Source organism: Haemaphysalis longicornis, unplaced genomic scaffold, assembly GCF_048455015.1.
Source record: "Haemaphysalis longicornis isolate Haplotype H1 unplaced genomic scaffold, Haemaphysalis longicornis Haplotype H1 scaffold_7, whole genome shotgun sequence".
Lineage (NCBI taxonomy): Eukaryota > Metazoa > Arthropoda > Arachnida > Ixodida > Ixodidae > Haemaphysalis > Haemaphysalis longicornis.
Window position 1 is genome coordinate 177736912 of NW_027526422.1, and position 72089 is coordinate 177809000.

Consider the following 72089-nt stretch of genomic DNA (forward strand, 5'->3'; position numbering starts at 1 on the left):
GTCACGCGGCAAACTCGGGTTCCGGTCCCTAATACCGCACAGCATCGAAGCACGCGTTGTGTCCTTTTCTGTTTCTCGGCCATTTTGAGCCCGTTCGCACTCACAGACACCAAAATGTTCACCTTCAAAGCATACAACAAAACGTCTACACGTGCACACAGTGAAAGCGGCAGGAGCAGACGGACAGGATGGCAGCAGAAGTGATAAGAGCGAAAGCGCCGCCCGTCGGCGCAACGAATCAAGCGACTAAAAAATAGGGTGCCAAAATAGGGTGCAAAAAAAAGAAACAGCCAAGAACACATTTTATTTCTACACATAATGAAATCACTTTATTTTTGCGTATGTTGAAAAGATAAAGCCACATATGAAGAAGTTGCTGAAGTTTTGCTAGACTACCAGCGTCATGGCGGCACTTTATTTTGGAATGCCGAAACTAGCCCAAGGGCCCTATTCTCGACTGCACAAATTGCCGGCAATTCAGGCAATTTGCCGGAAGTCTTCTCTGATTGGCTTTCAATTTTGGTCACGTGCTTCCGGTTGACAAAGTGGTTGTGTGTGCTGTCGTCATTTTGACGTTTTATGACGTTTACGGACACCAGTTTTAAAGTTTGCCTTATTTCTCGTTACTAAAGGCGCATAATTCTTAGCCGGCAATGAAAAACCAGACTAAATGCAGGGGACATGACAACGTAAGCCTGTCTTTGCTATTCCACAACAATACTGCTTGTAATACACACCCCCTTTGTGATTGGCTGAGAAGACGGAACGTAATTTAAACAGTTGGCGGGAACGATTACGTCATGCATTGGCAACTTCAGCCTGCGTAAAAGTGACGTAATGCTACGTAACAGCTTAAAAATGGCGGCTGTTTTTGTCGCAAAATACAAGCAAAATAGGGCAAAAAATTGCCCCCACTTACGGCGCCACGAAATGTGCGGCAATTTGCAGCGGGCGCAGTTTCGCATTCGCGCTGTTTAAAGGGGCCCTGAAAGGCATTTTGAGCACACTAAATGAACTAGCGCAATCGTTAGATTGGGTCGTCAACGTCACCTGTGCCAAGTATTACTCTTTTACGCGCAGCGGAAAGCTCATACTTTTGTTGCAAAGTTTGTCGCCCTTTTCTCACCCTTTCCTTCGTGTTTTTGGACGCCGCCATCTTCACATGTCTACATCATCGATTTCCTGATGTTCGTCACGAGGTAGAAATCCTGCTATTGGGCGGCTTTTTCACGCACTTCCGGCAAAGAGATGTGTCGTCTGCTCAGCGTCGGCTCGCCGGCTGATCTGCCAGCGGAGTGCCGGAGTGCTTTGACATTTTACGACAAACGAAACAAGTGTAAACAAAGGCTTAACCGTTTGTATTGAATGCAACACGGCCATAACACGACATGGATTTTATCTTACGTGAGTACGTACCATAAAGAAAGCCCCGTGGCACTTCTTTGGTGCAATCGCAGAGAACGCCCTGAGCCGAATGCCCGGGTTTGACGCGTACATTTTATTCAACTTCAAAACAATCCAGAGATGGGTTTCGAACGAACGCACCGTCACAACATGCGTTTTCAAGTCTGAACCGCGATTGACAGACGATGGGTTGCCTCCTCCTGCACGTCGTAAATTCGGCACTCACCTTACACCCGGTTTGCGGGGACGAACAGCAAGTCACAACTCTGGCGCGCAAGCGAGAAGGCTTTTAGCCAGGCACACTACACATACCCCATGCGAGGTTGAGTGGTACGTCGTTCGAGAAAGATAATCCAGACCATGGGAAGCACTATCCACCAGCGGAAGTACAATGTCGCATTTCATCGCGAAACGAAGGCGTCCACAACACACAGGAGGCGATGCACACACACACACACAGCTTCGGTCGCTGCATTGGCTTAGCTGCAAGCTTCGTTCGGACAATCAGCGATGCTACGACGATACAGAGCTGCGTGAGGACGACGTGCTAACCACTTCACGTATTTAAAAACGCAGGGGCAAAGAACTAGGTTCATCGGAAGCAAAAAATCTCCTCCATTATAGTGCCTTTCAAATATACTGGCTACTGTGCCGAGGGCGGGCTCCAGGCGGACTCCGGGAGCGATGTACGCGGACGGCTGCCGCTTGGGGCGCTGCCGTGCGGGAGTGTGCGCGTTCGTCCGGCCCGAGCAGATCGCGCGGTTACCTCCGAGCTGCGTAGCAGACGGCAGCGGCAGAACTTCCCATTCCCGCTTGCGACGAAAGCGAGCGAAAGCGACGGGAATTCTGTCGCGCGACGAAAATTCTGTCGCGCGACGAGAGACAAGGTAACTTCATGATAAAAATATTTAATCTAAGAGAGTGTATTGACTTATCAGATAGTTCAGCTGGCCGTGTTCAGATTAAAGTAACCTTGCCATATGATATCATTAGGCTGTGTTTTTTTTGGCAGCTCCGTGTAAAGCTGTGCCATAGTATCTGTATTACAAAACCACAACAGTCAAGGGTGGACCTGCAACACCAGCTCCCTGAACGCATACGTTCGAAAGGAGCACATTGTTCGGTATGCAAACTGTACTTGGCACTCATGGTTCTCTAAAACTGATGAGTGCCTATTTGGGCAAAACAGAGAATGCTCACACTCAAATGTTTGAGAAAGTGTAATGCTTCTTGAACTACTACTAGTGCCACAAAGCTCTACCCATCTTGTAGGCTCTGTAGTATGTAAAAAGACTTATCTTTATTAAGGGCACACAACAGGCTCAATAACTGTTGATTGACTGTGTGGTTTAATGCGCGGACGCTACACAGGCGAGGAGACGTGCTGTAAGGGAGCGCTCCGAATTAATTTTGACCACCTGGGGATCTTTAACGTGCGCCGGAATCTTGAAAACACGGGCGTTTTTGCTTTTCGCTTTCATCAGAAAAGTGGCCGCCACGGCCGAGAATTAAACCTGTGTCCTTTTGCTCAGCAGCACAATGCCTTAGACACTCAGCCACCGCGGCGGGTCTGAATAACTTTGTGTTTAGCTGGAAGATAACGCAGTTTGTAGCTCTCTCAGCTTTTATTCAATGGCCAAGAACCCTTGATTGCTGAGAAATAAATAATTAAAGCTGGCATTTCTCTCCACCATTCCCCTGACTTTATTTCATGAAGTATCAGACCACGTAACAAAGCGCCCAGATCGAGCCGAGCCCGACTTTACTCGATCGTCCCCATCTTCCTGAAAGCTTGTTCTCGTTGGCTATTACTTTCGTCACTCCCAATCACAAATTGCTTTTTAACACCATCTCGCCGTGGTGGCGTATGATCGAAGTCGGCTACCAAACCTCCTACCTTATTGGTGGGGCATGACAATACCGGCGAAGTTTTCTGAGGAATGCCCAGGCCACGCAAGAGAAGATGCATAAAATACACACGGCGTGGATCAAAGAAGTTGACGGTTGTCTCGTTTCAAGTTGAGAGCGCTAATAATTCCTGCTTGTGTTACTTGTTTTATATATATATGCAGTGGTGGTCTGTAGGTATGGTAGGCTCTCATGTTGACCTGTATGTATGCATCTTTCGACTGAACTTGTAAGCAAGCGAAGCATTCTACAAGATATAAACCGAAACAAAGTCTGCCGCTTGGGCTGAGGCAACTTGTGTTATTGTGTTTACTAGCTGGGGTTTGTGCCTTTTGATAAGTTCCCACATACATTTATTTTACTCTAACCTGTCGCTACATCAGTGTTTCCCAAAAGAACTATGACAAGCTTCACCAAACCCTTGTCATCATTGGCAATCGGTGACGTCACAAAGTGCAGGGCTGGAAAATTTATAGGGCAGCGGTACCTTTTTTATGTGTGTGGCACTTCGAGCATTAATAAACGACTACTACTGCAGTGGGTGGCATATTTGTATTCACAGCACTCTAAAATACTGATACGGGCCAACTTGCTGTTACATAATGGGTAGGAAATAAGCGGAACTGTGTCGAAAACACAAGACACGGAGGAAACACACGGCACACTGCTGACTATCAACTGAATTTTTACTGAAGGAAACACACATATATACTCGAAGTTAAGCCGGAAGGTCATTGAAAAGGGAATCACGGATGCCTGCGCAGAAACTCTTTTTCATTGTTCAATAAGGCCACAGACGGCACGCAAACGCAGTGTTCTCCAGCTTCATCTATCGCCAAGGCTTCGATCATTTTACGCCCGAGCTCGTTTTTCTTTTTCCCCATGACAGCAATCTCCTGGAGGTTTGCTTACCACGTGCAGTCTCGAACGTGAAGCACGAGGTGGCCGGACGTAGTTGTTTGACGGAATGCAGCGTGCTCTTGAGCCCTGTCATTCAAGCAGCGGCTGGTTTGGCCGATGTAAACGGACCCGCAGTTGGGTCCGCAGAAGATGCTTAAACGGTACTGAATTCCCTTTGTTGAAGCATCTTGTTGTTTCCACTCATTTTTATTTTAAATGCTATGTGAAAAAGGGCTGCATACCTTTTGTTGATATTTTGATGACCGTGCGAATAAACAACATGCTGCATTCTACGCACAAAGTAACTAACAAAACCAGCTAGTTTCGTCAGGAACACTGAAAGTTTGCTTGGACTGTTGAATTTCTCAGTGAACAAAAATTCGTTTACTTCCGGACAAGCGCTGCAGGTATTAAAAAACACCCAATCTTTTGAATGAAATGAACTCGTATTTTGTATTCACGGCCCCTTTAGGACCGATTGGCTTCTGCTTGTTTCCCTCACGCAGTATATTCATCAATAAGATTATACACAGCCCCGCACGGGGCACCTTGAGTAATCTTGGTGACGTTAGGGGCGACACCGCCGACCCCTAGCCCCCAACATAAGCTGTAACATACCGTGGGGATGTGTTTTTAAGGTGAAGGGTAGAACCCTCAAACGGTTGCCGTCGAAGCCCAGGTCAAGCCCGACGAATGGGCGCCCTGTCTGTTTACGAGGCAGGGACCTCCGGGACCTCTAAATTTATCAGGGTAAGATTTTAGAACATGTCCCCTGCTTTTATACTATAGCATATGGTATTGTCTAAACCCCCCAACCAAACGTCTTCTGCCCCAGAAAAGGGGCCACGCCGAAGTTTCTTTCCCACCACTTCCTAAATTGAGTCCTCCGTAACCGAACAGCTACCCTCGCTTCTTAGTGATGGAATCGGTCGACCAATCAAAACCTCTTGCTTCACAGTTAGTATTTCTTGTTTCAAACTTCCCTGAAAATATTGTTGGAGAGTCGTCTAAGGCCAAAAAACATCGAACTGGTGAAATCCTTGTCGAGGTCAGTAGCCAAGATCAGGCCAATAAACTTGCTCAAACAAGCATCGCCGATGTGGCCATCCGAGTCACGTCCCACCCCAGACTAACAGCTCCCGCGCGTGGTCTCCGAATATGAACTACTGAATGAAACTGAAGCCGACTTAATGGAGGGCTGTTAAGTTCGGGCTCCACATGTAATTAATGAATGCCGCCGGTGGCCCATGTATTGGCGTCGCCTCCGCTGGTAGCCACTTTCCCGTGTCCCTTTCATGTAGCCGCACGGACGCCAAGTTCGGAGCCGCGGAGAGCGTGTTTTGTGCCCGTCCTATTGTGTGTCAAAAGACGGGGGCGCTTGGCCTAAGTACGTCTGTCGCGTCGAGGGTGGCAGGGTCATTCGTATAACAAGCTGACGGGCGGCCAGATGATCGTATCTCTTAGTGTTGAAAGCGCGCGCGGTGTAAGTTTGGAAAATCTTCGACTCCGGCGGCGGGCGCTCTTCGTCGACGGGTCGTTCGCCTCGGCGATGGTCGCCTCGGCTGGCAGCGTCTCTCCTCGTGGTCTGTTCAGGTGGCCGGCGGCGCCCCTTTAGTCTGGGAGGGAATTAGCAACTCTCATTGTCACGCCGCCCGCGCAGACGCCCGACGTCGTGGGAGGCGTCGCGTGGAGGGAGGTCAGCCGCGCGGGGACCGCTCCGGGCCCTCGGCTTGGCTGTTGTTTGTGCAGATGCCACCGGCTGAACGTAATGGATGGTTCACTTTAGGCCGCAGATGGCCTGTATTTTCTGGCCGGGTGCAACAGCGTGCGTAGGAAACGCACTATGAGTGTGTAAGAGAGAGAGTTAGGTCACGTGACCGCAGGTGGGGACATGTGTGTGATTGGCTGATTCCTGTGGCCAATCAATGGTTTGTATTAATTGTTTTGAAAGGTTTTTCTCTCTTTCTTGTACGCCCCTTTTTTGGAGGCGGGGTTTTTGTTATCAAAACCGGAGTGTTGGGTTTTCTCGGAGGTCGGTTGAGAGGGGATCTAGTTCAGCATAGATCTCGGCCGAACAGGCTGCTGCTGTCAGAGTGACAATGTAGCCGTCACTCTGACGTGATGTAAACGTGGAGTCATGTAAATAATGTAAATAAACCTAATATCCAGCAAGGAAGGCAGTCCCCATCCCTTACCCGCTCCAAGCATCGGTCGTCGGTCATCGGAGCGAGTCGAGATCGTCCTCTCGGCTCGCACATCAAAAGAACATCACTATTTCGCCTCCATCAGTTCGCCAAGAAGATGGAGAGGCGAAATTTAACTGGCGCAGTCGACAGGATGACCACGACCATCGGCTGGAGCTGGTGGGGAATTGCGGAGAGACTCCTTCAACGCAAGGTTCGGCTCCGACCAACGACGAGCCAGACTCCAAGCATCGACGGGGCGACACCTCAGCGGGAGGCCTCGTGAGTTTCGGCTCAGTGCGGCAGCAGCCGCGATTCAACGGCAACGGGGCGACACCTCAGCGGGAGGCCTCGGGGGCTTCGGCCCAGGGCGGCGTAAGCCGCGGTTCAACGGGGCGACACCTCAGCGGGAGGCCTCGGGGGCTTCGGCCCAGGGCGGCGTAAGCCGCGGTTCAACGGGGCGACACCTCAGCGGGAGGCCTCGGGGGCTTCGGCCCAGGGTGGCATAAGCCGCGGTTCAACGGGGCGACACCTCAGCGGGAGGCCTCGTGGGCTCTGGCCCAGGGCGGCGTAAGCCGCGGTTCAACGAGGCGACACCTCAGCGGGAGGCCTCGGGGGCTTCGGCCCAGGGCGGCGGAAGCCGCAGTTCAACGGGGCGACACCTCAGCGGGAGGCCTCGTGGGCTTCGGCCCAGGGCGGCGGAAGCCGCAGTTCAACGGGGCGACACCTCAGCGGGAGGCCTCGGGGGCTTCGGCCCAGGGCGGCGTAAGCCGCGGTTCAACGGGGCGACACCTCAGCGGGAGGCCTCGGGGGCTTCGGCCCAGGGCGGCGTAAGCCGCGGTTCAACGGGGCGACACCTCAGCGGGAGGCCTCGTGGGCTCTGGCCCAGGGCGGCGTAAGCCGCGGTTCAACGAGGCGACACCTCAGCGGGAGGCCTCGGGGGCTTCGGCCCAGGGCGGCGGAAGCCGCAGTTCAACGGGGCGACACCTCAGCGGGAGGCCTCGTGGGCTCTGGCCCAGGGAGCGCGGCCCCATCCCAGCGGCGAGAGCGGCGCATCGGGTCCACGAGCTGCTGCACCAGCGACACTGCGACCCCACCGAACCCGTAGCGAGCACAGGTGGGCCCTGATTTGTTTTCTCCGGGTTCACCATGGCCACTATGCTAACGGGATGTCGCGGCGCCGACCGGAAGGTTAGTGCCATTGTGCTCGAGATCGAGGAGTTGAGAGCTGAATTAGCTCTCAAAAATGCCCAGCACGCTTTGGAAAAAGCAAGGCTAGCGGGTAGCAGGGGCGCGGGTAGCCCGTCCGTGTGGACGGGTGAGGAGCTCAGTGCTCAATTAGCGCAAGGAAGAGCGGAGATCGCTTACGAAAAAGCGAAGCTTCGCAGGATTGGTAGACTCGAAGACGATACCAATGTTTTTACAGTGTTTGTTCCCTCGTGGGCGCTTCGAGCGCCACAGGATGAGGAGAGTGGGAATGTAGTGGCGGTGGCCGAAGCCACCCCAGTTGTTGAGCGACACCGTAGCATTCCCACTGCTACCGATGAGATCGTGGAATCTCGCGCGGCAGATGTCTTAGCTGCCGAACTTCTTTCTGTGGAGGCGGAGAATGAGCAGCCGTCTGTCGCCGAGGCAGCACAAGGGGCATGCGAGGGCAGCGGAACGGCGCGCCCAATTGTTGAGCTTCCGTGCGCAAAGCATGAAAGTGCAGGCGGCCCGCGGCGTCTTGCGCGTAGGGCAATTCAGACGGGCCCAAGAACGCGGAACGCGGGGGCAGGTGTGGCGGCGCAGGTGCGACATCGTCGTACGCGTTACCGCCGGGTAGGGTGTTCCTTCTCTCCCGGGAGCAGAGGACACCGCGAGCCAAACCAGGGTTCGTGTAGGATCAGCTGGTGGCGCACGAAACGGAATCAGTTTCCGTGCGACGGCCGGTGTGTGCCGCCGTGGAAGGGGGGTTGCACTGAATAGTGTGCAGTGCTAGGCAGAACGGGTCAGTGTTGCTTGCCGCACACTTAGTTGTTAGCGTTTTTTTTTTGTTTTTTTTTTCTAGGTGTGTAGGGTTCACCCAGATAAGGATTACTGTTGACTTTACCTGTACTGTCGTTCTTCCCCTTGTTGTTATTCTTTTGTGTATGCGTATGTTGGTTGCGTTCAACTGTCGTAAGGCGTGTGCTTTGCGAGTAGCGCAGCTGGGTGGTTTTAACGCTTTATTCTTGAGGAGTAGAGCCGCTGGTATAGCGCGGTAGGGAGTTTACCTCTGGGTACAATGGCGAGTGCATTCCTTTATTTGCGCTCGTTGGCATGTGGTCATGGTGGGCCATGGAATGTGCAGGTAGGGCCCCCTTGTGGCGCTTGCGTGCGAACTAGTGTCTGAAGTGCTGAAAAGTGAACTTTCAGAACATCGCATGCGGACAGCAAATGAACCGCAACCGGGATGAACAATCTGTGTCGCATTCCGAAAGAACCGGCGTCCGCGAGTGCGTGAAGAGAACTTACTTTAAACGTTTTGTTATTGGTACAGGAGTAGCCTCATTTTGAGCGTTTGGGTTTTGTTCGGGTGTTGTTTTTTTTTCGTTCATTAGAGTGAAAGAATGTTCCTACATGCGCTGAACGGTTAAGGATGGATGGTGTCATTCATCCAGTTGTCAAGTTGTAACATTTATACCCTTCGTGGGGTTGGTTGCCTGTAATGGTAGAGGGTGCCACGAGTTTGTTCTCACGGGCCCTGTAGTTGAGCGCCTTCGTTTATTGTTTGATGTTGCGCAAGCCATGGCTAGGCAAAGGCCCTGAGTATGCCGTGTTGTATCCGTTTTTGGTGCAGTTGGCCGGCGCGTTGTGCTGTTTGGGTTGGTGTGTAGCGGGTTAATTTTTTTTGTTGTACTGTATTGTACCCGCGTTGTATCGTACTTGCCTAACGGCTTGAGTGTGTTTTTTTTAGTTCTGACTCTGCCGTAAGACATAACCTGCAGGAGAGTTAATGTTGTACGTACAGCTAGTGTACGGACAGCATTCTTAGTGCGGAGGTGTTAAGTTCGGGCTCCGCATGTAATTAATGAAGGCCGCCAGTGGCCCATGTATTGGCGTCGCCTCCGCTGGTAGCCACTTTCCCGTGTCCCTTTCATGTAGCCGCACGGACGCCAAGTTCGGAGCCGCGGAGAGCGTGTTTTGTGCCCGTCCTATTGTGTGTCAAAAGACGGGGGCGCTTGGCCTAAGTACGTCTGTCGCGTCGAGGGTGGCAGGGTCATTCGCATAACAAGCTGACGGGCGGCCAGATGATCGTATCTCTTAGTGTTGAAAGCGCGCGCGGTGTAAGTTTGGAAAATCTTCGACTCCGGCGGCGGGCGCTCTTCGTCGACGGGTCGTTCGCCTCGACGATGGTCGCCTCGGCTGGCAGCGTCTCTCCCCGTGGTCTATTCAGGTGGCCGGCGGTGCCCCTTTAGTCTGGGAGGGAATTAGCAACTCTCATTGTCACGCCGCCCGCGCAGACGCCCGACGTCGTGGGAGGCGTCGCGCGGAGGGAGGTCAGCCGCGCGGGAACCGCTCCGGGCCCTCGGCTTGGCTGTTGTTTGTGCAGATGCCGCCGGCTGAACGTAATGGATGGTTCACTTTAGGCCGCAGATGGCCTGTATTTTCTGGCCGGGTGCAACAGCGTGCGTAGGAAACGCACTATGAGTGTGTAAGAGAGAGAGTTAGGTCACGTGACCGCAGGTGGGGACATGTGTGTGATTGGCTGATTCCTGTGGCCAATCAATGGTTTGTATTAATTGTTTTGAAAGGTTTTTCTCTCTTTCTTGTACGCCCCTTTTTTGGAGGCGGGGTTTTTGTTATCAAAACCGGAGTGTTGGGTTTTCTCGGAGGTCGGTCGAGAGGGGATCTAGTTCAGCATAGATCTCGGCCGAACAGGCTGCTGCTGTCAGAGTGACAATGTAGCCGTCACTCTGACGTGATGTAAACGTGGAGTCATATAAATAATGTAAATAAACCTAATATCCAGCAAGGAAGGCAGTCCCCATCCCTCACCCGCTCCAAGCATCGGTCGTCGGTCATCGGAGCGAGTCGAGATCGTCCTCTCGGCTCGCACATCAAAAGAACATCACTATTTCGCCTCCATCAGTTCGCCAAGAAGATGGAGAGGCGAAATTTAACTAGGGCCTTCGTGGCCATGGCGTAATAGCGCCCAGGCGAATAACTATACGAAGTGATGATAAACAATTACCCACAAAGCACCTCATCTTGCCCTTTGACACGTCGAGCCTTTCGAAATCCATCAATGCAGGTTTCAAGCGCCAACAGCGCTGTTTCAAGTGCCAACGGTTCAGGCACGGCAAAAACTCCTGTCGCGGCAGACTTACCGGTGCGAAATGCGCCCAGCACGACCACCCGTCCGAAAATTGTAACATGCAACAGTTCCTTTGTGTAAACTGGCAGGGTCCACATGCGGCCTACTCCAGGAAATGCGAAAAATTTCAACTCGAAAAGTAAATCATTAGCGTCAAGGTCACTTAAAACATCACCTTCTCAGAGGCGCGAAAGAGGTTCGCCTCCTTTCCTCTGGGCAGGTACACCGCCGCAGTTCGCCGTGGGATGGAGCGGCGTCTGGCTTCGGCGGGGACACAGTAGTGCGCGAGTCGGACTTTGTCCCATGCCCGCCTCGCACCCCCCCCCCCCTCTCCCTCGGCTACCTGTGGCGCTCCGTCCCGTCTCCGCACCGCTCGCTGAGCCAGCAGCGGTTGTGGAGGCGACCACGTCTGGCGGGAGTGATGCTGCATCCTCCACTTCCGCTCCACTGTCTCAAACCACACGCGAGGGCACGGAGGAGACGGAGACGGGGGAACCAGCGGCCCCTGCCACCCCCACCGCACCGCCTGTGACATCCGAGGCGTTCCTGAAACCCTCGGTGGTTGCGGGCAAGGAAAATCGCGCCCAAAAGGGTCCGCGGTCCAAGGAGCCTGATCACTCAGGCACTCCGAGGACATCCGAGGATGAAGTGGGCGTCGGACCCTTCTTGTCCGCGGTGCACCGCAACGAACGCGTCCCGACGCTAAAGCCTCCCACAAGCTAAAAAGACGAGAGTCACCCCCCCGAAAGACGACACATAAACATACACACTCCAGTAGCTCTCACACGAAATAATGGGAAGAGAAAACATATTGCAATGAAACTGCAGAGGCCTTCGAAAAAACCTTGATGATATGTACGAAATACTGCACTCCAATCAACCAAGTTTAATGTGTCTTCAAGAAACATCTAAACTCAAAACACACAAATTTCTTGAATAGCTACATGATATTTAGAAAGGACAGGGATGGTGCTGGTACATATAAAGGTGGTGTGGCCATCATTGCCCGGAAATCGTTGGCGTGTCACACCACCCAATTACAGACTGTCCTTGAGGCTGTCGCCATTAGAACCATAATTTTCAATAGGCTAATAACAGTATGCTCCATCTACATCCCACCTGATTTCCAGCTTTCGAGCTCCGATTTCGATGGGCTTGTAAATTGGGCTTGTATTGGCGACCTGAATGCACACAACTGCCTGTGGGGCTCCTCCCGCACGGATGCTCGAGGTCGCCTAATCGAGAAATTCCTTACATCTTCAGGACCATGCCTGTTCAACAAACACAAGCCCACATACTACAATATAGGACACAACAAACACTCATATCTTGATATGGCTGTTGGTTCCGCAGTTCTCTTTTCTTGTCTTGAGTGGGGTGTGGGCACATACCCATATGGTAGTGACCATTTCCCCACTTCAGTAACATATATAGGTACAGGCCCAAGCAGTCCATCTTCCTATAAGAGGTTCAATGAAGCGAGAGCAAACTGGAATACATTTACAGAAACATCTAAACTACACCACACATCCATAAAACACCTACACGTGGAGGAAGCAGCACAACTTATCACTGCGCACATCCTCGACGCCGCCGAAAAAAGTGTGCCACGTGCAACAAAGGGAGGCCGTGTTGGAGCGAGGATTGTAGGCGGCCGCGAGAGGCCCAGAACAAGGTGTGGGGTGTCCTTTGCCGGTACCCAACGTCAAATAATCTCCTTTCTTTTGAATGGGCAAAGGCTATTGGTAAGCGAGTGCGTCAAGAGGCGAAACAGGAGAGTTGGCGCACCTTCCTCACTTCCATCAATGCATACACAGACACACACAGTCTGGACTACAAAAACTTAAAGGACAACAGACACACAGCCTGCCCCTGGTTAGTACAATAGGGGACACACTGGAAGACCAGGCTAAAACACTCGCACAACACTTCCAACATCTGTTCAGTTCAGCGCACTATACCAACACTTTCATAAAACACAAAACATCCTGTAATAAGAAGTCCTTGCGATATAATAATAAGTCAACCTCATCTTATAACACCCCTTTCTCACTTCATGAGCTGAAGATTGCCCTCAGTACTTGTAAGCCTTCAGCTCCGGGTGCAGACAACATTGCATACACTATGATGCAACACTTACACGCAGACACACTTGAAACCCTCCTTCACCTCTACAACAAAATATTCTTTCGGGGCACCTTCCAGGATCTTTGAGACAGGCCATCGTAATGGCCTTTCTGAAAGGGGGGAAGGACCCTTCCTCCCCCGCAAGTTCTCGTCCCATCGCGCTGAGAAGCTGCCTTTGTACACTGCTCGATAAGATGATCAATAGGAGACTCATGTACTTCTTAGAGTACAATGGTCTTCTCGACAGCTACCAGGCTGGCTTCAGGGCGTGGATGTCTACCAACGATCAACTGGTTGTGTTGGAATCATATATAAAGGATGCCTTCATCCATAAATAGTATTGTATAAGAGTCTCTGATGTGGAAAGGGCCTATGACACAACCCTGCGGTACGGCATCTTGGGTGACCTCAAGTCGTTTGGTCTCTCCGGGCACATGCTGAACCCCCTCGCTAGCTACATGGTGGAAAGGACTTTTAGAAGGAGGGTTGGCAGTGCTCTTTCAAATGTATACGTGCAGCAAAATGGCTTACCTCAAGGCGGTGTCTTGAGCTGTACGCTATTTATTGTTGAGATGAACTCTCTCCGGAAGGCATTGCCACCAACCATTTCTGGTTCTATATATGTAGATGACGTTCAAATATATTTTAACTCTTCTAACAACTCAATTTGTGAACGCCACGTCCACCTTGGAGTGAACAAACTTAATGGCTGGGCGGACACACTATAACATCCCTCAAAATGCTGGACTCAGTGCTGCAGCTCGGACTCCGGCTTGCATGTGGAGCTTTCCGGACTAGCCCAGTTGAAAGCCTGTATGTAGAATGTACCTAGAACGTCAGCAAAAATACATGAACCTTCTTTATGCTTTTAAAATATTGCCGCGAACCATGTATGGGTTCGTTTATTTATTGTTTGTTTTTACTGCCGGGCCACATCCGGCTGTGTTCTCTGCGCTCCAAACGAAGCGCGTCTTCCATTCTTTACTTTTATGCCGCACGGGCTGTCACATTCAGATAAGCAGACTGTTTCGCCCTAACGTCACTAGCCCAGAATACTCTTCTGTGATCTACAATGTTCTGGATGTGAATCAACGGTTCCAGAAACACTTGCGCGGAAAGATAAAACCCTGCAGAGCAGACGCCGTGACATTCGATCTCCGACGCTCGCTTGAGTACGTCACTTTGCTGACTGCTGCTTCTCCGCCCGTGTATTATTTGAGTTGTTAGGGGAGCACAAGTTCGCTCCAATAATCGTGTTTTCCTTCAAGACAACTGCGTCGTCTCTGGCTTCGTGACATCTGGTGGAGGTGCTGGGTACGCACCCTTAATGACGACCTCTGCAAGCCGCCAGCCCAGTCCAACTAGAGCAAGCCTCCGACTGCAAGGATTGCCCCCCGAGTTCGGCCTCCTGCCAGAAAGACCGTAGACAACGACTGCTGCAACCACCACAATGATGCAAGAACCAACGTCGCCAATCCTGCTGCAGCAGCCCCGGGAACCGCCAACAGTCCGAGGAGCCCCCGCTGAAAGATCCGAGGAATGGTTCAAAAAGCTGGAGCGAGCGTGGATCTTCAACAGGTGGGACGATGAAGAAACCTTCCGGCATGTTTTCATTTACTTGGAGGATGCAGCTCGAACTTGGTTCAACCACGAGAGCGCCTTGACCGACTGGACGCAATTCAAAAGCGAGTTTTTTAAGACCTTCACGACCGTGGTGAGAAAAGAACGAGCTGCGCTTTTACTGGAAACTCGAACGCAACACCCGAACGAAGGAGTCGTAATCTTCGTTGAGGAAATGAAGCGACTATTTCGTCGCGCGGACCCGGATATGACAGAAGAAAAGAAACTGAGGTTTCTGATGCGAAAAGTAAAGCAAGAACGTTTTGCTTGCCTTGTCCACAACCCCACCCCCCCCCCCTCCCAAAATCGGTGGACGAATTCGCGTCCAAGTCGGCCGCCATGGAGAAGACGTTGAAAATTCGCACGAGACAGTATGACCGTCCTATCAATGCGCTAGTTGCGGACACTATCGATGCCGGGGCTCTTAGCTCTGACACACTACGTGAGACAATCCGCGCTGTCGTCAGGGAAGAACTGCGGAAACTCTTCCCAACAACGCCGCAACCCCAAGTCACCTCTATGAGCGACGTGATCCGGGAAGAAATTCAACTCGCTTCTACGCCTTCCGAAGTACCACGTGAGCCTCAAGCTGTGACCTACACCGCGGCTGTTCGACGACCCCGCCCTGCTCCAGCCCGCCATCAAGAAGTCCCGCCGTACCGCCGTCCACTGTCGCCCGCCCGATCCCCTGCAGGCCAAAACCAGGCGCCGAGGAAGACGGACGTATGGCGAGCCTCCGATAATCGTCCGCTGTCCGCCGCGGTCGACGACCACGGTGTCTCCGTTGCAAGAGGCATTGCGCGCTTTACGCAACGCCAATCCCAAGTTTTGGTCACTAATTTTAGCGAGGAATACCAGCATTTAAACAGGGGCGCTGCCGTTGCGTTCCTCGAAGAAACGCAAGAAGCAAGTGACGTGATCGCGGTTGCCGACTTTGAACGCGCACCCGAAGATACCTTCAGGCTTCCGAATACCTTCGACGTGAACCCAGCGTTACCGCAAGAAGAACGGAAAAAATTATTGCATTTGCTGCATCGCTACAGAGAGTGCTTTTCGTCGAACTCAAAACTACGTCAGACACCTCTAGCGAAGCACCGAATAATAACCGAAGATGGAGCCCGACCTACCCGACAGTCACCGTACCTCGTCTCTACATACGAGCGGGAAGCCATCTGGACACAGGTCGACGACATGCTCAGCGACGACATTATACAGCCATAGAAAAGCCCCAGGGCTGCGCCGATCGTACTCGTGAAGAAAAAAGACGGCACATTAAGGTTTTGCATTGACTACCAGCGACTGAACAAAATCACCAAAAAGGACGTGTACCCCCTCCCCCGAATCGACGACGCCCTCGACCACCTCTGCCATGCCAAGTACTTCTCATCGATGGATCTGAAGACCGGCTACTGGCAAATTGAAGTGGACGAGAGAGACCGTAAGAAGACTGCATTTATAACCCCGGATGGCCTATACGAGTTCAAGGTGATGCCGTTCGGTTTGTGCACGGCGCCAACAACGTTTCAACGAGTCATGAACATAGTGCTAGCTGGCCTGAAGCGGCACACCTGCCTCGTATACCTCGACGATGTTGTGGTATTCTCCCGGACTTTCGACGAGCACCTTGCGAGGTTGCAGTCTGTACTCAAGGCCATCCCTACGTCGGGGTTAACGCTGAAGCCTGAAAAGTGCCGCTTCGCGTACGAGGAACTCGAGTTTTTGGGCCATGTCGTCAACGGCGCGGGAGTCCGGCCTGATCCGGCGAAAACGTCCGCCATAGCGAACTTCCCAAGACCGAAAAATAAGAAGGGCGTGCGGAGATTTCTCGGAGTACGCGCATACTACAGGCGCTTCGTCGCAAACTTCGCCCGCATTGCAGAGCCACTCACCCGCTTCACGAAAGATAGCGTCCCTTTCAGCTGGGAAAATGCCCAAGAAACAGCCTTCTGCGAGCTGCTACAATGCCTGCAAAGCCCGCCTGTTCTCGCGCATTTCGACGAAAACGCCGAAACGGAAATGCACACGGACGCCAGTGATATAGGCTTGGGTGCCGTCCTCGTACAAAAGCAAAGCGGGTGCGATAAAGTAATCGCCTTTGCCAGCCGTGGTCTGTCCAAGGAAGAAAGAAACTACTCAGCCTCTGAGAAAGAGTGCCTGGCGATTATATGGGCCATTTCAAAATTTCGCCCATACGTGTATTGAAGACCATTCAAGGTTGTGACTGACCACCATGCGCTGTGTTGGCTCGCCAGTTTGAAGGACCCCTCTGGCCGTCTGGGTAGGTGGAGCTTGCGCCTGCAAGAATTCGACGTTACAGTAGTCTATAAATCTGGGAGGCAACACTCCGACGCCGACTGCCTGTCCCGTGCCCCCCTCGACCCACCACCACAAGACTCCGATGAAGACAACGCGTTCTTCGGAGTCGTGACTGAGAGCGACCCGGCCGCCCAGCAGGGTGCCGACCCCGATCTACGTATCATGATCGACTATCTGCAAGGATGCAACGTCACCGTGCCCAGGGCCTTCAAACGCAACCTACCTGCATTCAGCCTGAAAAACTCCGTCATGGTGAAAAAGAATTTCAGCCCCGGAACGAGAGCGAATTATCTTCTTGTCATCCCGGCAGATCTTCGTGACGAAATTTTGGAAGCGTGCCGCGACGACCCGTCTTCCGGAAATCTCGGCACAGCTCGCACAACTGGGAAAATCAAAATGAAGTACTACTGGCGCCGCCTTGCCTCCGACGTCACCCCCTACGTCCAAAGTTGCCGTGACTGCCAGCGACGAAAAACTACACCGACGAGACCGGCCGGACTTCTGCAGCCGATCGGGGTCCTATCTAGCCCCTTCCAACAGATTGAAATGGACCTTCTGGGCCCGTTCCCTACATCCCGATCCGAGAACAAGTGAATTGTTGTAGCGGCAGACTACATGATGCGCTACGCAGAGACCGCCGCTCTTCCGAGGGGGACTGCAGAAGGAGTCGCAAAGTTCTTCATAAGCCAAGTTGTGCTGCGACATGGAGCCCCGGAAGTCCTAATCACGGACCGCGGAACGGCCTTTACTGCGGAGCTGATGCAAGAAATATTACGCGTCAGCAACATGGATCACCGAAGAATGACGGCGTGCCACCCCCAAACTAACGGACAAACGGAACGCCTGAACAAGACAATCGCGGATATGCTGTCAATGTACGTCTACGTTGAACATAAGACTTGGGACGAAGTGCTCCCGTATGTCACCTTTGCGCACAACACGGCTATCCAAGAAACTACGCAGATGACGCCGTTCGACCTTGTCTACGGAAGACGGCCGACTACGATGCTCGACGCCATGCTTCAGCACGTAGAAGACGACGAACTCAACGCTGACGTCCAAGGATACCTTCAGCGTGCGGAGGAGGCCCGCCAGCTAGCTCGAGTTCGTACAACGGACCAGTAGCTGGTGGATGCCGGGCACTACAACCTCCGACGCCGAGACGCCGAGTACCACCCTGGGGATCGTGTGTGGGTTTGGACTCCCATCCGTCGACGCGGAATAAGTGAGAAGCTTCTGCGATGGTATTTCGGACCCTACCAGATTCTAGGATGTGTCGGCCAACTTACCTACGAGGTGATCCCTGATGGTGATTCCGGAACACCACGACGACGCACGCGGCCCGAAGTCGTCCCCGTGGTTCGCTTGAAACCTTACTATGCAAGATGACGGACTTTTTTTGTTGTTTCTTCGGGCTGTCTTTTATTTTAGCATCGAGTCGATGCACTCTTAGAGGGGGTAATGCCGTGAACCATGTATGGGTTTAATTATTGTTTGTTTTTACTGCCGGGCCACGCCCGGCTGTGTTATCTGCGTTCCAAACGAAGCGCGTCTTCCATTCTTTACTTTTATGCCGCACGGGCTGTCACATTCAGATAAGCAGACTGTTTCGCCCTAACGCCACTAGCCCAGACTAATCTTCTGTGATCTACAATGTTCTGGATGTGAATCGACGGTTCCAGAAACACTTGCGCCGAAAGATAAAAGCCTGCAGAGCAGACGCCGTGACATTCGATCTCCGACGCTCGCTTGAGTACGTCACGTTGCTGACTGCGGCTTCGCTGCCCGTGTATTAATTGAGTTGTTAATGGAGCACAAGTTCGCCCCAATAAACGTCTTTTCCTTCAAGACAACTGCGTCGTCTCTGGCTTCGTGACAATATCATCAATGCCTAACCATCCTTTAAAGTCAGTTTTTATCATGCATCGATATCCCAGCTTCTTTTAAACCGGCCCTCTCTATTTCGTCTCCGTTCTCATACAGAGGTAGAAAGGAGTACAAAGCAATTTCGCACATTGCCTAGTACTGGTAAGATAGGATTTAAACCAAAAAGTGCGATGAATTGATTGATTGATTGATTCATTGATTGATTGATTGATTGATTGATTCATTGATTGATTGATTAATTGATTGATTACTTAATTGATTGATTGATTGATTCATTGATTGATTGATTGATTGATTGATTGATTGATTGATTGATTGATTGATTGATTGATTGATTGATTGATTGATTGATTGATTGATTGATTGATTGATTGATTGATTGATTGATTGATTGTGGGGGATAACGCCCCAGCGTTACACAGGCGATAAGGTTCGCGGTAGTGGAGGGCTCCGAATTAATTTTGACTACCTTTAAAGTGCTCTGAAATCTCGAGCTTTCCAATTGACATCAACGATTCCCTCGCGTGCGTACTTTTACTGAATACTGCATTATTTACCAATCAATTAACACTACTGATGACTAGAAAGCCCTTCAGAATAATCTCAGGCTAATTTTTCTTCGGAGTAACACCTGGTAAATGGTTCTAAATGTATCAGACATCAGTCAATTTATTTTAGCCGTAATCGCGACAATTCACAGGTTTTCTAAAACGTCAATCATTTGGGCATTCATGTAACCAAAAACCTATCATGCTCTTCCCGTGTTACAACCATCTCCACACATGTTTCGAAGATGATAGAAGATTTACCCCGCAATCTTTTTAATTGGCCTATCACATATTTTCCGCCCGCAACTTGAGTATACATCACATATCTGGGCCCCACATCCTAACAATCTAATCGCCATGATTGAATCGGACCAAACGAGAGCTGACCGTTTTATCTGACGTAATTACAGCAACCAGCACAGCATAAAACAAATCAAGCTCAATCATCCCCTCCAGCCTGTGCTTTGTCGCCATAATATCGCCATTTTTTCACTGGTTCACAAATGGGCTTATAACGGCACTCGTTCCACATTGCCAATTCAAATCGCATCAACCGTGTCTCGAAGAATAAATAACAAATTACGTTTTCGCTCATGTATATTTTCAAACATGCGTTTAACTTTGCTTCATATGGTCATTCGCTTGCGGAATAGACTTTCCAATAGCATTGCTTCAGACAATATTCAAGAAAAATTTCTTCACCTCCTACACAAGCGGTTCCAGAGTAGCACATATGATTAAAGGTGTTATTAGCTGCGGAGTTCACCCGCCGCGGTGGCTCAGTGGGTAAGGCGCTGCGCTGCTGAGCACGAGGTCGCGGGTTCGATTCCCGGCCGCGGCGGCCGCTTTTCTGATGGAGGCGAAAAGCAAAAACGCCCTTGTGTACGAGATTTCGGCGCACGTTAAAGATCCCCAGGTGGTCCAAAATAATTCGGAGCCCTCCACTACGGCGCGCCTAATCGCCTTCGCTGCGTCGGCGCGTTCAACCCTACAATCAATCAAGATGCGGAGTTCTTCACCTCCAAAACAACCGGCTCTAGAGTAGCACATATGATTAACGGCGTTATTAGATGCGGAGCATCTCATGCTCGGGTCTGTGTCCCTCCCTCCCTTGTCCTCCGCCGTCCGCACTCTACTGCGCATGCGCGTCTCTTCAGCCCCGTCAGCGTTTGGGCTGACGTCAGCGCAGTCCACTATAAAAAAATAGTTAAGCGGCGCCCGATTTAGATCCCACGCCTCTCTGGCCGCAACGGGAGGTACGTGGCGCTCTTACTACTGCGCTACAATCCGAGACGGGAGCATGTGCTACGAACGCGCCTTATGTCCTTCACTCATTCGAACTACGTCAAGAAGCTACTGCTACAACGCAGACACGCGAAGGTGAACGTCAACGGAAACGACGGACTGAAAACTAATGGGAACTTCAGTCGACCCCATGGCTGCTTCGCATATTACTCAGGGTTCCCCTACGAGAAGATGGTATTTATGTTTTGTTTTTTTCAGTAGGCAAGGGGTTTTGAAGTTTGCGATGTTTTCCATTTATGAACTTTTTTTAATTGTATTCCGCTTCAATGTATGTCCCATGTTCACTCCTTACCCCAAATATGTGGATTCGTTTTGCATTTACTCAAAAGCTACTTGAAGAATTGTATGTCCTCATATATTTACTTTGTGTGTACTACCCATTGTATTATGTGTGCACACGAATATTTTCTTTCATTTTCTGTGTATCTAAACTTTCAGTTCTTTACATATCTGCTCTGCCTTGTGAATGCTGCTTGCTCTTTTTATACTTTCGTGTACCCCCCTTACCCAATGCCCCTAGAGACCCGCAAGGTATTTGAAAAAAATAAATAACTTTTCCTTTGTGATTCGACGGCGAAAGCTCGCGATACTTATTGAAACGTTTGACTACAACATCGAATTTGGGCTGCTTTTGTTTTTTTTCGTCTTCAGCCCGAATCACGTCAGCAAGAAGTCTAGAACAAGCCACTGCTTCCTTGGAATGAGAATTCTGCGGGGATGGTGTGCACCTGTTTTACTCACGGCAAGCTCATGGAATATCCCCCGAAAGCGTACGGGCCACAATGGTGGAAACAGCTACGACAACAACTTTTATTTTGCGCTGAAAACGTTCGGATTTGCCCTGATTAGAGCAAGTGTAAATACATCGAATTTCAGGCACACAAAAAAGGTAGAACTAGTTACGTAGCTGGTCGAGGGAACTTTATGCACACGATACACAAAGGCCACAGCTGTCTGGGCATCCGTATCAGATAATCGACGCCGCCAGAGACTGTGCAGATAAATTAATAAGGGCTTACGATGACATAGGCTCGCCCGACGTTTTTTCCTATGACAACCTTTGGTCGTGATAGGCCTTTCGCAATGTTCCGAGGGGCTTTTGACAAGCCGAGCTCGTCAAATGGTGCTTTTATATGCGAAGAATAGGTGGCACCACAGGTTTCGTCATTGACGCTTTTATTCAATGAGCGTTTGCACACTAGATGGCGGAATGCGTGCCTTGTGTTTCCCGCGCATTTTAAAGAAACATGACCCTATCAATGCTGGGTTCTCGCGCGGCTTTCTCGCGCAAGCGTAAGTGATGAGGATGTCGGTGTCATGCTTGATTCAGGCGATGAAGATAGTGGTGAAGGTTTTACGCACAGTGAATCGGAATTTTTGCAGAATACACCTAAAATGCCTTAGGTGTGGGGTATTACACGTGGAGTGAGGATTCACCAATAAAGCATGATTATGTGCCGTGAAACCTTTTCCGAAAGATTTTTGTTTTAAAGATGTTACTGAAGCATTTCACGCCGCAACAAAAATTTGTAATATTGGTACATAAATGTGTTTATTAATGAGCCCTTAGGGGGTTTAAAGAAACATGTCATAGGGTACTCTCTTGTCTGCTTGACTATGTAGTGTCCTCGTACTATCGGCAGAAAAATGAATAAATGGCAATGTACAGAAGATGCCTATACTTATGCTGTGCATGTGTTAAAGCTCACCCGGACGGGCCTGAACTACAATATCGCTGAGAGGCCGCAGCTGCACAGAAATATCAGCACAGCTTTAAATACCTTGTTGGAACGCTGCGCGTCTGGCCAAGGGCCCAGCAGTACTTCCTCTGACGCCACACGACAGTCCAAACGGGCCAATCATCTCGCTAATTGTTCTCGAGGATGCGCGTAGCGTGGACAGGGGCAGAGAACACGCGAAATAGTCTGTAGTACACGGCATGCTTCACCATCGGGGTCACTCGTAACGCCGATGAGGTGCTTGTAGAGACGGGTAGAGGCTACGCCCAGCTGTAGTCGGTGAAACAGCGTGGCGTGGATTCGCTGAATACCAGGAGGTAACCGAAAGTTGCCGTCGGGGTCCAAACGGTGTAGTCTTTCATGACGAGTGTCAGGGTGGGACCAGTCACTCGCCTAGGCGAGGCGGCGAATGGCAGACAGGAGGGCGGTTGTGTCTGCTCTTGCGAAGGGCAGACGTACAACACCGGCGTTTGCAAAAACCTTTTTTGCCTCGTTGTCAACCCAATCGTTACGAGCTAGCCCGCAACGGCCTGGTACCCACTAAATAGTGAGGACATGTTCTTTGTTGCAATGCCAATGAGCATAATTCGAGTACTTCCGCAGCAAGGGCATAATAAGGTCCTTGCCTCATAACTCAGTTGAGGACCTGGAGTGCTGGCTTTGAGTCACAAAACAAGGTCCAAGCTTGAGGTGATTAACGGGAGACTAAACGAATCGCCTCCCGTATTACAACCAACTCAGCAGCAGCAGAAGTTGTCTTGTGGTCTAGTGTGAATCCTCGGGTAACGCACAGGCTTGGAATTAGCACAGTCGCGGTAGACCTAGATTCAGTCACGGAGCCATCACTATATACATGTACAGTTCCGGCGTACTTGCCTGTCAAGAACGCTAGAGTCAACTGTTTCATTGCTATTGATGGCAAAGTAGACTTCTTTCCAATTCCCGGGATGGAAAAGTGGATTGATGGGTTTGATAGTACCCACGGAAAATTATGTGAGACCAGCATTGGGGCGAAACCTGATGGAATTCTATGTTGATGTTGCAAAATGGCTGCCGCCAAACTACTACTCGAGCCCGTAGTAGGCATAGCCGGTAATGGATGGTGCTCATGCCTTATGAAACATCTAAGGTAGACTCGAAGGGGTTCGCACAAAAGAAGTGCGTCCATTGGAAACACACGTGCCTCGGCAATTGTGCCCACGGTAGAGGTACATCATGGTAGCCCCAAGCATGTTCTGAGGGCTTGTGCTTGCAAACTCTCCAATGTACGCCGGGAACAAGTTCGCAAGTTTTAAATGGCTTGCAGGCTGTAACGAAGATACCCCAAAAACAGGCACCGGTACAACTGGACTCAGATGGACCCCATCTCATTTCCGCCCCGAAGCGAAGAACATGCACAAGGCTTGCAAGTTTATTCTTCAGCGAGGCGATGTGCTTCGTCCGACGCAGACCACGGTCTACAGTCACCCCCAAAAATCTATGGTGCGTGACGTAAGGTATCAGTGTCCCCTCAATAATGATAGGATATCTGAGCATCGACTTTCTCGTGAATGCAAGAACGCCGCATTTTGCTGGAGCTAAACTCAGACCTCGACGCACCAGTACCGCGACGTCGTTGTTGCAGCTCGCTGTAAATGGGCTCGCAACTGTGGTCGAGTTACACCAGAGGTCCAGATGCAGATATCCTCAGCATGCATAGTGACTCTGACGACTTCAGGCATTTCGTCCACGAGAGTCCATTTTAAGTGGGTGCACGCTTTCATTAGTTACTTACAACCTCCCAGCGCAATAAATTTATGCTCCACCTCAGATACGGGAAGTTGGTAGATTTAGGTCATGGGTGCAATTTCGACTCAGTTCGCGTCAGGAGTCGCTCTTCATGGACCTATCGTAGCAGCACCCAGGTGGTCCGCAAAATCTGGTTTCTGTTATTTTCCAGCAGTGCAATGACCTCGCACACAAAAACACGGTTTTAACCGGGCAAAAACTTATCATTCCATCCCAGGTACAGCTTAGGCGGGAAAAATGCACGCGTAAATCTGTGGGGCTGCCCGTCACCCACAAAACAGTAAAGTAAACCTAGACATCGCTATTGCACCGCAGATAATAGTGGAAAAGGGTGATAAAGATAAAACTAATCGCCCCTCAAAAGCGTCCCTAAGCGTCCCTAAGGGCACACACGTGGACCAAGAGAGTAGATTTCAAGGTGTCTCTCTCTCTGAAAGAAAGTTAGTGACACCACTCGACTTATAAATGGGTTATTTTGTATCGAAGCATTGCCTATTTCTTTCATTTTCCTCGACTCCTCCCTTAGTGATGTATGCGGTACCATCACGCTGCGCGGGCGATGACCTGCAGCCCGATAATACGCACGTGAATCATGACTCCCGGCTTATTCTTTAATTGAACTGTCTAATAATGGCGTGCCCTGTTAGCGCTGCAAACTTCCTCGAAAACTCATATATGGAATTCGGATTTAAAAGCGCTGCGTTTCCAACATATTTCTTTTGACGTGCAAAAAAAAACGCCCGCTCTGTTAAGTTCTCGGCTCGAAATTCACCGTTCCCGTACTTAGTCCTGCGCCGTCTTTTATTGCTGCAGCAATTGGTTTGTCCACCAGGGCATAATAAATTTCAATCTAGTGAGATCAATTGCAGACACGCAACTGTTTTAGGAGTTCTTCTTTCTTGGGGGGTGCATTTCCCACTTTAATTTTTTCGCCTTTGCGAGAAAACACAATAGGAAAGCTGAGGACGTTTTGTTTCGCCAAGCGTTTCCGTTCACATAGGGTTAAGTTTGATTTTCGGAGTAGCGCAGCTGTCACCTGTGATACACCTAGCACCCTCACCACTCGGTACCGTAAAGCGGTTGTCTCTTTAGTCAAGATTACTGTTACTTCATAAGTGCACAACGATCCGGCTTCCAAATTCGAGTAACCTTATCAAGAAATTTAAAACATCACAGTATTCATTAGCATGCATTCATAACATCTGAATAGTCATATGAGTTATCCCTACGTTAACATTTCTTGGGGCTAATTTCTCCGGGATAGTTTGTTCTGTGCATTTGCCATCACAGCTAATCATAATCTTTGCGCGGTGCATTCACATCAAAGACGCTGATAGCTCCACGCAACACACGTTTGTCTCAACGTAATTGTTTACTTTTGTGGTTTTAAAGATTTTGTCCCACACACAGTAGACATGATAGTGAGCAGTTAACTAGAGCTGGCTTTTTTTCGAACAATTATAATACATCAATTTAAACAACACCCTGGTTCAACCCCTTGATTTGCAAGCACGTGCTCAGAGGTTTCGTGGCACAAGGCACTTCTTCCGTTCCCTAGTTGTACTTTCAAGGACACGCAGTTGGGACCAGTGAAAAGGTTTGCACCACCAGGAAAACAAATTTTTAATATTTTTATCCTCAATAATCGGGCCAAAATGTTTCCAAACGTCAATCCACCTCGCCAATAGAAGTCTGCAAATAAGAACTAAGAAAACGATCCGAAGGCGCGGCCTACTTAGTGTACAAAGTGTCAACCACCTCCGCGTGGATATCTTCCCAGAGACTCATAAACGAGGCTCTGTCGCCCATGCTCAGAATCTTGGCCTCAATCCTCCTGAGCTGCTCAGGCTTGAAGTACTCCTTCCACCCGCCGACCTTGGCGCTCCTCACCACAGCGTATTTCTTGTCGTCGCCTTCGAAGCCTGCCTTGCTCGTCACCACCTTCTGCCCGGTGGCAGCGGCCACGGCCCCGGGAGCTGGCTTCCTCTCGAGACTAACCACCATCAGGCCTTTCATGTACTCCGGCGTAGACCTCTCCAGGAGCTTATCAAGCAGGCCGCTCGACGAGTCTTCCAGGACCTTGCCGTACCGCTCTCCGAGAAAGTGAGCCAGCTTGAGGACCGTGTTTCGAGTGTCCGCCTTCAGTTCCTCGTACGTCACGAAGAAAACGTTTGGCTCGTTTCTCAGAGCATACCCAGAGGCAACGTGCTCGAAAAAGCATCCGAAGCCAAAGCTGCCCTCAATCCAGGACTCGAAGAAATCGTCGAACGTGCCGTCCTGGAATTGATAGACGCTGAGATCGCTGACCATGTGGTAAAAGGACACGCAAGTGTCCCACGGGTTCCGGGTCACATAAATGTACTTCGCGGCAGGATTCATGGTCTCGCGAGACAGCGGCAAGTGCGTGTAGTAAAATCGAGCAGGCAATGCGGGTTTCCAGTCCTGGTTGGCTGTGTGCTCCACCGAACGTATGTTATCCTTGAATTCATCATGCGATTCGACGGGCTCTCCCTCCTGCGAAGAAGCAAAAGGCAGAGAAATGTGAATAGCCGTGAAGAGGAATGGATAAAGACAAAGATGAGGTGAAACAATTGGTGACTTTTTATAGAGAAGTGTGTTACTGTGAAGCTACGTTTCAATATTACTTTGAGGAAAAACAAAACTACGGGAAGTGTTTGAAAATGACTGCAATGGTAAAAAACACAATTTAGATGATTAAAAATGCTTAGATATTTTAAACCTTTCGGTCAAGCGTAAAGTCTGCAAACGCTGACACACCCGCCAAATACACCAATCCTTCTGTCGGCACTTAACAGGGAAAGATGAATTGGCTATTCAAATGCCTAACGCTCGTTGAGATGCTTTCACCATGCCTCAGGGAGTCGCCCATACACGTCCTCGACGGAAACGCGCGATGAGAGGCGGTCAACTTATCCGGGAATAATGGTCCGGTTCACGGACATGTCACTGCTTCCTCTTATCTACAGTCTGTGGAACGGCGTTTACTGGAATGGTCTACCCATTTGGGTATCAATTCCACTACGCGCCTACTATTGGGCACCCACAACTGCCTTGGAGTGACACTCATTGCTCAGTGACACGTTTTGTGTCACCAGCCACACCATTCCTAGCCATTACATAACACACCCAGAAATATGGGAGAGTTTACTGACAATCCGTGGCAGATTTGAAGGTAGGGCGGTGGGCGTGGCTGCCCCCCATAGACGACCAAAATTAGGTCCTGATTTAGGCCAATGTGTGCATTCTTTTCCGCTCACTGAAGTGAGAAAACGTCCCTGAGTTTTTAGGATCGCATAAGAAAGCCAGAAAACAAGATTTCCGCCGTATGACTTATCTACAGCTGGCAGAAGTGGTGGCCTATCATGGGCGAGTAAACGCAAGATGCAGTATTAAGGTTTTCTAACTAAGGTTTCCTTTCCGCTTTGCATCACCGGTTTCTGAATTTAAGCCATTTGAAGGCCTTTCACAGCTAAAATAGTGATCAGGAAACGGTACTTTCTGAGACAACGCAGAAACGCAGGGGATTATGTAAAAACCTGAGCAACAATATCGTGCGTTAGTTGGGAAGTAGTAGCGATGTAATCTAATTCCTTCGTTAGTAGGCATGGCGAATTGGTGAAAATTGGCTCCAGTACATTACACTAGTGTCAGCAACACAAAAAATGAACCACACTCTAAATGGCACGTGAAATCACCCGTGGGGCCGCCTTCCCGTACTTTAAATTGGCGCCCGTGCATACATCCCATTTTTCCCCCTTTAGGCAGCGCCTTATTAAACAAACAGTTCCCCTCTTCTCGAGAAAATCGCTACGTTCTTCGAGCAATTTCTTGTCTACTTTGTATTTCTTTCGGTACGGGCAACATGTACCCTTCTTCCCATCACTACATGCCAGTTATGGCCACTAGCAACAAGCCAATCCGTTGACAATTTCGCCGACAAGCAGGTCAGTTTCTATGGGGTTAGCTTTGACACAAGCCGTCTTCGTTCTTTCTGTAAAGGAGCTAATAGGATCTTAAGGAGCGCTTGTACTGTCTTTTTGCTTTATTTCATCTGCGTCCCTCCGCTTTTTTTCTTTTCACGTGATGTATACCCAAGTAGCCCAAACTGAAATCTTACGTAGTTTCACGGACGTAGAGTTTTTACGGATGACGAGAGCGCATGCGCAGAAAGCAATGGGTCACCGTGATTCTCACGGAAGTAGATGATATTCGAATTTTTAGGTTGCGATCTTTACGTTGCCTCCGTACGCAGACTTGACCAACATGGCGGTGCCCTGCCCTCCCACTTCGCCGCAACAACCGCTTCGCCCCAACATGACTTGCCTGCATGGCCCTCGACACGCACTATCATTTTTTGTGCGAGTGCCCAGCAGACCCCTTTTCCCCGCTTCCTTCCCCCTCCCTCTGGGAGCAGGCGCTGCGCGACCTGGAGGCATCGAGTCAAGACTTGGTGACCACCCGGGCCCTGGCGGTCGTGGCGGCCCTGTGGACCGTCCTCACCCCCCTCACCTGATCCCTGAGCATAAATAATGTTGCTAATGTTGTTTCTCCCTCTATCTCTCTCTCTCGTCGCTAATCCCTAGGTTCGATATCCTGTACTAAGCGGTTGATTTTGCCTTCAGTTTGCCCATTCTTAGCCTCACCCAAAGATTCATTCGAAAAATAGCTTTTGGTTTGCTGATACAATGGCGATTTTTGGGCTGTTAGGTCTGCCGAAGATGCGTTCGTCGCCGTCATAGCAACGGGCTCGCGAGATCACGAGTCGCTACTGCACAGTCCATGCCTGTTAGTATATAGCGCTGGAAATAACGTACAGATATGGGCGGAAGGCGCGTGCATCCAGGCGCCATACGCGCGGGGTACGCCGTTTGCTTGTAACCTTGTTTGCGCCCCTGCCTGCATGCAATTACATGCGACCAGCTTCGGTCGCAACATACATGGGGCGCTCTCTTAACACGGCACTATGTCGAACCATTTAACTACCCCACGTGGGTACAAAATGAGCATAAAACTGTGGGAACACCATCGTTTCCAATTGCTGATACGTCGTCCTATTATCATGATGACCCTTTTCACTTGGCTCCCTTTTCCTCTATTACCAAGAACGACAGCGTTAACCAGTCGCACTTAAGCATATATCTAGGAATAACGTTAAGTAGCCGTAAGCGCACTCCGTAAGATTGAAAGTAATGGTGGACAATTTTAGAGCCCAAACGAACCCAAACCAGGACAGTAGGCCGAGCGTCAGGCCCGCATAAACTCGCGTTTGCACGGCTTGCGCGCAATCTGTTAGGGCATCGCCATACCAACGCATATTTCCGCACATGCGTCAAGATGGCGCTACTTTTATCGGGCCGGCACATCCCAGCTTTTGCATTGCTGACAACAGAATACATATAAATGGTATTCACTTAAAAGTGTAGCTGTCAATTTATTCTCTTGGCAACACTGGGAACGGCCACGGACATGGCTGAAGCGACATGGACATGCCGCGGCTTGTGCCACTGCGGCCGCACGCCGAAGAAATAATATTCACTGGTGTGCGTCGTCTGCTCCGTTTCAACCCGATTCTCATGGGTGGTGTCAACAGAGATGTTAATAATCACTCTCACATTGGAATCGAGGCATTATTTTGCGTTCGGTGGGGTAGAGTTCGGAACGTCTAACAAGCCTCATGCGCTTAGCACGGACAAGTACCGCCATCCCTCGAAGCCCCACGTAACCAGTGACGGAGCACTCACATGGTTGCCTGCATGTGTGTTTCACCTGTGAATACAACCTACAGCAGAAATGCACTCTGATGCTGTAATAAGCATATCATAACTGCTTATGTAGGCCTGAATACGTGTATCTAACAAACGTCTCAAAATAGAAAGCCGCTACAGTTTCACTAGGTCCATTTTTAGTCAGCTGGTGTAATGGAACTAAAGCGGTGTTGGGGATTGGCCTTGCCTCAAATTCCGTAGGCCCCGCACTTAGTTTCTAAATCCCATTTTAAGAGAGAGCAAGAGAATGTGAGCATTTATTGGTGGCCGTGAAAGCGCTGGCGTAGGGGCGCCCGCCCGATAAGGGGCCTCCCAGGTAGGTAGCCCTGGGCTTCACTGGCCGCTCCGGTACTCACCACCAGCCGACACTCAGATGCAAAGTCGGAGCTGGTCTGCTCACCCACCCTCTGTTCGTTGGTTGGGTGGGGATTAAGGGTCAGGGATGGTGTGTGTTGGTGCTCTCAAACCATGTGGTAGAGATTGCAGGGCACGGGGCAGACGTTGCACGTGGGGGTGCATACAATGGGATACATGGCGTTAATGAGGGTGCCATGACAGTGGGAATTTGTTTGGATACGGCGGAAGGTAGTCGCCTCGGCTGCGTGATGTGGGGATACGGAGGAGACTCCTCCTGACGTTCGTGACAATATTTGGCCAAGATATCGGTGTAAGAAACTTTCTCTTCGACAAAAATACCCTAGTTCCATTCTTTTTGCGCAATCATAACACTTCTCTGCAGTCTTTAGGTTACCCCGGAATTCCGACCTACTGAGTTAATTAACCATTTCGCATTACAACTAGCGTGTACTAGAGCAGTCATGCTGCGTTATCACGTTTACATATATTCTGGCAAAATGATTCACACCTGAATAAACTTTAATTGACCGATTCCTTGGGTTGCGATCTAGGATATCTATTTGTCACTCAAGGAGGTCATAACAGTGCTAAGCTGAAATTATTTGTTGAACCCAGGCGTCGTCAGTCTACGTGATATTACCTGTGTCACTCGTGAATTCGATTTTCAAAAACGTTTTTTTCTTCAGCCTTACCCCGATCGATCCAAAATCACCATCGTATGAGTCCCGCAACATGCTTCATACCATCGGAACTAAGCAGCACATGCTGCGGCCCGCAAGCTTCTTTCCGGGACGTTGTCTACAGGGCAGGCGGACAGGCCTCTACGATGGCCACTCCCCATACTCCAGCACCTGCTGCACAGACATCCTATTGCAATAAAGTCCCCCTCGCCGAAAGCATTCCTCTCCACGCTCTGTTACCTGTTACCTCTGTCGAAGAATCGCGAATATGGCGCGGACTACAAACAGGCACACGCTATAACGCCTCCGCCACTCCCACATCGTCCCCTCAGTGTCAACCCCTGGCACCACTGCCCCCGTCGTCTTCCTGCGCCCTCAAAACCCCGTTTTTCAGCGCGTATTTCCCAGCGCTTCGCTGCACAGCGCACCACGTGACATTTTCGTGCAATGCAGAACGTTAATTAAACATCGTCATATGCTGCAGCCGGAACTTAAAGCGACACCTAAACCATATCAATTAACCGTTATTAACCATAACAACCCGCAAAATTGAGTTTAAAAAACAAGTACAATAGACAATTTCAAAAGTAGACCCACTGGGGCTCTAACGCAGGCCGTCAGCGCCAGTACCCACAACTGTAGCTTGCGGCCACACAGGGTGTCGAACCGGAACCGGAACCGAACCGAAAACCGGAACCGAACCCGAATTTTTGCCCGGAACCGGAACTGAACCGGAACAATATTCTTTCCGCCATTTTGGAACTGAACCCGAACCGGAACGAATCGAAGGAACCGTTCCGAACCGGTTCCGGGGCCTCAAAAATGTGATTTCTAGTTTTCCATTTCGGTCCCTACCTTTGCCACCCGCCAGACAGAACCATGAAATATTTCGCATAGTCTGCAGTTCCCAAGGCCCATCATGTTCTCTTCTTACTATTGCCCTCAATTTAATGTAAAGTTGTCCGTATATACTATCAGTTTGCGTTAGGTACTGCCCATCTCTCCCAATCCTCTTTTACATATAGCATAACTTAAGTTAGAACACATATTCCGAGGCAACATATCATGGAATACTTTTCATGGTTTCTACCTGCATGGTATTTAAAATCGTGTAAAGTTTTTAATGTGTTGTTAATACGCATGCATCCCTGTCCGCCAGTGAAGGCCTTCAGGGACACCATCAACAATAAATCCATATATTCCATCTATTTTAGTTTGAATGGGCAGTTGTATACAAACAGCACTGAGACACAAACACTCGTAGTTCTCAAAATTAACTTCACTTCTGCTTGTATGCAGTGCCGTTGTGTCATTTGGTTACTGCTCTAAGAGAACATGAGATATAAAAAATGGGGGCTTCTAATTTCCACTTTTAAACTATATTTCATAGCATTTTCATGTTATCTTGAATCTGCTCAGCCTTAAACTTTAAAGACGGATGGATCTAAGTCGATTAATGCGGGTTAGCGGGTAGACTGGGGTGGATTAGTTAGGTGAGTGAATGGATGGATGGATGGAAAGGACTTTATTGTGTAAATCCTGCAGTAAGTAAAGCCCGGTTGACGGGCCGACCTCAACGTGGCCGTGCGTTGCATCCTCTTGGGCAGCCCTACTCGACAGGAACCCCTTTGCGGAGTCCGTGCCTTTCGAGCGCCTTGAGAACCTGCTGGATGGCCCACTCTTGATCCGACTTGTTGGTTGAGGTGATGGCGATTTGGAGATCTGCGGGGTATTCTGTGAAGCTGACGCCGTCTTGTATGGCTGCACAGTCCCATAGGATGTGCCAGCGATTGGCCGTACCTTGTTTGCAGATGTCGCACTGTGCGCTCGGATAATCGTCGGGGTACATGTGATGGAGGAGCGCCGGTGTGAGGACCGACGCAGTTTGGAGGCGTCGTAGGTGTACGGCTTCTTCCCTGCTTAGAGATTTGTGGGGTGAGGGGTATAGCTGGCGAGCAGCCCTCATGTTCTTGAGGATTTCTCCGTATCCACTCGGTGAGTCTTCAGCCGCCGTCCACCATTCCCACTCCGGACGGGCACTTGCGGTGGGGGCGCGGTGGGTGAGAGCGCGCGCTTCCCTGTGGGCCGTCTCATTGTGGTTCGGTGCATACGGTGAACAATTTCCCGCATGGGCGGGGATCCATCTTAGTTCCTTGCGTAGGCCTGGCGAGATTGCTGTTCGCTATACAATGCGGGCGGCTTGGGGGTTGATGCGTCCTCTTGCGAAGTTGCGGAGGGCTTGTTGTGAATCACTGAGGATAGTGTCGCAGCCCGGTTCGGTCATGGCGAGGGCGATAGCCAACTCTTCGGCCGCAGTGGCGTTGTTGCAGCATGCGCTGGCGGCTTGGGTAGCTTGGCCCGTGCAGGCGTTGATCGCAACCATCACGTAACGGCCGTTGCCGTACTCGGCCGCATCGACGTAGCGGGCGCGGGAGTCGTCCCCATATTGCTCCACGAGGAACTTGGCCCTGGCTTGACGGCGTTCTTGGTTGTGGTCAGGGTGCATATTCTTAGGGATAGGACTGACGTGAATATTGGCTCGGATCGTGTCGGGGAGGTTGGAAAGGTGTCTTCCCGTGACTTGGGGACCATAGCCGAGGATCTCCAGGATGTGGCGTCCCGTTCTTGTGGTTGCGAGGCGTTCGCGCTGGGCAGCGAGTTGTGCTTCGATGATTTCATCGACGCGGTTGTGAACCCCCAGGTGGGAGAAGCGCTCGTTGTCTGTGGACTCGCGTAGTCCGAGTGCCCGTTTGTAGAGCCTGCGTATCATGGCGTCTATCTTGTCCCTTTCGGTTGTGGTCCACGTGTGGTAGGCCGCCGTGTAGGCAATGTGGCTGACGGCGAAAGACTGTACTAATCGCATCATGCCGTCCTCCCGCATTCCTGCTCGGGCCGTGGAGACTCGGCGTAGAAGGCGTAGGGTACTTGTTGTTTTGAGTGCAAGCTTCTTCATGAGGTTTGTCTTGTCGCCCTTGCTGTGAATGTGCATGCCGAGTATGCGGATCTCCGAAACTTCGGGAATGCGCTGGCCAGTCTCGGTGTACAGGGCGAGATGATCGCAAGCTCTTTGGGGTAGTAACGGTCTGCCCGCTTTGCGGGGGGTGTAGACAAGGAGTTCTGATTTCGAAGGCGAGCATTGGAGACCCGTTCCTCTAAGGCAGTCTTCAATGGCTGAGATGGCGCGTTGAAGCCGGTGTTCTATGTCGGCATCGGGGCCGCCTGTTGTCCATAGTGTTATATCATCAGCGTAAATGGTGTGATGGACGGTAGGCACGCTGGATAATGCTTCTGCTACGGTGATCATCACGATGTTGAACAGGAATGGAGAGATCACCGAGCCTTGGGGGGTGCCCACGCTACCGAGGCCTTTCGTGGGCAGGACGATCTCGCCTGCGTGAAGGTCAACTTGTCTGTTCGTTAGGAAATCTTTGATGTAGGCGTAACTTCGCTGGCCCATGTTAAGTCTTGATACCTGAGCTAGGATGGCCGAGTGCTTGACGCGATCGAAGGCGCTTTGAAGGTCGAGACCGAGAATGACGCGGCTGTCTTTGGTCTCGTGCTCCAGGATTTCGTGCTTGAGCTGCAGCATGGCGTCTTGTGTGCTGAGGCCTCTGCGGAAGCCGATCATGGTGTTGGGATAGAGTTCTGCTTGCTCCAGGTATTCCTGCCATCGGTTCGCCAGGACATGCTCGAGAACCTTCCCCACGCATGAAGTTAGCGCGATGGGGCGTAGATTCTCTATGTGGGGAGGTTTGCCCGGCTTGGGGATGAGCACCGTCTTGGCCTTTTTCCATTGAAGGGGCAGCCTGCCGCTGTGCCAGCACTTGTTGTAGTATCGGGTAAGGGCTTCTAGCGACGCGTCGTCGAGGTTTCGGAGGGCCTTGTTGGAGATTCCGTCGGGACCCGCGGCTGATCGGGTGTTTAACTCTCGGACGGCGAGTTGGACTTCCTCCTTCGTGATGTCCCGATCGAGGTGGTCGTTCGGTGCTCCCGAGTATGCCGGGTGCGTCTCGGTGTTGTGGTCAGGGAGATATTTAGCGCCGATGCGCTTGATGAGTTCGTCCCTGCCTAGCTCGGTTTCCGCCTTATGCATGAGCCTGGCCATACGATCTTGTTGATACGACTTGGTCTTGGTGTCGTCGAGTAAGTGACGGATGAGCGACCATGCCTTACTTTGGTGGAGCTGACCGTCAATGCGGTTGCAGATTTCGTGCCATTGTTGCCGGCATAACAGGGCGCAGTGCTGCGCAATGGCCTTGTTCAATGCGGTCACCCTCTTTCTGAGCTTGCGGTTCCAGCGTTGCTTTTTCCACCTGGCTTTGATCGACTTCTTGGCCTCAAGTAAGTGGGCGAGCTTACTGTCGATGCACGGGATGTCGTCGTCTGTCTCGATCGTCTTCGTGGCTTCGCGAACGTCTGCCTTGATGGTTGCCCCATCACGCATGGGGCTATAACAGAACCACTGCCAAAGGCAAAGACCTCATGCAAGATGCTATGGAGCTCGGTTACACGCTAATTACGGACCCCAAACAGCCTACGCGGTCGGGCCTCTCCTCCACGCAGAGGGACACTACCCCCGACCTTACCTTTGTCAAGAACGGAGCTGACATCACGTGGCGCAATACAAGCGACGACCTGGGGAGCGACCACTACATCCTCGAGATCGAGATACTCGGCGGGGGAGGTCACACACTTGAACACAAGTGGACGGACTGGGATCTCTTCCGACAACACCGACGAGAAGGTAGTGGAACGCCAGACATCAACGACCTCGAAGAATGGTGAGTGAATGAGCTAATGTGGATTAGTTGGACTGGTGTGTTGATTAATTTGAATTCCAGGAACTAGCGAGTCAGTTAAGGCAGATTAGACGGTGGGACCACACATGATATCTTTGGGGTCTTTGGCATTTGGAAATTTGGCAGCATTCTCCTTCTCGACCAATCACGAAATTTTGTCAAGCACAAAGTAGCCGCAAAGTTATGTGACGACCACCTAAACGCTATAAAAATTCTTTCTTTATGCCCGTATTGCGCTGTTATGTTGTTTCTATATTAAAATTACCATCTCGCACTAAAGTTAATAACTAATTGCCTAATGCATATTTTATATTCATCAAAGGGTTTTTAAAACGTGTATATATATGAGGTGCGACAGTTGGAAAGAAACTAAACTGAAAGAAAAAAAGAGAGAAACGATCAACTGGTTTGATGCAAGAGTCGTCCGATAGCATTCTTCGATACCTTCTCTTTCTTTGTGCTGCCGTTCTGCAGCCTCCCACAGGTGTAGCATCTCAACCCCCGAACACAGCCCCCTTCAAGCTAAGGAAGCGGCGCCAAAACTCTTATAACAGAGTCCTAGCAGGCGTGGCCCAACTTTGCCAACGATCGATTGCATCTTACAGCACTTCCAATGATCAATCGGAGACCAGCAACGAGACAGTCGCGATTGTATGGGCACCAGCTCATACTGGCATATCCGGCAAACAAGATCACCAACCTCGTGGCTCGAGATTTGACCCGCATAGCCAGCTGATGAAGCCGGGCCCGAGTGCATGCATCCTGCAGTTACAGACCAGGAAGTTACTCAGAACTATAGCCTCTTCCATAGAACGTATTCCTCCCAGCACAAATCGCTACCGTATAACCAGGAAAGATTACTCCGCGCCCTGCGGGCACACCCCTTCCCACACACCACCAGACTCCACCTCTTTGACGGGACACATCTCTCTCAATATCGTCGCTTGTGTGGAGAGCCTGGGAACCTCATACACATAGTAGGCGCCTGCGACAAGTGTGCGTAGATCCACCCAACCTCCACGTTTCCATAGAGATTTGGGAGACAGCCATGACCAGCTCTGGCCTTCAAGATCAGTTGCTCTTGATGGAAACGGCTGTCGATTCAGCCCCCTCGAATGAGGACGCCTCTCTGAACCTTTGCCTCAATTTAATTAAACTTCATTTTCTCTCTCTCTCTCTACAAGTGATCATTACTGCTGCTTTTGACTTCACTTGGCTATTATATCTCCTAGAGCCCAATCGCTGTCTCCGGTCGCTGAAGGGCCATTAGAAAGTTCATATCTCCGGTGGTTCCCTATCCATTGCCGTCCTATACACGCCGTCCAATGAACCTTTATAGCCGTTCTTTCTTTCCAACAGCTCTGTTAGCAGATAAACGATAAGCAGAAAGAAATTGCTCTAAATTCCACCTGCCACGCTTGGCAGTCAGAAATTAACGCCGACGCCGGACTGTTTCTACTTCTAGCACTGCTAATCCTTTCGTGTTAGAGCTAAAGCGCCGTTGAAACTTGGGGTAGATGAAAAGCGTAGCAGACCAACCGATTTATTTACAATGCATATTTTTTGCCTCATTGTGCTAAAATAGGGGTGCGTGCGTGCGCAATATTTGATCGATCCAAAAAAAGATGGCGGGCGCGTACCATCTCCTGCCCGCCAGAGACCGCCTGTTTGCCAGTAAACTACCTGCCCGCTTGCCCGCCTGCCTGCCTGCCAGCCTGCCAGGCAGAACATTCTGGTGAAGATGCATGATTTGGGGACGAGGGGCGGCCCGTAACGAGCTGCCGGGGAGGGGGGGGGAGGGGGGGGAGACGCAAAATTTCCCACCACGGTGACACTCCAGTGTACCAAAAACGATTGTGGATTGTAGGGTCGTCTGCTTAGTAGGTCGAGGCAAAAGGCTGCCTGCAGGGAGGCTGCTCATTGCCAGAAGATTCTGGTTAGGATGCACTGATGGGGGAGGCGTTGGAGCCACCGGAGCGCTGCCCGCTGGCCAGGAGGGTACATGTCCGCCTTCGAGAAGACTGTGGCGAGGACGCATTATTTGGAGACGATATGCGGCCAGTCACCGGTCGGCGAAGAGAGTGGATCACAGGGCGGTACAGCGGTGGCTATGAAGAGCTATGCGTTAGAGCGCAGCCCTTAAGCGCCCGCTCCTGTGGTTTCGCGTGGTTTCTCAGCGTCGGGCTCGTTGTAACCGAGAGAACGAAGACGCCACCGAAGATAGAGCGAGCAGGAAAGCGGAGGACGAAAGTATGGCGAAAGTGGGAGGGGAGGGCGAAAATTCCAGACCGCGCGAGACATGCTCCACGGCAGCAATGCCTTACGAGATAACGACAGAGTATACCGCATGCCGTCGTGCATTTGTTGTGGACGCGATCACTTCCTAAGACACAGCAGCTATGAGCCGTCGCCGAGAAGACTGCAGTTCGCGCTGCGCTCAAATTTCGCATTAGCGACTACCGTAATTGTCTGCCATATTTCTTGTTTCCTCAAGAAAACAACTGTAGTGTATGAAATTCCCGTGGTATAAGCCAAGTATAAAATAAAATTAAATCATGAAAATGAACGAACTTAAATTAATAAAGGTAAACTTGCGGCCATAAAGAGCAATGCTTTCACATTTATACAAACAGTGTCCTTAAGTGACCCAACGAATGTTTTGTTTAGCTTCAGTTATTGTTGTAATCGTTGACCTATCTGTCATGATTTGGCCCGCATTCGGGAACGTGGGAGGGTCGTAGTACCCTCCACCCGAGGGACGACCCGCAGCGTGCTGGTGGTCACGGTGACTGACCGCGAGCGGCTCTGCTCGTCGGTGTTTATTCGCCATCCGTGCACAATGTTGCTTTCACGCCGAGCCTGGCAGGGCCACCGAACTTAGCGGCCAACGAAAATTGGGGAGGGGGTGCGGGCGCCACATACTCGTCAAACTGCCATAGAAAACGTTTTGCAGTAGCTTGTACAGTTAAAGGAGCTATTGAAGACTTTAGATAAACTCGCCGCGGTGGCTCAGTGGCTAAAGCGTTGCGTTGCTGAGCACACAGACGCGGGTTCGATTCCCAGCCGCGGCGGCCGCTTTTCTGATGGACGCAAAAAGCGAAAATGTCCGTGTGTACGAGATTTTTCGGCGGACGTTAAAGATCCCCAGGTGGTCAAAATTAATCCGGAGCCCTCCACTACGGCCCACCTCATCGTCTGCGTTGCGTCGGCGCGTTAAACCCTACAATAAATAAATAAATAAATAAATAAATAAATCAACGCTTTCGATAAACGCTTTCACCCTTCTGCGCATCTAGAAGCACTGCGAGAACTATAGCAATTGCCCGCACAGAGAAACAGTGCGTGATTTCCTAGTCGCTGCGGATGCAGCTTCCGTTTCTGCTTCGCTTTTGTGGCTTTCTTTTTACAGCAAAGCTGTAAATGGCTAGGATCCAGCAGATCGCCTCCGGTCCCAGAGCGATGTAGACAGGAATCGCTAGCGAGCGTAGCGCCACGTTGCGGAGCCCACTCAAATCCCCGGAATCATAAAACTGCGCGCCAGACCCCCGGGGCATGAAAAAAAAAATCATACAAATAAAAAGGTCCTAGGGCCTTCATAGAGCATGCGCCGTGATTACCATTCCCGCGCTATAATAAATTTCTACCCACGATTCCTGTGTGTTTTGTTGCGTAAGCTACACTGGCCGAGGTTGAGCAGTTTCGCGTGTGCCGTGAAGGGCCGTTCTGCGCAAGCGTGAGGGGCATTGGATTTGATTCGATTCGATTGGCTTGGCTTGGCTTGGATTGGATTTGAATTGGATTGGATCGAAGTGGATTGTGTTGGATTGTGTTGCGTCATAGTCGCGGCAGACGCACTGGCGCCGGCGCGTGCCCAGGTGTGCGCCTCAATTGCGCAGTAGCCAAGACTGACGCTGCGTCGGAGCCGCTTGATAGCCGTTTCACGTGGCTCCTGAAGAGCCGTGCTGAACATGCGCGAGGAACAGTGACTGGACAGGACTGGACTTTCAGTTAATAACCAGGAACAATGCTCAATCACAAATTACCAAAAAACGTGTTTTGCTTCGTGCACCCCTTGGACTACGACCCAGTCAAACCTCACGTTGAGGCTCGGCACCGCAGCTTTGCTGGCCATCCCTCTTCACGGGGTGGAAGGGCTCTGAATTTTTAAAGTGGCTATGAAATGCGTTCTATTCTGCAACTTAAGGAAACCCGGCAAATAGCCGCTACACCGCTGTAATGATGTCATTCAGCGGTCGAAGAACGCCAAGACCGGGAAGGAGAGAAAAATATTTTAAGCAAATTTCTAAGTTATCTGATGAGGAGAGAGCAGTAATTTTTGGCTGAGGCCCTTTGGGACCCTTAATCTAAGTACAGGATGTGTTGGTTGACTACTTCCTGCAAGCATTTAGAAAAAAGTTGAGAAATGTGTTGCAGGGTCGCTTTAGTTTGGTCAAGGCAAAATATTTGCACAAAGAAACATTCATTATGACTTGGTTTTATGCCGCCTTGATAAGGAAACGAAAAACGGGCACAAAAAAATTAACAGAAAAAAACACGCCTGCTTTTTTCTTCGAACCCGTTTGAACCCGTTTGAACCGGTTCGAACCGGTTCGAACCGGAACGGAATGGTGCTTTGGAACTGAACCCGAACCGAACCCGAAAGGCTTGAACCCGAACCCGAACCGAACCCGAAAAAATTCCGGTTCGACACCCTGCGGCCACATAGCTCGAATGGCGGGCTCTTTTTAGCCGGAGCTCAATAAAACAGCGCGCGCAGTGACATAATTAATGTCACTTGGAGGTGCTGCACAGTGAAGCGTTTGGAAACACGCTTCCTTCCTATACTCGTCCTCCTGCCCCCGTGCAATGGGAACGCGTGTTAGCGAACTCAGACCTGCAGGAGCAGCGCAGTTTAATCCAGCGGGCCACACGAGCAGAGGCGACGCCCGGCCTCCTCAACTGAGAAGCTTAACCACTGTTTTGTTATTATTATAGCTCAATAAACGTTCTACCTGCCTACCTACCTCTCAGGAAGTAGTTGTGATTCACGGGATAATCTTGAAAAAGTATTACTTATGCTTCGCTTTTCTTTTTATTCCGTAACAATTTGAGAGAATGCGCTGTGGCACAGACCCTCATTTTTATTTGTCCCAAGAATGAACAGAACAAGTACTTGAGTTGTCATCTCAACAAAACCAACCACAAGCGTTTTTTTTAATACACAACAGTTCTAAACCGTCTGATAAGAGATTTGTGCATAGGTCGGCCTCACCAAGCAACACGAACTACCAATCTATGAGTTATAAGTACAATGTTCGCCCAATCACAAGAATGGCGTGCGCTGACGGATTGCAGTGTGCGGAACGTGCAGTGTGCAGTGTGCTTGCTGCAGCGCTATAGAACCCACATTTGAGACCGGGAAGGGATGGAGATGGAAGCTAATTCACATTTGTAAAGGGTCCTCCGCACAATTTACTCTCTTGGTCGCGTTATGTTCCAGCACACATCCAAAGTACCACCGGGGACGCCGTCAAGCCCGTGCCCACGCACACCTTTCCCGCTACCCTCCCTCTGAGTACACGGTCTACGTAGACGCAGCGGCCTACCCCACCCGTTTGCTCTCGCTGTAGTAGGCGCTTGTCGAATTTTTCATCACGTCTCAGCTACACTATCCTCAACATCTTGAGAAACTGAGGAGGAGGCAGCCATTGCCCTTACCCTCACTCAGTTACCTTCCCCCTATCATTTTATCTGACCCCCAAACCACCATACTCAAATTACACAAAGGAAATCATTTCCGTAGCTGCTCTCAAGATTCTTCTGCAGAGTCCCTCTGCCCCCACCCCCTGATTCTGTTGTGGATTCCGGCCCACAAAGGCGTAGGTTGTAATGAGACGGCACACCAACACGCTGGAGATTTGATATCCCGGGTTCCCGTTTTTTTTACGCCTACACACGGCGCCCCCGAAATGTCCCACTCGAACCTACTTACGTACAGGGACGCAACCCAACATTACAGCCTCATCCGCGGGAACCCCCCTCCCCCGCACCCTTCACTTACTCCGCCGGCAGCGCACATGTGGCGGCTTTTACAGAAACACACTTTCTCACCCCACACTCTCCTTGTGCACACCCACCCACACCAATCCGCCTCCCCTCACTGCCCCTCATGTGGAGCACGGGACACACTTTCCACTCCCTATGTGAGGGTCCGCGCGACCCTTTCCTCGTTCTCATACCCCTCTCACTGAGAGCAAGCTCTGGCGACCTCTGACCTGGCAACCAAAGAACCGCCACGGCCAGAGCCCTGGGCTTCGCACCCTCACCCCCTACCCTGAACCCAATGTTAAATAAAGTCGCTTTTACTACTACTACTGACTGAATGTCTTGATTCATTGCAGGAACTTCAACCGACCTAACGACGCGGCCTTCGTGGTTTGTGGAACTCACCCACCTTTAAAATGAGCTGGATGATGTACTGGATCCAGTGCGTCCCAACCTTCGGGTACGCGCTCTGGACCACGTCCCCGTCGAGGGCTCGGAAGCTGAGGCTGGCACGGAACAGAGCCGGGTTCACGTTCGGGGGCCTTGGAACACCGTCGATGATCTGGCAGAAGGGTTTCTTCGGGGCCATATCAATTTCTTTAATATCTGTAATAAACAAACCTTATCAGGGTAAGCACACTCTCACAGCTTTGATTTTTTTCACGGCCAATTTCATGCGTTTCCGGCTACGGCGCGAAGGAATGGTGAGCGCCGAAAATAGGACATGGGCGTACGCTCGAGCGTTTTGGTCATCGTATGGTTAGGGTAGGTAAATAGCAATCATTCAGGAGAAGAAGGATTTCGTGTGTCAGTGGACACCACAAGGTGTCCAGTGCGGTACAAATTTTTCACGTTTAAGTAACCAAAGATAACTACTATCTTCTAAGGAGTCACCTAAAGGTGTGCGGCGCTGACCCTGCGTGCTTTGGGTATGCGCCCGTGTCATGAACTTCATCTTCATCCTCCTTTTCCGTCACGAACTGCGACTGACTTTCGCTTGCGAGAGGTTTAATGCCGCCGCTACCATCCTTGATGTGCGCCTTCGGATGGTAAATTAGGTCAAAGTGCACACACTGAAAAAAACCCGGCAATTTTTCAAAACAAGAAACAATACTCCCATGTAGTGTTTGATGTGCAAAAGACTAGACGTCTTCATTTTTATGCAGTAGCTTTTTTTATATTTCCAATCCGGTGTCTTTACTTGTGGTTTTTCTAGCGAAATATCAGTTGCCAAGGCGTCGGCAGTTTCCCACCTAACTTGGTAATTCAAATAGTAGGTTAAGACATAAGTAATACGAGTAACTACAGAAAACTGAAGCTTTGATTCCATTGTCAGGGATTTTTTTTTCTCTCTCGAGTAACCGGGCTGAAGGCATATTTTTGTTTTTGTTATACGGTACCTAGGATTAGGTCTTTGTTTTGTGCAGGATAAAATTTCTCCGGAGTGTTTGTATTCTTTTTATCTTCCTGGGTTTTGCGTACCAAACGTAAACCTGGATTTGGAAAGACGTCATAATACAGGATTCGGGACTCCCTTAAGCGCACGCGCTTTTTTAAATGCGCTGAAATCTTTTAATCATGTCACTTTTGTTTCTCGACTCCATGAAATAAAACTTGGAAGTGACACAGGCGTACAGATCTCTCCTACAGTCCTTGTTTCTTTGTTATGTACTGGGCTACAAATATGAATTTTAAGTTAATAAACCTCATCGCATCAGCTATGCTGTACACTGAACGAGGCAAGTTCAGGTATTGTGTTTATTTACGTTCTGTCTGCAGCCCCTTCGCAAGGCGCCATTGGCCCTTCAACAAAGTTCTGTCTGGCCTTTATTGAACAACGCAGCCTCTGGTGCTGCACCTCTTTTTCGCACGAAACGTATCCCAACTGTAATAAACCAACAAGAACAAATGCTTTAATAAATTGAAACTATAAAATCACCAATAATTACTATGACCACCGAAATGATGACAGAAAATATGGACAAAAAGTGGACTAGGGTTCTACAGAAACTTGCGCACTTTGTGTCACGGAGCTAAAAAGCAACTCCACCGCAATTTCTAAACAGCACCAGACCGAATATTTCTCTAGCGCTGAGCTTTCGACCCGTCGAACGGAGACTTAGTGAGGGCATTTTTCAAATGCGGCTTTTTGACGTAATGCTGGAAGCAAAGGCGCAATAATCTACAAAACGAGGAGTATTTACTTATTGATTAAGTTGGTTGCGAGGCAGCTACATTCCGTGAACCTCTTATCAATGGCCATGTGTAACCTCTTACCTTTGAACAAGTGGCTACATTCAAAATGATTACGCAGCAAACATGTGCGTTCACCGAGCCGAAAAGTCGTGGAATACTTTCGAGGTAAACATTCAAAATTTACCCAAGGTGCACGTATATTTTAGTCAATGTATTGGGTTATTATAACAGCCACAGGGTCTTAGTTTATAGAGGCAGTTTAGTTACTCGGTTGAATGGAGTTTATGCTGTCAGTGGTTTTCATTACAACGTTACATTTTTGCTCACGAGGATGGGAAGGTCCCCCCAAAAGTTATTCATTTTGATAGGTGAGCATATGACACAATCTATTAATTTTAAATATGCGAGTACGGTGGTGAGCGTTTTAATCCGCTAGCCTTCTTCTCTCCAGAAACATACACTATACTTTTCGTTGTATTGTTAAAGTTACTTGCAATAGTGACTGAGGCCACCAATCCGCTTTAAATCTAATGTTGATTTATGCATGTCTGCTCTTTGTTTTTTGTGTATTCATCGCTGTTTTTTTTTTCTCTTCAGGACATTACGATAGTGATAAATTAAAAATACTTCATGAAGACAACGACACCCACATCTCTGACGGGATAACGACCAATTACTATGGTTGCAATTGTCCGCAAAAAAAGAGCAGAAACTTTGATGGAAATCGAATGATATCTACTTGTCTATCACGCACATCGTTCTGCCTGAGGATTTCTTTGAAGAAAGGATTTTTGCCCACCCGGTACTGGTTTTTTATCTTCAGGCAAACAGAATAGGTTTGCTATCTTCATGAGTTTCCTCGTCTTGATCTCTTTCAATAGTCAGTAAGTCATGCACACACTGGCACGAGTACACCAGATTGAGACAGAGATAGAAAGAGAGACATGCACGCATGCTAGAATAAGAGATTATACATCAGTATGAGAAATACGTTATCGCTAAAGACCAAAATAAAAAACGCTTAGTTCACTATGATCACTTTCCTGGCAAACGTCACTATAACAAGCGTTAGCGGCGTAGATGTTATCCATAAATATGGGATAAATTCAGAAAGCGATGAATGGTGACAAAACAAAATCCGCTGCCCAAGACAACACGATATTTTTGTAGAGCTTACCCGACTAAGTGAAGAGCAGTCAGTGCCTTGTCAGCCAAGTGTCCGATCACCAACTGATCTACTTTCCACTGGGTTTCTTTTCAGCCGCAGTGCAGTCAACTAGGACCCGTTTCAACAGACTGTGCCAACGCCGGATACAGGTGTGATTCTTGGCAAACGTTGACTCCAACACCGGTCTGAAAACCGGATGTAAGGTACCGGTAGAACTCGGAGTTCAAAAGAGTGGCCTGGTGAAGCTTATAAGTATTTTTATCCCTTATGGTAAAGTAGTTTTGTGCTTTAGAACTTAGCTTCGTACCCATACTTGTAACGTAATTTTGATACCAACGGGTATACTATCGGAATAAAAAACTTAACTTTGGGCAATAAGAGCGCTCAGGACTCGCCAAACTACCTCACCGAAGAAACCATTCGAAGCTACACTAATTTCTTTCGGCTAGTTACCACATGCAAAGTTTTGTTCCGCTGCAGCATTCCCTGTCTCACTGTGCTATAGAAGCTATATGCGGCTGAAGTCAAACTGCATGTAGCTACACCCTATAGAGCTTTTGATAACTGACCTTGTTCCCACCGCTCATTTCAAGGGTTTTGCTTTCGCAAACAGGAACCCAAAACTCCGAAGTAACATGTATGCAACAACCCCACGTACAAATAAACATGCCCACTTGGGGGATTGGCATGCAAATCGGAGCTTTGAGAAGTTATTGCGCCCGGTTCGCAAAATTCACAACACTCTGAATTCGAAAAGTAAAGGTGGCTTAATAGTGCCTGCCGCGTGACACCTGAATCTGATGGCGCGGCAGTAGGACAGCTTCACACCAGCCTTGTAGAACCCTGGCTCTAGGGAGAAGGAGAAGGAGGATAAACTTTATTGGGAGCATCCTAATGTGGTGTGGGGCCCTCATTCCAGGACTCCATTGGAGACCCCTGCCGCTACGGCCCTTTCCACCAGCCTAAGCTGGGAATCGAGACCGGAGCTGGACAGCTCCTTCTCCCACTGCTCACGGTAAGGGTGCGCGATTCTTGAAATTTTGGGGTTTGCCGAACACTGCCATACCATATGGTATAGGGTGCCCGGATAAGCGCAAAATTTGCACAGCTGGAAGTACTGAGTGGGATGGAGCAAGCGAAGTTTTGACGGATGAGGAAACGTATTTGTTTAGAGGCGCCGGAGGCAGTGCTCCTGCTCTTTGGTTAGGGATTCATGACCGGGGGGATAGATCATTCTTTGGCACTTATAGTACGCCGTTATGTCTTGATACGTAACCAAAGGACACGCAGTCTCTAACCTACACCCTCGTGTCGCCTGGCGGGATAGATCTCGGGCGATGTCATGAGCGGTCGTGTTGCCTTTGAGGGTTGAGTGGGCTGGCGTCGAAACAATCTTCACTTTTCTTTCGGGTGGCTTTTGCAGCAGGATGTTCAGAGCCGTTTTGGAAATTCTACCACGAAGGAAGTTTCGGCAAGCCTGTTGCGAGTCCGTAATAACGGTATCTGCATTTGTCTGGGAGATGGCCAGAGCAATGGCCGCTTCCTCTGCCTGGGTAGTGGTTGTGAAGGGCAAGGTGATTCTGGTGAGGTGGTTCTCTGTTGAAGTAACCACGGCGGTCATGGCTCCCCTTCTGGCGTAGTCGGCGGCGTCGGTGTAAACCGTGCGGTCTCGGTCCCTGTGTCGTTTGTCGAGAGTGCGCGCTCTTGATTCTCTTCTCCCTGCTTGGTGAGTAGGGTCCATCTTGCGGGGTATAGGTGCAACGTCAATGTTTATTCTTATTTTTGGAGGTACGTCACGTACTTGCTGGGATCTTTCTTCGGGGGACGCCATTCCCAGTCTGGTGAGGAGACTCCTCCCGCAGGGCGTCGTGCTTAGTCGCAGACGCTGGCTGGCGAGGTGGGTCTCGACTAGTTCGGCGGCCGTGTTATGTAGGCCCAATTTCAGAAGCCTGTCGGTCGAGGTACTAATAGGGAGCCTCAGAGCATGCTTATAGGCTTTCCGGATCATGGTGTCAATCTTGGCCAAGTCGCCCTTGCTTAATATAGCATAGGGAATGGCGTAGGTAATGCGTGAGATGACGAAGGCCTCTACCAGACGAAGGGTGTCGGCCTCCTTCATTCCCCTCGCTTTGGTGGTTATTCTTCGGAGCATGTGGGTAATTTGTCCCGTTGTGTGACTAAGCCGGTTAAGAAGAATGGTGTTTGAACAGTCCACTTGAAAAGTCACACCGAGGACTTTGATGTGAGGTGACGGTAGGATGGTATGGCCGTCCAGGGTGATCTGGATGCCGGGATCTTGGACTTTTTTTCTTCTTCTCTTTTCGACCATAAGAAGTTCGGACTTGTGTGGTGAGCAGGAAAGCCCGCACGTCCTTGCGTAGTCACTCACCGCATCAGCGGCCAGCTGGAGACGGTCCTGCATCTCGCCTACCGAACCCTTGCCTGTCCACACTGTAATATCATCGGCATATAAGCCATGGTGCAGATCCGGGGTGGCCCCCAGGATGGTAGGTAGGCCTATAAGGCCTATGTTAAAAAGTAGTGGAGATAAAACCGCTCCTTGTGGTGTGCCTCTGCCACCCACGTCAATGGGACCGGAGGACAAGTCACCAAGCCTGAGGATGGCTTTTCTATTTGATAAAAAATCTCGGACATAATTGTAAGTCCGTGTTCCGCAGTCAAGGCTGTTCACGTTGGTCAGAATCGCTTGGTGAGTGACGTTATCGAAAGCCCCTTTCAGGTCCAAGGCCAGGATGGCTTTCGGAGTGTGGCGGTTGGCTTGGCCCATTACGTCTTCTTTTATCAGCAGGAGGATGTCCTGGGTTGAAAGGTGACGGCGGAAACCAAACATGGTTGATGGCATCTTGTTTGTTTCTTCCAGGTAGGATTGAAGTCTTTCGAGGATGATATGCTCGAGCAGCTTCACCACACAAGAGGTGAGGGAGATCGGGCGGAGGTTTTCGATGTCTGGTTTTTTCCCCGTTTTCGGAATTAAATGGACCTCGGCCGTCTTCCACTCCGCGGGGAGCGTACCGTCTCTCCAAAAAGTATTCATAAATGCGGTTAGCGCAATCACCGAGGACGTATCAAGATTCGCCAATGCCTTGTTTGTTATTTGATCTGGTCCTGGAGTGGTGTTCCTCCGAATTTTTGCAAGTGCTACCTTGACCTCGAAGATTTCAATGTCGTTGTCCAAATTGGGGTTGGGCTGTCCTGTGTGGTTCGGGAAGGGTGGAGTGGAAGATTTTGGTATATATCTTGTTTGAAGTTCTTGAAGGAGGTCGTCCTGCGTACCGGGGAACGACTGCATAACAGTGGGCATTACTCTGGCGGACTCACCCTTGCTTTTTGTCGGGTCTATAAGGTACCTCAACAGCCTCCATGTCTTTGAGGTACTGAGGGTCCCCCTTAACTCATCACAGAGTGAGAGCCAATTTTCTCGACTGAGCTGCACTGCGTACCGGGCCGCTTCTTCAGTAAGCAAGGCAATGCGTCTCTTTAATTTCCGGTTATGTCGCTGTCGCTTCCAACGACGAATGAGACTCCTCCGGGCCTCCCACATGTGGAGTAGCCTGGGGTCGACGTGCGGTATTTGTGCCGTGAGGTGAACCTTCTTCGTCGTGGCTTTAATGTCCCCCCTCACTTCGCTGGCCCATTCCTCTATACTTTCAATTTATTTCGGAGGCTGAGTCTCTCGACGCTCGCGAAATTTGCTCCAGTCTGTGAGTTTCGCTTCCCCGACATAAGCACTGTAATTGTCCGCAAGGATTACGGTGGAGATTATGTCGTGGTCACTGCCCAGGTTCTCTCCAGTGTTACACCATCGAACTTGGTTAATGTTTCGAATGAGCGTGACGTCGGGGCACGTATCTCTGGTCACGCTGTTGCCCGTTCTCGTAGGTACCGACGGGTCAGTCACTAGCGTGAGATCCGCCTCCTCGATGGCGAGATTGAGTTCTGCACCCCTGCCGTTCGTGTAGCCATTAACCCCACAGGGGGTGTGCGGCATTAAAGTCCCCGACCACAATGAGCGGGTTACCTGCCGATTTGGTGACCGCCTGTTTATTAATAGAATGGATTTCAGACGTCCTGTGCTTTGGTCTGCAGTACATGTTTAGTATGAAAAGACTGTTGGCCTTCCCCGCGTTTCTTGGTATCAGTTCTGACAAGATTCCTACTTGCTCTTGCTGAATTAAGGAGTGTTGAATCGCAGTTATGCTTTTCCGTATGAGGGTACTTGAATTATGTCTTTCGGTGTCCCCGTGTGTAACATAGCCCGGTAGCTTTGCTGGCGCGTTTGTCTCTTGAAGTGCAATGACATCAGGCATTCCGGAGCCGGACCCCATGAACTGCATAAGAGAAGCGATTTTGGGTTTTATGCTCCTGCAGTTCCACTGCCATAGTATTAGCTCCTCCCTCTTCTTGCGTTCATTTGCCATGGTTGGTGATGTCGGAGTTGTCCTGAGTTTCTTGCAGTGATGGTCGCGCGTACGGTTTATCTCGACGCGAATGTCTGGTCAAAGACTGCACACCTGGGCTTTCTAAGGCTTCTACACGACTGGTTATAGCGGCGTTTGACTGTTGAAGCTGGACTGTTGAAACAGGTGGCCGCTAGGGCGGCCACCTGTTGTGTCAGTGCTCTTATCTGCGCCGAAACCTCCGCTGTGAGGTTAGCTACTTGTTCTTTTGTCACTTCGCCAACCATTTTGGTGATTGCCTCTGAGGATTGCTTGATTTCTTCTCTCATGTCTGATTTTAGCTGCTGAATTTTTGCTGAGTTTTGAACGTGTCGTTTGTTTTTGTCCACTTTGCGGCGTTTCTCAGGCGCACCCAAGTGGTTTTGAGTTTCTGCAGACTGGGTTACTAAAGTCTTTAAGGACACAAATTCTTTTTTTAAGTTCTGAAGTTCGGCTTCCAGCTTAGAGCACTCAGCTTTAATCCTATCATTTTCAGCTTTTATCTGGTTACATTTCGTACACGCGGAGTTGGGGGCGTGAGCAGTGAGAGAAAGAACTTCAGCCCAGCTCACCTTTTCATTTTCTGGTTGTGGATGGGAGCTGCTCTTCCTTCTCCCAGATCTGGATCTGGATGTAGAGTGGGAGCTCCTCGATGTGGTAGTTGTCGGGATAGGAGCCATCGACCTTGAGCTGCTGGACCGTCACCGAGACGTGCTTCGTGAAGATCTCGACTGGGCCGCCAGAGCTTTCCGCTCGATTCCAAGCTCCAGATCCAGAGCCTTACGCCGCAAGATGTAGGGCTCGCAGAATCGCTTGGGACATCCCTTGCTGGCCGTCAGATGGTTTCCCTTACACAGGGTACAGTAGGGCTTGCAGTCGTGTCCCGACTCAGGATTCCGCAGTCCACAGATCTCGCAGGTTCGCACGTTCGGGTTTGGGCATACATCAAAGCGGTGACCCGTGGTGTTGCAGCTGCTGCAGTACGGCACAGTTTTCTTATAGAGGTAACACCTGACTTCAACTCCTTTGTAATACACGTAGAACGGCACTTTATGCCCAAGGAATGTGATCACAACCGTTCCTGTAGTGCCGGGGCGTCGACACGCGAGAAACTGATACCCCGGCAAGTACAGGTCGTCTAGAATTTGCTCCATAGAGTGGTTTGGAAGGTCATGGATGACACCCTTTGCCGACTCGGAGGGAGCGAGCCCGTAGAGATTAATAGGGTAGATTCGGCCACCAATGTTCAATTGTCGGATTTGATTGAGAGTCCTGGCAGCTTGCTGATGAGGCGTGCTCACAGTCAAGATATTCAGGGTCTCATCACACGAATACGCAAGTCGGCTTCGCGCCACGTAAGTTTTGCTTCTTGCAGAAGCGCTTAGGAGAGCTGGGCAGGGCTAAGCTTGGCGAGGGCTAGGCCTTCTTTCGGCCTGATGACAAGCTTGTAGTCGTCTTTCGGCAGCGGCGGGGGCTTAGGCTTCGCGTTATGAATGCTCGGTCGAAGTATCGGCCGCGCAGGGGTAAGCTTCTGGTTCTTAGTGTCGCTCACCTTGGCTTTCCGTCTTTGAGCCCTACTTACATTCAATATCCAGCATTCGTCTGGATTGCTTTCGATCGGCTCCTCTTCATTTGAACGGCATTGCATGTTGTCTTCATCTTGGGTATCGTCGCGCTGCTTGCTGAGAGGTTCAGTCGAGGCCATGGCCGAGCTCGCCATCGCCGCTGAGTGCGTACTTGTACTAGGCCAAACGTTAGGCCCAGCGCGGCGCCGCCGCCTCAGGGAGAGAACCGGCCATGAAAAACGAAGTGGTGCGCTAACGGGCAAACCTTTGGTATGCACAGTGTCCTGATGACTTCACGCACAACGTCCTTATGCTTTCGCAAGGAAGTATTGAAGTAGCGCACTTCTGGAAGGTCGGTTTTAGCAGAGCATCGCAGACTTGGCTGTTCAAGCTGACGTCTTCTTCAGGTTGTGCCGTGCGCCAGTCTGCTTGCTGACGCAGTTATTTAAGAAAGGAAAGAATAGAAACTGACGCAAACACGGTATAGCAGAAAAGAAGCCAGTCGAAGTAATTCGTGCCAAAAGACAAAGAAATGAAATCGAGAAAAAAGACGCAAGTACAATGTATCAGTAAAGAAGTTGTTAGTAAGTATAGTTAAGCTTTCGCCTTCAAAGCACCAAGGTAGACTTTAGCGCCCCGAGAAACATTTGCATAGAAAAGCAGACGAAGGGTTTCGATAATGCAACTCCGAGCAGCAAGTATTTTGAAGGTGGCGCGTTTGCAACACCCGCTTTTTTTGCCAGTCGGCCTTAGTCACGTCATTGCATTGTCTGCCACCGACGGCAGGAACAGGCAGAAACCGCTTCTTAGAACGGAATATTTCCCACGAAAAGCTCATAATAATTCCTCAAATAAAAAGAAATTAACTTTGTAATGAAATACAGATTCATAAAATAAAAGCGCGATAAAGTTAAGTAGTTGGATTGGCTTTGCCTTAGTAGCCAGCAGTGCAGCAGTGGAGCGGGACAACGCACTGAAAAATGCGCCACGCCCTAGTCGCGCCTCCTTGGAGCGCGCTGCCCTGCACCGGTTACGTCACCTCAATAGTCAGCAAATCACATGGATCGCATTTTGAACGCACTTAAACTCCGCCTCGAAATATTGTCATGACGTTACGTGGGCGTCACTACAGCTCGTGTCTCTCGAGTTCCGCTCAATCTCGGGCCTTCCGGAATAGCACCCTAGAAGAAACATGAAGTTTGCGAAGTGCCGGAGCCCTATAGTTACAAAAGCAGAAATAAAAATACTGCCAATAATATATTGAAATGACCATGGACAATTTTCACGATCAGCAGGAAACTTTCGTCACAGTCACCAGCGGGTTGTCTGCATCAAGAGCAATTGCCTTGAGTGTCCACTATACGGGAGATCACACTGCGAGCGACAAGCAGTGCCAAAAAATATCTCCCAACTGCTTCGTGACAGCGCGAAATACACACTCAACAGTTACCGCAGTTTTAAATGTGATACGTTCTCCGGTGCAGTAAGGCACGAAGCGCAGCAAAAGCCCCTCAGCAGGACTTTTGACGGCGGGTAAACCCTTTGTAACTGCACAAGAGTCAACTGAACTTCCTTGCACTGTAGAAAGGTAGTCCGTGAACGACCATGTCGAGAAGTTGTGGTGGGTGTACTATGGAATATCTAGGAGCAGGCAACTGCACTGCAACGCAATGCTTTGATCGAACTAACGCGTAAGTATAGACTTCAAAGTGGCTGCTGATTTCGTAAGTGCGCCGCAACATCCTCATGGAGAGCCACATGTCCCACCGACGCCTTTGCGACCCCCTCATGCAGGCACTCGAAAGTCTGCAGAGGAATACGGCCAGTTCGCGCTGCAACACAGGGGCAAGTGGCTTCCCAAGAAGTAGACAGCGTATCGCTTCCCAACACAGTCGGGGCTAGAATTCAAACATCCCAGTAAACAGCAGCCATCCGATTCACAATCTAGTATTTCCGTGTCTCGTGAAGACATTCTAAACGTGAAACTGCAGGGGCCTGGATTTGATATCGTGGACGTCAACGAATTCGTTTGGTCTTGAAATGTTTAGGTGGATAGGCGTATACCGAGCTCCAAGCAAAAATTTGTTCCTTCGCCTCTTTGTACACGCCCACGCACATACGCCACAACATCCCACTTACAACTGTCATGATCACCACGACCTGATTCTCTCTACTCTGATAAGCGCGATCATGATCTTACTCTCTTTAATATCAGTGACGAACAGACTTTGAAGGCGCCCGCTTGACGTCAAATACATGCGTAGAGGACTGAACGCACATACGTAGAAAGTTAACTAGTGGATCTTTAAAACGCGCGAGCATCTCATCTTTCTCTCCCTCAGGAACTTGAGGTTTGGCCCGGTGCGCGTGCCTTGTCCGGATTTACAACCACAAAACACGGCGTTTCCCGAACGCCTTCCGCACACCCCGCCACCCGTGCTTTACATTCCAACCACCTGAATTGTCGCATTTGCTCACGTTGGCTGCGCGGTCCGCTCCTTTGTCGTCCACCAGTGTATATATTTCGTCGCCGTCCTTCTCATTCCATCCTCGTTCCCGCCTGCATGGCGCTGGACGCGCTTTACAATGTGATGACCCTCAGACTCGTATACGGGCGTTTCGAAGTCCTGATGCGCCGGGCGCACATCACAGCAGTCGCTTCGCGAGCAAGCAGTCTGCTAAACCTCTGCCAGCTCAGCTTCGCCTCAACTCCTTCGGCTCGTGCTCTCTCATTCTCCGTTTTGTTGAAGCTGTGTTTGCGAATCGACGGCGTACTTTTCTGCCGACGAAGGTCATTTATTGCTCACGTAATAATAGAAGACATCATACGCCATGGTTGCGCTTCAGCAGCAGAAACACTTTACCCTCCCACCCAAACAAAAATTACGCCCACCTCCCCTCGCGGGAACCCTGGTGTGATGCGACGCTGAGGGGGGTTCAAGCGCAAGCGGAGAGCAACTGTCGACCGAAAGGCCGCCGGTGAGCGGCACACCGGTTATATGCGCAGCGCGCCCGATGGAGAGGAGACCGCGCTGAGAGAGAGTGCCACGGCTATGCCGCTACACAATCCAACACAATCCGCTTTAATCCAATCCAATCCAAATCCAATCCAATCCAAGCCAAGCCAAACCAAATCAAGCCAAACCAAGCCAAGCCATTCCAATCCAAGCCAAGCCAAGCCAAGCCAATCCAATCCAATGTCCCTCGCGAGAGAGTGTTCGCTATCGGAGAGGAGAGGGGTTGAGTGGCCGAGAGCGCAGGTGGCGCGGCGAGGAGAATGGGGGAGGGGTGGACGCCGACAACGCCGGATGGATGCAGGGACAAGGCGAGTGAATAAGATGCGTTCGTATCTAATATTTGAGACAAGCGCGAAAGCTATCTTACATCAAAACTGCGTCAAACGTGCGTCCGAACCTTCCTGAAACTGAGTCCAATCGACCGCCAAACCTTCCGAGATCCAAATCGTAAACGAAGTACGAACCCATGTGACCATTTTTGGCGCACTAAGTAAACGAAACTACGAACGATCTAAATGTACACAGATACTTGATTGATGAGATAAATGTACACCTTCGTACTGCTTCTTCATGATCGAGCAGTGCATTGCACACCTTATCTATAGCCGTTGCTTTTTTGCGATTTTCAAGTAACCATTTCGAGACAATGTAAGCTCAGTTTCACGCACATGCCGTGTGTCCGGAGGTCTCACAAGAGCTTTTCGGTCGACCAACCTGTCTATGAGGAAATGCATCACTTTTTCGACAAGACCCCGTCGGTCCCACTAATAAAGCTTTCGCTTTAATGTGAATACTCTGATCGGGTGGGGTTTCTCATTGTATAAAATTGTGAGCTAAATCGTGCAGAAGACATGCAATGTGTGCCATTCCTCCTAACGTCGAGAAAGGCAGGATCGGAATGAAATTTCCATGTCAGTATATCAATACACCCATCCTATGAATTTTCATGATCTCACAGCTAGGACAATCCTAAAAAAGAAAACTTCCGTGCACCAGGTAACTCAGGCCTAAAAGCGTTAAAAATGGTGGCAGAGTACTGCTGCGACACGAGCTTCGTGTGGACCTCGCTTATTTAACTAATATGTATTCCTACACAAAAGAGGTTCGATTTGTGTCCACAAGATATTCTGCACACTTGCACTTAGCAATGAATTTTTTTCTTTACCACACACTACAAAAAGCACTTCACCTCAATTTTACTGTGCTTGATGGGCCTCTGTGTTGGCGCAATGGCTAAGGTCAAAACCTTAAAATCTCCGAACGACGTCTGCTGGACAAATTGTTTCGGAATCTTTATTGTGGCAGGACTTTATGGTTTATTGCATATTGTTATGCCTTACTCCATCGAAAAATCTCCGTACGAATGGGCGTACGTCATGAACAAACGGCTGCACAGATTTATTCCACACAATAATCTGTGCGCTGTGGCATAGCAACCGAGGACAAAATACACAGGTTGTTTGTCTAGGCCTAACAGAAACTATTACGCGAAGGCTGCTTGCGTTTTGCAAATTAGTCATTTTTTTGCTACGCTGTTGTTTTGCCGGTTGCTAATTAAAAGATTTCAGGTACGACGGCGTGATGGACACATGGCTGCCTGTAATGAAGATACACTCCCACTTCTAAAGTTCAACACGCGTTTTAAATGCAGAGCATTTCTTAGCCTCGCCTCTTCCTGCGTCGGACGGCGTCCACAGCTCCGCGTCCGCAGCAGGTGCGCGCATGCGTCGTAGTCAGCCCGTTCGCTCGTCACCCCCGGAACGCTCCATCGCGGTCTCGGCCACGGCCGGGCTGGAGGAGCGGCGGGCGCGCACTTTCATATGAAAGTGCGTGCTCGCCGCTCCTCCAGTTCGGCCGTGTCTCGGCGTAACAGGTGCGTGATAGCAGCGCGGTGGGGCGTAGAAGAGCGCGCGCTGCTTGCGTATGCGCGCTCTCCCCCCCGTACCGCTCTCCCTCTACTGCGCGCGCTGCAAATATAAAGCCGCTAGCGGTCGCTCGTGCTTCAGTCACTGCGTTGCTCCTTCCTTCCTTGGTTGACGCTCGCTCCCACGTTTACTCGTGTCTGCTACTCCAGCATCACGGAAGAAGCGATGGAAGCAACACTGCCTTCAACCAGTACTGAGGCCCCAATGCTCTGCATTTACTCGTGTTCCCCTCGCGGGAAGGCGCGGAATTTTTCTTTCTGTCCCTCCCTCCCTCTTTCTTACTGTCGTGTCATCTAGCCATTTGCCATTTGCCCATGTGTTGATTTGACTGGGGGGGTCAACGCGCCGAAGCAATACCTGGGCTGTGTAGGGCTCCGGATTTATATCGACCACCTGGGGTCTTTAACGGGCACCGAACTCTTGACACACGAGCGTTTTCTCTTTCCGCCTCCGTCAGAAAAGCAGCTGCCGCGGCCGGGATCAAACCCGCGTCCTGCGCACCTGTTCGTATGAGTCTGACCGCAGAATGTGTTGAAATATCCGGTATGTTCCTTTTGGTCAATCCTTACTTGGATTGATATGGTTTTAAGAATGATGGGTCTTGCACAACGAATCTTCTGTTAGACCTTTCATACGATGGTCGGGACTCAATTACATTGCTGGGCTGTTTCTTGAGCAAACGATTTGCAGTTGTCATGTTGTTTGAGCTTGTGAATGCGGGAAATGTGCATATTTTGGATGTTTGGCTAATCGCCAGTGCAACTGGAGATGTCACAAATGGGTTTTCCGACCGGTCTCAACTGCATGCATGTGTCGTGTGTGGGTTCCTAAGCCAGGTGCGATGATTCTCTTTTTAGATGCGACGGCATCTCATTCACTCGCCTTGTCCCTCCATACGGCGTTGTCGCTGTCCGTCCACACCCCTCCCCCATTCTCCTCGCCGCGCGAGCTGCGCACTCCGCCGCTCACACCCTCTCCTCTCCGATAGCGAACACTCTCTCGCGAGGGGCATTGGATTGGATTCGATTGGATTTACTTGGCTTGGACTGGCTTGGCTTGGATTGGATTGGATTTGGATTGAATTGGATTGTGTTGGATTGTGTTGCGTCGTAGCCGCGCAACGTTGCGTCATAGCCGCGACAGGGGGTTCACGGCACGTTTCACGCGATGGGAGAATCAACCTAACGGAAACAACAACGGAACCCCCTATGCGTCGCATCTACACAGGGGTTCCCGCGAGGGGAGGTGGGAGTAATTTTTAAATGCAGAGCATTTCCGTAACTCACGATGTCACCCGCGTTGACGTCCGTAGTCCGCCCCGCACCCCTCCCTACTATATAAAAAAACACTATTTGGCGCCCGGTTTCGATCCCTCGACCCTGCGGGCGGGACGCAATGTACATGGTGCTCTACCCACTGCGCCACAAAGCTGACACAGAATGGGACGTTATGAACGCGCCTTATATCGTTGACTCATTCAAATTACTGCTGACGAGCGCTCTCTCGTCAGCATTTGCCACAAGTGCAACAACATTAACGTAACGCAAACTACTTAACGTCGTGCGCCCCCGGAAATGCTCTGTATTTGATCGTGCCCCTCGCGAGGGGGATGTTTCACTGCGTCTTCTCTCGGTCGCGGGACCCGTGGCGCCATCTGGCGGAGGCGCGGCACAACTCGTAGAGCTTTCTTTGAAAAAGCGCCTCGAAAGCGCGGCAAATATGAAATAGGGATGACGCGCTTTCGAGGCAATCCGCCGACGCGGCTGCTTTGTTTAAAACGAGCTAAAGAGTTTAAAGCCTCGCGTGAACATTTCTTGGAACAAGAGCAGCTCACCACACACACACACACACACACACACACACATATATATATATATATATGTATATATATATATATATATATATATATATATATATATATATATATATATATATATATATATATATAAACAGCTTAAGTCATGCACACGCTTATACAGTCATTCCCTTCTTTCCACGCTCAGCAGTTTTTATCACAGCTGCGTGCAGGAACGCTTTCTTTCATTCTTTCAAGATGATGCCGACGCGTCCACTTTAATGGAAGAGCTTATACAAATCCAAGTGACATGGTGGGCCCACTCAGGTGTTAGTCATCGGGGAGACAAAATTTTCAGAAAGTTGCTGCAACCCGGGTTAAAAAAACAGATTAACCTATTTAGACATTTCAGGTAGAATTCTGATTCACTTGGTATGTTTATTTCACGCTTATGTGAGTAAGCTTCATTGGGAGAGGGGAAGCGGCAGGAAAGCCGCGTCTGCAGCTCAGTGGAAAGTGTAGTAGTAGAAAAACGTTTATTTGAGCCCGTGGAGTTGGTGTGGTTCTCTAGTCCAGGAATCAGTGAGATTATCTCGCAGCCTCCGGCCTGGAGGTCAGGAATTGCTGGGAGTATAGATGGTTGCAGAGCACCACGTTCACCACTAGCTCAGGGGTGGGTAAGGGAAGATAATAGAGCAGGAAGATTGCGATTGTGCTGGCACTGGATTTTAATATGAAATGAGGACCGGAGTGGCCACAAAACTGGCATGCGGCATGGTATTGAGTGAAACATACGATGCATAGAGGTTTCGCTGCGCGAGGAAGCGTATTCGTTTGTATTTTTTGCGGAGTAGCGATTTTTTTCAAATCAAATGAAATGAAATCAAATCAAAGGTTTATTTGTTTCAATACAAGGTTGGGGTTGCATCAGGTGAAAAGCAGTTGCGTACTGCTTGAGGGTGCCTGACGACCCATGGAGAGGGTCGTCAGGAAAGTGCAGGTTGGGGGGGAGAGGCAAGTGTTGTCTGTCGGACAAGTAACACTCAATAATGTCTTGAAAGCCGACGAGTGGGATTGACTATATTGTCTCCTCGGAAGCCTGGCGGGAGATCGCGCAGGCTTGCTGACAAGCAAAGTTGCTGATCGTCAGTGAGGAATCGCTACGGGTACAGATGACGGTGACTTTCCGGCGGGGTTGATGTAGTGAGAGTAACGTAGAGGTGGCCACCTGCTCTTATCCGGGTAGGAGACATTATATCAAAGCCTATTTCACTGTGGGATTATAGCACACTTCAATGTTCCGTTCTCTCCTCTCTGCTTTTTAATCTCACCCTCCAGGGCTTACCCCACGAACTTAACGCCATCTGTGGTATACACCCGCGCTTTACGCCAATTACATCACCTATAACGACAAACACTGACTCCATTTAAAACACCAAAACTTCTGTCGATAGGCCAGCAGTGTCGTTCACAGTTATGCCTCACAGCTGACCTTCAATGCTCCCGACAATAATCCGAATTGATCATCGTCCGTAAAAATCCGTTTTCGCACATGGAGCCCATCTGTATCCACCTCGCCATCCATGGCAACACACTCAATGAACAAAATTTTTGGAAACTTTCGAAGGCGTTTAACCAAGTCGACAACACTCTTTGACGTGCTTCGAACACCACATCGAGACACCAAGGAGAAAGGTCTCATCTGACTTTTCCAATCTCTTCTGATTTCGTGGGCAACGTATATCATACCCTCCAGCGCAGGTATCACGTCGAGCCACCCAAACTTAGCTCAATAAAGACGTTTCGTGTCTCTCTCTCTCTCTCTCTCTCTCTCTCTCTCTCTCTCTCTCTCTCTCTCTCTCTCTCTCTCGAGCGCACAGAACTACCGGCCGGCATTGCGCAGACAAAAGGCATCGTGTTCGCAACCTATAAGCCACCGGCTCAACGCCGGGCCCACAGGAAATTTTGTTTTCGATATCCCAGAACAGACGTAGCTGAAATTCACTTAACACAGGTATTAGTGTTTTAGCTCTTATAGCGAATCCTCCTGTCCGCTATTGCAATAGTGTTTCCGCACCAAGGTCACAGCACGCTGCTGAGGTGTGCGGCTGCAGGAGTCTGCCATGTTTTTTTTTTTTTTCACAAGCATGCCCGTTGTGAGAAGGAGCACTTTACCGAAGTCATTTCTTCGATCTCCTCTATAAATGCTTTATAATGGGTGTTTTACTATATTAATAAAAACACTGCCATCTAAAATATTTTCAAAACAAATGTAAATTAAATTAAGATGGACTCTTCCGATAGCTAAAGCCGAAAACTCTGGTCCGTCCATTTTGCTCTCTGCCTTTTTTGTCTGTGTGTATATGTCTGTGTCTGTGTGTATGCCGCTCGAGTAAACAAAAATGATAATGGTGAACCTGCTTACTGGTAGGTTCTTATTCACTGGAAATTGGTGGGTGACTAGTTGGTATGGTAACGAGAGTGAAGCGGGGAATGGAAGTGAGAGCTGGGATACAAGGGCTCGAAAAGAACACAGTAGCAGAGGAATAATGAAAAGGCACGTTAAAATACCAGTGGAAGGGGTAAAGGGAAGTTGGGAGAAGTAGGTTGAGCATATTGATAGGAGTGGGCAGGAATAAGCTGGGAGGAGAGATGTGTGCAGGGAAACTAGATCATGAGAATGGGATAAAGAAAGCAGGAAAGGGAGTGTAGTGCAAGGGGGAACGGGAGGATGGAAGTTGAATGTAGAGAAGGACAGAAAGCAGGACCAGAGGGCGGAAATGTACGCACGGGGCACAGGACGAGAAGATTCGAAGGATAGTGTTAATGGAGGGGCACGGTTCTGGTAAGTCGAATAATGAGAGGAGGGGAGTGAAGGAACACAGAAGAAAGTGAAGGGACTCAGGGGGGATGAAGGGGAGTAGAGTATGAGGAGGACTGTACGTGGGTTTGAGAGTGCGGGGCAATAGATACTGCCGCGATGAAGATTGGCTGGAGGAATCAATGAAGTGGAGGGTAGGTGCGCGATTGGAGCATTGTAATAAGGGGGGGGGATACTCCCAACGGCAGAAAGTGGAAAAGGAATGAGTGGGAAGTACAGCAGCACGGAGTATGGGCGAAGGAAGTGTTGCACAGGAAGAGCAGAGAAAAGAAAGATAAGACGAAAAAAGGCAGTGGTAGAGGTGGGGAGGGAGGAAGTTGGAGGACAATGCTAAAATTCGGGTGGAGGAGCAGGAATTGGTAGGCAATTATTGAGGCTACAGTGACCTTGAATATAGTACAGTGGCCTGACCGGGAGTCCCCAACAGCCTGCTCATCGTCCCGTGGCTATACCGACCCCCGCTTGACGTGCTTCTGCGACTTTCCATCGTGAGAAACGGCAGCTGCAGCTCCACGAAAGCACCCCTACGTCCAAGTTGGCGAAATACTGGGTGTGTTCTAGGTGATAACGTGTGCTACTTTGTTACGTATACAGGTTTGCCAGTTTTTCAAGTACAATTTCTCCGCCATCCTTCAAGAGCTCTGCTGTTATCTGATCCTCACCAGGTGCTTTGCCCCCTTTCATTTCTTTCAAAGCCTTCCTTACTTCTTCGGTCGTAACTGGTGGGATGTCTATCTCCTCTGAACTACTGTTTCGTTCGGCATTATCCTGGATGTCCCGGCTACTGTACAGGTCCCTATAGAACTCCTCGGCCAGTGTGACTATTTTATCCCTATTTGTGATGACATTTCCTTGCTTATCTTTAAGTGCATACATCTGATTTTTCCCCGCGCCAAGACTCCTCTTCACTGCTTTCAGGCTACCTGCGTTCTTTACAGCGTATTCGATCCTCCCCATATTATACTTCCGTATGTCAGGTGTCTTACGCTTATTGATTAACTTCGAAAGCTCCGCTTGTTCTATTCTGTCAGCTGCGGTAGAGATTGTCATGGTTTGCCGTTTCCTAATTAGATCTTTCGTCTCCTGTGAAAGTTTACCAGTATCCTGTCTAGCCATAGTGCCCCCGACTTTTACTGCACACTCCGTGATAATGAGTGTAAGGTTGTCGCTGGCTTCCTGTGTCGTAAGCTCGGCCTTATCGTTAAGAGCTGAATATCGGTTCTGCAGCACGATCCTGAATTCTTCTGCTTTACGTCTTACTGTTAGCTCATTTATCGGCTTCTTTGGTACTAGCTTGTTGCGGTCCCTCATCAGATCTAGCCTAATTCGAGATCTTACCTGTATACGCAATGCCTAATGACCGCAAGTGTACCGGAATCTTGAATGAACGCCAACGTCATCCTAATCCATAAGAAAGGCGACCTGAAGCACTTCAAAAATTACAGGCCGATCAGCTTACTTTCTGTCATCTACAAGGTACTTACCAAGGTAATCGCTAACAGAATTTCCGCAACCTTAGATTTCAATCAACCTAAAGAACAAATAGGGTTCCGTAAAGGTTATTCAACAATGAACCATATTCACACGATCAATCAGGTGATAGAGAAGTGCGCTGAGTATACTGAACCCCTATTTATAGCCTTCATAGATTATGAGAAAGCATTTGACTCGGTCGAAACCCTAGCAGTCATTCAGGCATTACGGAACCACGGGGCAGATGAGCATTATGTAAGAATACTAGAGGATATCTGCAATGGGTCCACAGCTGCCATCATCCTCCATAAGGAGAGCAGTAAAATACCTATAAGGAAGGGTGTCAGACAAGGAGACACAATCTCTCCAATGTTATTCACAGCATGTTTACAAGAAGTATTCAGAACGTTGGATTGGGAACAGGTGGGAGTAAGGGTTAATGAAGAATACCTCTGTAACCTCAGATTTGCTGATCACATTGCCTTGATAAGTAACTCGGGGGACGAATTGCAAAGCATGCTTTCCGCACTGGACGAATAGAGTAGAACCGTGGGCCTGAAAATTAATATGCAGAAAACTAAAGTAATCATCAATAACCTCGGGACAGCACAGCGGTTTGAGATAGGTGGCGAGGCAGTGGAAGTGGTAAGCGAATATATCAACTTAGGCCAAGTTGTGACCCCAGATCCCAACCATGAGGCAGAGATAATTATAAGGATAAGAATGGGGTGGGGTGCATATGGCAGACATTCTCAGATAATGAATAGCAAGCCTACCATTGTCGCTGAAGAAGAAAGTGTATGACAGCTGCATCTTACCGGTACTCACCTACGGGGTAGAAACCTGGAGGCTCACTAAGACGGTTCAACTTAAATTGAGAACCACTCAGCGTGCAATGGAGCGGAAAATGATAGGTGTAACATTAAGGGACAAGAAGAGAGCGGAGTGGGTCAGGGAACAAACACGTGTTAAGGACATATTAGTAGAGATTAAGAAAAAGAAATGGACGTGGGCAGGGCATGTAATGCGAAGGCAAGATAACCGCTGGTCATTAAGGGTAACAGAGTGCATCCCTAGAGAAGGCAAGCGTTGCAGGGGGCGGCAGAAAGTTAGATGGGCAGATGAGATCAAGAAGTTTGCGGGGATAAATTGGTCACAGTTGGCACAGGACCGAGGTAATTGGAGAATAATGGGAGAGGCCTTTGCCCTGCAGTGGGCGTAGATAGGCTGATGATGATTACGATGATGATGATGATGATGATGATGATGATGATTTTGTTACGGCGACGAGTCTTTGCTTTGCCCGAAAGTTCATCTGTATACTGTTGTGGCTTCTGTGGGACCTTCAAGCCAGGTGCACTGCGGAATGGCCGGGCGAAAAATTGTTTTTACAACCCTACATTGTGGGAACACGACCTTAGCGCGTTTCCTTTCGTTCGGCTTCGCCGCACTGCTTGCTCCTCGCGGGAACCTGCTCGGCGAGACGTCGGCAAGGGGGATCTACCTCCTCGCTGAAGGAGTGTCTTGTGGCCGGTGAGAGCACGCGGGAAGCGAGCAGGGGGAAGTTGGAGTTCGGGAAGAGAGGTGGCAGTTCTCTCCTGGTGACCTCCTTCCTTGGAGGATCGGGCAAAGAGGAGGGCGACAATGGCTGCCATCGGCGTCCCAGCGAGGCAAACGCGAGCGCGCTGAGGCGCCCCGGAGATGACTGTTGTCGCGGTGAGCCGAACCTCTCGATTCCCTTAAATTGCCCGGGCGAGTAACTACATCCTCGCCGTCAACCAGCTAGCCTGCATGCTCTTTGTATGTTTTTTATTCAGTAATAAATGTCAATGAGCGAAAACGCTTGTCGCTTCCTTTGTTCCGGTGAGCCACGGCCCGCCGTGGCTGGCGCGGTACAGCGCGCAGCCGCGGGGTGGGGGATAGCTTGCTAGCTGGGCGAAACGAGAAGGAGAAGACGGATTAGTCTCTCTCGTCGCCGGTTTTGCTATTGCATGGGGAAAGTAACCGACCTACTTTACCCCTGCTACAACCCCACAACATCTATCGTGGTTTAAGAGCGCACTGCCATTTCACCGATTTCGAAATTTGGGCAATGCGTATTTTGCAATGCGCAGTGAATGAAGAAAAGTGCTGGTACAAGCTCCAAAGAAAGTTGCGCCAAGTTAGTAAAGTCAAGATAATTGCCTACGTACGTTTTTTTTGCTGTTGTTTCATTCGAATAAAATTCTTGTTGTTGTTTCGTTGTTGTTCCACTATTGTAGTTCCATTCTAGTAAAGAACTGCTCATCAAAAGAAAGCTGGATGCTCCCGTTTTCAATACTTTGACGACGTACTACGTTTTACAGTGTATCTGTAATGCGGCTACGGTTAGCTGTGTTTTCCTGCGCCGAAAGTAAACATGTCGTTTGGCAAACCCAACTTTTCGGCGAATTCTCATCAGTACACGGCTGTAATTCTGTTTTATCAATGCTATCACCGTCACAAAATGCTTGACAAGTGAACATAGAATGACTGCCTCATTAACTCACAGTTTCGTACACTTTTATAATTAGTTCGCATGAAAATTTAAACGTGCCGGAATACCCGTATGGCAGCGGTACATGCATGGAAGGGTAGGAGATGAGTATTGGGACAGAAAACTGCTGTAACTCTTCTTTTACCGAAACTGCACTGCAATAATGTATTACACCATTGGCCGCTAAGCAGGCTCGATCATTATGGCGACTTTTCGTAACTTTTCGTAATTGGATGGTTCACCGGAATATCGAAAATGTTCTGCAATTTCTGTTATCCGTTTATACTTGGCCTCCTACGATAGGCCAACGGAACGCCCCATGTTTATTGCTAGCATGAAACTCTAGTCCTCCTAATTCATAATGAGTAATCTGAAATTTATAGACACTGTAAAAACCTGTTTAAAGAAGATGCTTGGACGGCGGCTTGTAAATGAGACAGAGTTGTCCACGCTACTAACAGAAGTGGAGGCCGTCGTGAATTCGCGGCCTTTAACTTACGTTTTCAATGACGTTCAGGAACCATATCCTCTGTCTCCAGCAGACTTTCTCGTCGGAAGGCGACTTACAGCATTACCACCGTACGATCCAACAATCAACACCGACTCGACCACCGATCAACTAAAGAATCTTTGGCGCAAAAGAGAAGAAGATTTGCAAGCCTTCTGGTCACGTTGGTTAAAAGAGTACCTTAATGAGCTTCGGAATTTCTCATCCAACAAAGCTAAAAGGACAGATTTATTGAAGAAGGACCGTATTGTTCTACTAGGTGAACGACAGCGTCCAAGACAACTGTGGACTTTGGCGCGAATCGAAGAGTTGATCGCCGGACGAGACGGCATTGTCAGATCCTGCTATCTCCGTTTGCCCTGCGGCACTACCGTCAAGCGCCCCGTACAGCTACTCCACCCTTTGGAAGCCACCTAGCGTCATCTGTCGGCGGGGGAGACTGTTGCGACTTCCTCGCTCCTAGCAGACGACTTATCATCATCATTTCATGCTGCTTTTCACGAGCTGCCGCATGCTCTCGTGGCTGCGTCGGCTCGCTCCACTTCTTCTTCTAGGTTCCATTAAAAGCCTCATACTATCACGACGTGTCGCTCCCCTTCCTGAGCATCGCGCCGCAGCTGGAGGACCCAGAGGTCCAACAGACACCATATCCAAATCATAAGAAAAAGAATATATGTTCATTCTCTAACCATGTGTGCTATACTTATTGTGGCAGCTGCGCTAGTTCGCTGCGTGTAATGCCTTGAAAGAGACTGCATTTATAGCTGCATGTTCCCATTCTAGATATTTTAACTACGTATTCGTAAATCAGCAAGCAAGTATAATGGAAGCAATAAAAATTGGGCAGATGGGACGTATTTATTTTGGTAGGCAGTGTTGCGCGCAAAAGGACAAACGTCAGCCAAAAGGGTTACAGAGCACCCCCTTTCTCGAACAACATATGAGGCGTCCTGTTTTAGAAATGAGTGAGATCCAGAAACCGAAACTGAGTCGGATAAAACAGCAGCGACAAGAAACACTCGGCAACTTTCCCACGTCACAGGGGCGGCCAGGAAATAATTGAGATAACGCCCTGAAAACGTGTACGCTGATCTTAGTTCGTATCGATAATGGGCCAGATCCATTTGGCCAATCGGAGATTGCTTTTGACTTGAGTGTTCGGAGTGTTTCGTGGGTTTCGAGGAAGTTTTCTTGGGCTTTTCGGAGCTGGCTTATTATGAATTAAGACGGCAACTGCGAGATGATCGAGATATCTGTCCCCGGATGTCAACGACGAAGTGAATGGAAGAAGTGAACGAAATGACACTGAGAGGTGTGAAACAATGATTCCATTTCATCTCACCCGTCCCTATGAAAAAACGCTGGTTATATTTTTTACCGCCATATTTACCATTTCCCTACTTAACTAAATACCCGCCGCTTGCAAGCCCTGCCAAATCCCCCCACCCCATCCTCTGATAGTACGAGCCACTGCATTAAGATGAAGAATAAGATATGAGCAGCATTCTTTGGAAGCGTTCTGAAAATTTATGGCAAAGCAATGAAGAACTTGGTTACTTCGTGAGTGCCTTCAGGCTTGCCCCAAAAAATTATCCTTGGGAAGAATTCGGAAAGACCTACTAATGTTGCCAAGAGGGCTCACCTGCTCTCAATGTGTAGTTTTACTGTTTTTGAAGCCCAGTTGCATATTTTTAAGGCCTTTTCCGCCAAAACTCAATCGCACTATGCTTTAAACTCAAATTAAATAAAGTTTTATAAGAATACCGCATCAACTTGAGTGTTTCAGTTCGATATGAGCCAAATCCAAACTTATCACCCCAATATTGCTCAAATTTACGCCATAGTTTAAGATGCGACTGCATCTTATTCACTCGCCTAGTCCATGCAGCGTCGTTGTCGTCCGCCCCTCCCCCATTCTCCTCGCCGCGCGAGCTGCGCTCTCCGCCGCTCACCCCCTCTCCTCTCCGATGCCCCTCTCTCGTCCACACCCCTACCCTACACTATAACAAAAATAATAGTTAGCGGCGCCCGGTTTCGATCCCACGGCCCTGTGGGCGGAACGCGAGGTACATGGTGCTCTTCCCACTGCGCCACAAAACCGACACAGAATGAAATGCTACGAACGCGCCTTATATGTTTGACTCATTCAAACAACGTCAAGAAGCTACTGATACAACGCATAATGGGGCAACGATTAACACTTGCAATAAAAGAAAATAAGCTCCCACTTACAGCAACAATGATGGTCGTTGCGACACCGAAGCCCCAAGCATACCACTTAGAGAGATTGACCAAGATTGGCCAATAAAACATACTAATATACATAAATCATAATAATCATATGCGTTCCCGACACGTTTCACGCGATTTCAGAATCAATCCAACGGAAACACCAAGTGAACCCCACGATGCGTCGCATCTACACAGGGTTCCCCTCGCGGGGAGGTGGGCGCAATTTTTTAATAACTTATCACAATAAACTTCCCCTAGATAACATGTAAAATATATCATATAATCGCTTTTACGACGCTGCATTTAGGTCCGGTAACAAACTTTCGCTTGTTTCGGAAATTCGCGTTAAGTGGATCTGGCTCATCTTAAAAAAACGCCTCATATGTCTGTGTTTTGATGACTTTGACCTTAAAAATTATACCGTGATGGAGCACGTTCTTAAGTTGTACACAATTTCAAATGCAAGCGGGAAAGAAAGTAAAGCAACTGATGAAGCCTGCTTGGGTACCTACGGAGCTAAACGGGATACATGCGCGGTACTTAACTGAAGCAGTATGAAAACGCACGGCAGTGCCATCTCGCGGAGACTTGGTGTAAACGACACGCCCACGGAGAGTCATTGATGTAATTGCACCATATTTTATTTCACTATATAAGGAACGGAGTGCCAGACAATGACAAAAAGGACAAAACAATTGGCTCCGCGGTAAGGGGAATTTTAGGTGGGAGTTGAGGAGGGCTGAGGTAGAAAGAGAGGTACGCAGGTAGGAAAGGAAGGATAAAAATGGGAAGTGAAAGCAACAAGGAGAAGACTCAAGACAACTTAAGAATGTGGGGAGGGAAGTGCCAGAAATGGCACAAAAATAGGGAACGTGTAGGACAGCTGATCGCGGAAGCGAGATCTTTGATGAGAAAGGAGAGAGGAAATATTTATTGCGCCTGTCGCCGGGCCGTAAAGGGAAGAGTGATTGGAGTGAGAGGGGAATCTAATTGGGAAAAAACAGAAGGGACGGGGGAAAGAGGGTGGAAGGAAAAATGAACAGAGCACGATGGAACAGTGCAGTTGACGGGCACTACACGGGGAGGGAAATGTAGGTTGGGAAGAATCGGAAGCGAGGGGAAGAGAAGTAAAAGGAAGCATTAGTCGATGGTTGCAGGAAGATGGGGACAGAGGCAGAGAAGGGATGGGAAGACGGCACAGGAAAGGGGAACGAAAGGGCATGAATGGATGTATGAGAGGGTGAAAGTGGCGTTACGGGACCGGACCGGTAGGAATGCTATTCGCTTTGGATGCAATTTGTCTTTCAAACGAAGCAGATGAGTGGACGCTCTCTTCCTGTCTTCCATTTCCGCGAATTGCTACGAACGTCAGCTCTAGTGTATTCCCGGTGTTTCCTGCCCTATTCGCCACATGCCAGCAAACACATCAAATTTTGCCGTAAAATATCCTTACTACGAATCAGTAAACACAGTTTCTTAACTTCAATGCTCGTGTCAAGCCCATTATGGCCTCAACGAACGTTCTAACAGCTTGAAAAGTCTATCTCAAGCAAGCACTCAAAACAATTACTCGTTGAGGGTGGAATCATTTCGGCGGCCTGGACACGCTTCTCCCAAACGAACATGCCTTTTGCCTCCCATCCGCAGTGTACCCTGTACGGCACAGCTGCACAGGAAAACGTATCCGTTCGCCAACTGCACTTTCTGTGTCAGTGTTGCCAGCACTTCCGGTGAACCTATTTTTTTGCATCTGGGAAACAGGCCGCCCTACTGAATTCGGAGATGCACGTGCATCACTTGTAGAAAGATTCAATCGTCGCCATTTAGAAGAACACTAAAGCAACGTCTCCAAGCATAATTTGTGGCTCCATACCGTACTTTTGCCCTAGCAATCTGGTATTAAACTATTTTGTGGAAGGCTGGAGCCACGTTTGCCTTTGTTGCGCGGCAGAACTGGAAACACCGTGTGTCCCATCCGGTGAACGCCTTAGCAGTCGCAACGACGCCACACTAATTTGAAATGCCATTTCTCGTTAACTCGGGGTTCTAAGTTTTATTTTCTCGAATATTGTTGTAAATGTATAGTTTTTCAGGAGAGTTGAACCTTGAGCCGGTTGGTACATAATCTTGAGAGAACAGGGCAGCGCAATGTACAGGACGACGAGAAGTGTACTTTTTGTTTATTGATTGAACGTTTTGCAGGTTACACATGCTTGCGGAACGACCCATTAAGGCCCTGTAGAACTACCATTGTGTCTCTCACAGCTCACGTCTACACAGCTGGGAGAACGCTGCGAGGAAAACAGAACGTTTGAATAAGCTACTCTCTTTAAAACATGCGTGCATATTAGCAATACATACTAGTACCATGGAATACACGGATTTCACTTTTTAAGTTCCCTCCCCTCTTTGTGCGTCTGTGTTTGCGCATTGCACATCATTATTTTGTGTTTGCATTTATTATTTGCTGCACATAAACTAACTGAAGAAAGCAGCCAATCAGTGTACAAGGCTGACTTCTTCGGTATTCCAGAATCCTCTCCATCTCAACATCTAATGTCGCCTGCATGAGAACAAACTATCTAGTTTGAACTGCAATAAGACAATCTAAGCCAGTGTACCTGTTGCAAAGCAAAGTAGCCAAACCAGTAATCTGAACACCTGCCAGACATAGTCGGCAGACTTCGTGTCCGACGAAAAGTCTATCAGACTGTGCGCCAACGCCGTGAGTGTGAACGTTGCCGTCCATGACTCGATTGGACCCCGCTACAGACAGAACTATAGTACATAAATGAAGCTATCAAAAAGACAACAATTGGTGAACGCAAAGGTTTTCGAAATGGCGTAAGACACCAAACGAAGGAACGCAGACGTGGGTAGACCATATGCATTTCTGATAATTAGTACGTCGGTCGTCGTCATTAGACGCACGGGTGCATTTTCTGTCTAATTTTGCACGCCCATTGCACAACTCTCGAAATTCAAATTGCTTCCATCGTGCCGACTGGCGCAATCTCGTGGATGCTTTCTTCACAACGCGAAGTACTCAGGTTTGATTCCGACTGCGGGAAGCGTGTTCATTTTTATTTACTTCACCCACAGTTATCATCATCGTCAGGAAAGGTTGACTGCTGAAGTACGTTTTTGGTGGACTGCAGACGACGACGGGGATGGCGGTGGTGGTAATAAATTTATTCATTCAAAGCTGTTAAGAAACTGGCACCGGCTGGGAGCACCGGCACTCTACAGTTCCCTAGTCGACGGCCAGGAACCCGTGGGCCCTAGCGGCGAGTTCGGCCAGCTGGATTACACACTTGCACTTCTGGGTTGGAGCTGAGCAGTGTAGCCTCCCATTGCTCTAGAGTAGTAAGGGGCAGGGACAGAGTAGCATAAAGGGGGGTTTGGAGGGACACGCACCCACCATGTGGTGGAGGGAAGCGAAAGGCGCGCCGCCCCATGTGCACGTGTGGCAGTATCGCGTGGGGTACTGGAGGTGGCACAATGCGGGATGCGGGAAGGTGTTAGTCTGCAGTCGACGCCACTGAACCGACTGCCTGCGCTTTAAGGTGGGAGCGGGGCTGGGGAAGTGCATCCGACTAAGGCGGTAGTGCTGTGTTATGTCCCGATACCTAACCAGGCGATCCCTCCCTCCAGCCCGAGTTGGAGTAGCAGCATCCGAGGCATCCCGGCAACAGAAATCTGGGGCTACCTCGTTAGCCAGCTCGTTACCCGGAGGGGACGAATGGGCCGGTATACATATCAGGCGTGGACAATGTGCAGGCGGAGTCTGTGCAGTCTGCAGGATACGTGCGGTGATGGGGGATACACGACCGGTCGCAATGTTCCGGAAAGCCGTTTGCGAGTAGGAGATTATTGTGGTGGCCGGAGCAGCTGTAAGGGCCAGGGCAATGTCAACTTCTTCACCAACTTCAGGGTGAGGCGTGGAGACCGAGCACGAAGCAACAGAGTCTCCTCGGGAGTTGACCACTACCACTACGGCGACGCAGCCTGCACGGTCGGGATATTCCGCTGCGTCGACGTACAGGGTGGTGGAGTGCGAAGCGTGGGCCTTGTGTAAGGCCTTGGCCCGGGAAAGGCAGCGTTCTTGGTGGAAGGCAGCGTTCATGTTTCCCTGGAATGGGGGCCACACTGTAGAGGGATCGAAGAGGTCACTCAAGCTGACCTTATCCCCGTGCTGCGCAGCAAACGAGATGCCCAGTTTCGTGAGGATAGAGCGACCTGTTGGTGTAGAGGCCAGGCGGTGGAGTTGGCCAACACGCTGGGCTTCAACCAGCTCTTCGAAGGTGTTGTATGTCCCGGTGTTAAAAAGCTTTTCACTAGAGGTGTGACGGGGGCAGTGTTGAGGAGTTAGCAGTCCGGAATTGAAATGAATCCGGAATCATTCCACAATTTCGCGGCCTCGGAATGGAATGGGAATGGAACGGCGACAATACTTGAAGGAGTGGAATAGGAATGGAATTAAGCTTCTTTTGTCTGGAATGGAATGGGAATGGAATTACAAGTATTTTTTTCCAAAATAAATCACACCTTTCCTTCTACACGCTGCTTTTTGTCAAAATATGCAAAAATACGCAATAGATCCCACCAGCCCAAGTTGAAACATTC

General features: G+C 49.6%; 1 protein-coding gene across 1 annotated transcript; it reads right to left on the minus strand.

Annotated features, from left to right (window-relative positions):
* Positions 1 to 25658: 25658 nt before the first annotated feature.
* LOC144147271 (sulfotransferase 2A8-like) lies at positions 25659 to 45238 on the minus strand. Its single transcript, XM_077679365.1, has 3 exons — positions 45105 to 45238; positions 42141 to 42337; positions 25659 to 26578 (listed from the first exon to the last, which is right to left on the minus strand). The coding sequence occupies exons 2-3, from the start codon at positions 42318 to 42320 to the stop codon at positions 25796 to 25798; spliced, it is 963 nt and encodes a 320-aa protein (XP_077535491.1). The 5' UTR covers positions 42321 to 42337; positions 45105 to 45238; the 3' UTR covers positions 25659 to 25795.
* Between the last annotated feature and the right edge of the window lie 26851 nt (positions 45239 to 72089).

Excerpts from the sequence above, each read along its gene's own strand:
- LOC144147271 (XM_077679365.1), bottom strand. The coding sequence starts at position 42,320 with ATGGCCCCGAAGAAACCCTTCTGCCAGATCATCGACGGTGTTCCAAGG. Across the intron at positions 26,579-42,140 it reads TCATCCAGCTCATTTTAAAG|GAGGGAGAGCCCGTCGAATC; the intron begins GTGGGTGAGTTC and ends GCTTCTTCGCAG.